Here is a 72089-nt window from a genome sequence, read left to right as displayed (position 1 = left end):
AGTGTTTGGATGTCAGGGGCGTCTGAGCATCGTTTGTGTGTCTCTCCACCTAATCCTCACGCATGGCGGGCTAAAGCCCACAGCTGGCTGACGACGGTGTCCTCCTCCATCATCGCCACCTCCTCCTCTCCTTCCTTTTCCTCTCTCCTCTCCCCCTCTCCTCTGCATCCCTCTTCCTTCCCACAGCTAATCCTTAAAAACACAGCTAGATTTGCCAACCTCTTTAGAGGACAGCCGGGGTAGTGAAAAAAAAAAAGATCAGTGGCACGTCTCCAACAAAAGAGAGCAATAGTCCCCTTGCAGGCATTTTCATCTTCCCCCTCGAGCTTTTCCATAAAAACCCAATGTCACAATGTAGAGCTATTCCACAAAGTCTGAAAGATAGAATTCAGTAATCTTCCAAAGAGTCCTAAGAGAGAATTTAGAGGTCTTCCACAAAGGTCTAATGGTAGAATTAAGAGATTCTGAGCTCATGCTTCTGTATTTAAAGATAAAAAATACCTTAATTTTTTTGTCTTGCAGTCTTTCAGTGTGAACTTCTCCACTTGCATCATAATTAAGAGATCTCCCACAAAGTTCTAATGGTAGAATTTGAAAGATCTACCACAAAAAAAATGGTAGAATTTGAAGATCTAGGCCTACCACAAAGTTCTAATGACAAAAGTTAGAGGTAATAATGCTCTGGCAATATTGTGCAATGGGAAGAAGTCATGCCAAGAAAGTACACAATGAATTGAACTGGATTGAATATTCCAGAACATTCTAAACAGCGGATGTAGAGACCCTTCACAGAGCTCCTCCTCAGGGTTCTTACTCAGCCATATTGACACATTCCATGAGTGTAACAGGTCATCACATCAGTTAGTTTCAGCTTCACCTAATCTGTGCTTTCAAAGCACAATCCAAATATATGATGATTAAGACAGGCAAGTCTCGACAGATATGCTTCACGCCTCCGAATTATTGTTTAAAGAAGGAAAACAGGATAAATGCAACCAGACAAATGGAATAAAACAGGCACCAATAAAACAAGTAATAACTGCCAAATTAATTCCAAACCACGACAGCTTGCCTGTTTATCTAAACACAGTGTTTGTATGGTACACAATTCCTCTCAGTGACTACCATGAAGGCCATTACATTTGCTGTGAATGTAAACAGCCAACAACAGATTCTAGTTCAAAGTCGCAGCACTGCTCCGTGACACCATTTTGGAGGGAGAGGGAGAAAGAAAGAGAGAGAGAGAGTCCATGCTCTGGTAGTTAAGTGCTAAATTGCTGAGGGGGAGACAATCTGCTGGGCAGACATGTAGCACGGAGCCAGAAAAGCACACGAGGAAGGACCATCTAAAAAACATACAGGTCTTCTGCGTTTTGCCATTCACCTGCTTTTAGATGCTTACATTACATATGACCTGTCCATTAAAATGGGTCTAACTCTGCATTTCTGGTGCAAGGGCAATTTAAAAACAACAGTGTGTGTGAGAGAGAGAGAATGTTATGTGTGTTATGTTGTATGTAACAATAGCTTTGGCAACACTGTTCATACAGTCATGCTAATAAAGCAGCTTGAATTTGAATTTGAGAGAGAGAGAGAGAGAGAGAGAGAGAGAGAGTGTGTGTGTGTGTGTGGGGGGGGGGGGTCCTGTAGTACAGTGCATGTCCTTGGAAAGATGTAGTGCCTTTGCTTTTAGAGGCAGTTATCCTTGCCTGAGTGCACCTATGTCCACAGGAAGAGTAGGTTCTCCCCTGCTAATGAACGTCATCACCCGAATTACAGGGTAATGCAGGCCCTGATCACAATGTCAGTAGCCTAGGCGGCGGCCTACAGTCTTTTTTTATACTTGTTTTGACACATCCATCTCGAGAGAAAACGTGTCATTGACTCCAACGCCTTCATAATGATGTCTGTATGCAAAAATAGGCTACCATTCCCTCGCTCAAACCAAACTAGGTTCAACCTGTCGTCGCTGCAGCCTTTGAATGACTTCTTAATTCAGAAATAAATCTGTCCATGGTCTGATGATCATTTACTGGAACGATGCCATTAAAGGGTAGTTAGGCTATATGTGTTTTAGGGCCGTGACATGGTAGCCTGTACGACAGCTAAGTTGGTAAGGCTATGATCATGCCAGGTGTGAGTGGGCTGAAGAAGGATCCTGTTGCCTTAGATACCATGACATAAAAAATACGCTGAATTTTCCCATTATCAATGACAACAGAAAAATACGATTCATAAATAAAGGTCGTCACAGAATATATCTATAAACAACAAGGGTATCCAGTTTAAGTCATATCTGTCCACATTAATCCAATTATACATTTACTACCGTGCGTCTTCGATAAACAAGCCGTGGCAGAGGAACCTCATTGGGGCGGCAGTGGAAACATATCCACAGTCTCTCTCCTTTAACGCCAAATAATCATTAACCTCGATGAGGACAGACACGTTTGACTATAATGTAGGGTAGTCTACTCACACTTTTCTTCCTCAAATGCAGTCCGTGTTTCAACAAGCCAGGTAGATCTTTGATCTTCTGCTTCAACTGAACCTGTTCCCTTGCGTTTCTGTTCCAGCGCCAGGTAGCCAGGAGTCCGTCCTCTGGTGCGGAGGGGACGCTCTCGGATTCCTCCATATCCCTAACGGAGCTGTCTCTCTCACACACACCCGTTTGGGATCACCATTACCCCCGTTCGCCTTCTCTGCTCGACGTTATTTGCATCTGCAATATACCGCGCGTTCAACCGAACGAGTTCCCGCAGCAACACGCGACGACGCTGCTCCACCCAGCGCTTGGCGTTTTCCTCCTCCGTAGTAACCTACTATCAGTTTTTCTGTCTCCCTGTCTCCCTCTCTCTCTTTCTCTCTCTCTCACTCTCTCTACCGCTCACGCTTTCGCTCGACCATGAGCGTGTGTATTAGAATGTAAGTGTGCATTAAGGCTTGGGGACAAGTGTAGGCGAGGAGAGGGGGAGGTGGCACCGGCCAGTCACTCACAGGTGCGGAAACATCACTGCATCACTTCCACCTAGACCCTCGGGGGGGAATTCGCTCGAACTGGTGTCGACAGTAGAACAAGGCAACGACACCCCTCAGCATGATCACCGTTGCGTGCCTAAAGTTAGCCCTAGTTTCGTGGCCCCCACGACATATGGCCGCTTTGTTTATAAAGCCTACCTGTCGGGCAAGACTCACCTTTGTTGTTGACAGCACCTGTCTTTGCATTTGACAGAATATTGAAATTCTGCACGTATCCCTACTCAGAAAAGACAGGAATACCTTTGCCCCATTTTGCACAACTTTTTAAAACAAAAATGAGAAAGTTGCGGGGTCTGCATTCCAGAAATCAGTCCCAGTAATCTAACCTAACCAGGGATTTTAAAATGTTTTAGCAACAGTGGGTGCTTTTGTAACAATAACATTACCAATGGCCTACTGAACTAACATCAATGCAGATATCCCATACCATTAACATGAGCCTCTCCACAATGACTATGGACAGGACACCTGACCTGAGCATATCCTTCTATGGATATATTTCTGCTTTTGCGGGGGAAAGGACGTTATGTCCACAAGATACTTTGTTTGCCACTGATCATGACCATGATATCCATTTCCACTGTTGTCAGTGCATTACAGCCACTGAGTAACGGGCAAAATGAAATGTGGGTCTCAGTACTGTGCCTTCACACTTCTTTTGTTGTGGGTATTGTCCTCCCAAATATTTAAACTTATTTCAAATAATTGGTACGTGCTTGTTGTATTTGATTTACCTACATACGCTATACATGGTTATGGTTATGGTTACTGTATTTAGCAGACACTTTTGTCCAAAGCAACTTATAAAATATGAACATTACAACAGTTAAAATTAACAGTAAACAGATCTTTAAAAGTTGGTAAGCCTACATTAAGCTAAAATAGCAATAATAACAATAATCTTGATACAATATAAAATACCAATAATGAAAATAAACAAAAAACATAAATATACAAACCATAATATAATTATTGTAAATGTATGTGTGTTACAATGTTAACTTGAGGATTTACGTTTTAATCACATATACTTTCTGGCAATGTTCTGGGGGGAGGGGAGACATTATGTTGTGAGGCAGGTGCAACCGCTTTCTTTGTCCTTTTCTACGGCTGCCAAACAATGACTGTGTTTAGCAAACAGTCACCTTGTCTATAGAGCCTTTCTCTGCATTGCTATTGTTATATACAGCCACGCCTACTTGAGATTCAGCGCACAGGTATCATCCAATGAGAATGGGCAGAGACTCATTATATAAATGAGTGACACACTTTTAAACTTCTGGAAAAAGCTGGATTGGATGGGATAGGATGCCTTGATCTCTGTTTCTCAGCTCAAACCCACTGTAAATTACTTTAGGGTAATGTTGACAGAGTGACAAGTAGGATGTATAGCTCTCAAATAAAAGGACTTTGAACTTTGGAGAGTTTGCACAGTAACATACACACACACACACACACACACATTTTATATACACTATTTGGTTCCACTTTACAAGTCAAGTTTCATTAGGAATCAAATTTTCTGAATAATAAAATAAAAATGCTTCCTATAACACACACACACACAGAGACACACACACAGACACACACACAGACAGACACAGACACAGACACAGACACACACACACACACACACACACACACACACACACACACACACACACACACACACACACACACACACACACACACACACACACACACGTGTCTACAGCACAGGTGATGATAGAATACTTTGTCTTTGTCTCCAAAGCTTCCAACGCTTCAACTGTGGGGCATTGAGCAACAGTGGGCTCTACCAGCCAGTGGCCACAAACACTTGCCTGAGTGTGGTGTTAGTTTACACCTTTGAAGGACTGCGCTTGTGATATGAGGTGGATAACGTCTCCCTGCCGGTGGTGTTGTCTTTCACGGGCGGGGCTGCAGGGACCTGGGAAGTGTAGGGAATGGGGGAGGGGTTGGGCTTATTTGAATTTTTTCTCTGATGTGGCCAAGGCTTCAGGACTGCTTTGTGTGACTGAGGATGACATTTAAATGACTTAATGGGACGACAGCAGCAGAGTTTTAGATTTTGTGCAGCCTTTCTCCCGGCATACACATACACACACACACGCGCACACACACACACACACACACACACACACACACACACACACACACACAGACAGTGTGCAGACTTACATACACATAAAAATACATATTCACACTTACTCACACAGATACACACACATAATCTTTCTCTTTTTTTCTTTCTTCTCTCTCTCTCTCTCTCTCTCTCTCTCTCTCTCTCTCTCTCTCTCTCTCTCTCTTTCTCACACACGCATACGCACACAGTAGCCTATTTGCTGGAGCTTTAGATGTGGCGTATAAGCGTTGTTTTGGTTCTAGGGTCTTGTCCGCCTGCACAGCCCAAGGGTGCTTTCCTATTAACACACATCACATGCCCCTGCCAGGCGGAGATGGCTGCTTAATAATGCATGTTGGAAATGGTTTGTAGCTTAAATGCTGGTTGCCCCCCGCCCTCCACACACACCGACACACACACACATACACACACACACACTCACTGCCTGCGTCTCTCAGAGCGCACCCACCCCACCCAACCCTCTGCTGGTTAGTCCCCTGCTGACCTGAACATTGTCCAATCAAAGGAACACCTGCTGTCAGAGCGCCTTGTCTGTTCTACAGCGGCAGAGCTGGTGTCCCCCAATGAAGGGTTGAACAAATAAAGATCATTAATCTTCTATTTCTCAGTACAAAGAGAGCAGGAGGGCTGGCGTTGTAATCATTTCCAGTTGTATTGCGTTGTATTGCCTCACTCTGGTGCAATAACGAGATTTAAATCTTTTAAAAGGTCATCCTTTCAGATTGCCTGAACGGATATCCTTTCGCCCAATTTGTGTTGGCTTGTTGTTGTTGTTGTTTCTTTACTTAATAAACAGGAAATAAAATCACAAACATGGCATGGCTGTTCAAGAGGAACAACAACTGTTGGAGAGACCACTGTGAGGAGGATAATCACGCGCGGTGCTCGCTAGTAGGCCAGTGTCACTGTGAAGGATTGCCTCCTTGTATTGCTGAATTCTAAGCACTGCCCTGAGGGGGTTTAGACAGTAAGGTTTGCAGCGTGGGGGGAGGAGGTGGGTAATGGGGGGGGTATCTTTACTTGCAGTGCTGCTGTCAGCAGGGCAGGTGGCTTTGGTAAAGAGAGGGGGGGGTGTGTTAGTGTGAGGATGATGTGTAGTGTAGTCTATGGTGTGTGTGTGTGTGTGTATGGCTCATGGTGTGTGTGTGTATGAGTGGTGGCGGGTGAGTGTAGTGTAGTGTGTGTGTATATGGTTTGATGTGGTAAGTGTATGTGTGTGTTTGTGTGTGTGTTGTTGTTGTGTGTTGATGTGTGAGTGTGGTGAGTGTGTGTGTGTGTGTGTGTATTTGTGTGTGAGGGTGTGATGAGTGTGTATGTATGTGTGTATTTATATGTGAGGGTGTGGTGTGTGTGTGAGAGAGAAGAACTCTGGGAGTGTCCCAATCATCTCTTCTCTATTTCCAGGCTTGGCAGGGAGGTGTTAGATGACAGCAGCCATACAGGGGGCCCCCCGAGAGAGACACAGAAGAGAGAGTTCAGGAGGGAACATGCTGCCAGAAGACACGTGTATTAGACCATCTCACCATACCTCACCGAGGGCCTGGAATAATGCTTCGATTGGACTGTGAATTGGGACTGATTGGTCTGCATGCCCAGCAGACAGGTAGCTCCTCTGAGAAGCCTGGGGGAGAGGTGTTGCTACAGGGGGAGGAAGGTGGGGAGGGAGTCCTCCGTTGTAGGCCATGAGGCATTTCCAACGTTGGAACGTACTTAAGCATTCTACAGACCCACCTCACCTGAGTAGAGTGTGTCAGAGCAGACCATCAGAGAAGTGCTGACACAAGATTTACTGCCAACATGTCAGCTTCTCTGTTCACTTCTACTCACCCCCACCTCCACCTCTCTCTCCATTTCCCTCTCTCTCTCTCACACACACACACACATACTGTACATATGGAGAATGCACCGTTTCGTCACATTTTTCATTGCTTCTGTAAACGGGTGACAGTTCATTTTGCAGTTCATCAATGCAGAGCGGATTGTCTGAGTATGCAGTTATACTGCTGGCATGGACACACAAAATTTGTTTGAAGGAATGCTCTCTCTCTCTCACACACACACACACACACACACACACACACACACACACACACACACACACACACACACACTGTTACGACCCCCTGTGCCCTCTTCAGGCTTGGCATAGCCAATACACTGATAGTGCTTACTTTAGCTCAACTAATTGGTTAATGGTATATATCGTAACACCCCCAATTTCCACCACTTTTGTTCAGAAATTCTAAAACAATGATGTTTTTTAACACTTCAAAATAACATTTACTAAATGAACCTTACATTTTTCAGTAGCCATAGGTGTGTAGATTTGAACAAAATCTGGTTTGGTTCTTAACGGGAGCATTTACTGCCTGAAATATCCGATTTTGTTTACCACGCTTAGAGTTATAGTGCTGGCCTGATGGGTCGCCTATTTACACCGTTTCAACGGCACATGGACGGTTAGACCGAGAATTCTCGTCGTGAAATTAAAATTCCACTGGAGCTCCAAGCGGTTGTGTACACGCAGCCTTACAACACTGTTTACAGCTCTTCGAGTCACGGTAAAATGTCATTTTTGGTACATAGCTAATTTAGATACACCTATGGTGTGGGTGGTTGCGTTTCTATAGGAGTCCGCTGTCTTGGTTTGTATAGAAATGGATATTAAGTGACACATACACGCAAGGCGGTGGAAATACGGGACCGGTGGAAATTGGGGGTGTTACGATACCTGGGTTAATCGGTTGGGCTATATACAGGGTTTTTTCTCTCCCTGTCTCTCTCTCGCTGGGTCATTTCTGGGTTCGGCACATTTCTGATTTGAAGACACAAAGATTGATTTCTTTCCTACACGCACCTTATCTCTTTCTATATGTTTTACTCCACTTTTGCATTGCACCCACGTACGTACATACATTCTATTTTCTCCCTTAGACATCTTGTGAACTGCAGTAATTATGACCGCCGCGCAGCAAAGCAGCGGTCATATAGGTTTAGTCAGATTTTTTTTTTTTTCTTTTTCTTTTTCTTTTTTTTCCTTCTTTTTCGCATTTCCAAATTTCCGTCAAGGATTCCCGGGACACTGAAAGAACGGGGTACACAAAACTTGGTAGGCATGTAACCCCATATGGATAGCATGAAACCATCGTTTTTCATTTTGATCTGTAGCCCCCCCGCTGGACTGGACCCCCCGAAAGGAGGGTAGGGCAGACACAGTTTTCTGTGAATATCTCGAGAACCGTAGGGTTTAGGAGGACCATTTTTTTTGTATGTTGATCTCAAGGGGCCATGTCAACCCATTCCATAACCCCTCATTTCATGTATAGCACCACCTAGTTAAACACAAAAAAGTAAAAATGAAGTGTTGTCATCGCAGGTATCTGTGACCTAACATAGTCAAAACTGCACGAAATTGGAAGTGTAGGATCATTATGACACCCTCTGAATGCACGCCAAGTTTTGTGGAATTCCATTCATGGGGGGCCACACATTAAATTAATTTATGTTACTATACACCAACTGGTCTGTAGGTGGCCGGAGACAGTTTTCTGTGAATATCTCGAGAACCGTAGGGCCTAGGAGGTCCACCTTTTTTTCGTATGTTGGTCTTAAGGGGGCATGTCAACCTATCCCATTACCACTTATTTCATGTATAGTGCCACCTAGTTAAAAATTAAAAAGCAAAAAATTAGGTGTTTTCATCACAATATCTCTGGCTGACATGGTCAAAACTGCACGAAATTGAAAGTGTAGGATCATTATGACACCCTCCGAATGCATGCCAAGTTTTGTGAACTTTCGTTCATGGGGGGCCTTACAATAAAATAATTTATGTGTACATTTAGTGACATACACCAACAAGGATTCCCGGGACACTGAAAGACCAGGGTACACGAAACTTGGTGGGCATGTACCCCACATGGATAGCATGGAGGGCAGGGCAGACACAGTTTTCTGTGAATATCTTGAGAACTGTAGGGCCAAGGATGACCAATTTTTTCCGAATGTTTGCCTTCAGGGGTCATGTTAACCCATTCCATATGCACACATGTGCATAAACAGATACATACGCACACATACATTCACATTAATCATACGTATGACACATACTCACACAGTAGACATATGTACGCATGCATGCATATGCACAAACACAGGCACATACTGTACGCAGGCACACACACAATCACGCACACACACACACACACACACACACACACACACACACACACACACACACACACACACACACACACACACACACATAAACATGTACACGCACACATGCACACAATTCAAGAATTTCTCAGAATTATGAACAGGCAAGATGGGGGTGGGGTTGTATAAAATGAATTTTACATGTGAAATCTATGAACTAATCATGTTTTGGTACTTGTTGTCTAGAAGATACCAGTGAGAATTGAGTGTGGATAATGCAATTTAGTGCGACAGTTAGAATCATATAGGCCTTTCAGCGTGATTTATTTTTGTGGAAAAAATGTGCTGGACTGGGCGGCGGTCATATTTTGTACCGCTCTGCGGTACATCTAGTTTAATATTTAGTAATTACATTTAAAGAAATATATTTTGGTTGACCAAACCACCTTGTCCGCCTTCCTCTTTTATGTACGGTCTCGAGCCGGCCATAACACACACACACACACACACTTAATTTGGTAAAATAATCAAGGCATAATATATCCTACTGCCTGATTTGATTTTAATATATGATTATTGTGTTCAAAGTGGCAGTAGTAGTTGTTGTAGAAGTAGTAGCAGTAGTAATGTTAGTAAGTAATGTAAAGTAGTAGTAGTGGTTTTTACATCATTCAGTTTGATCAAAGTGTACCATAATTTGTTCCAGCATATTTACCCCCCCCCCCCCCCCCCCCCCCTCTCTCTCTCATGCAGCACTTCAGGCTGTCATACAAAATCTATAATATACTCAGTTACGCAACCACAATAATCAGAGCTGTCTCGCCTCATATGTGATATTTAAACCAACCCCCACACTGGTGTGTGTGTGTGTGTGTGTGTGTGTGTGTGTGTGCCCATGTGCATTTTTGTGTGAGCTTCTGCATGTGTGTGTGTGTGTGTGTGTGTGTTTGTGTGTGTGTGTGTGCATTTGTGCTGTAAACCTTAAGAGCACGCCAGTAGTCTCAGATTTTGGGGTGGGGGAGGGCTGAAATGGTGGCTAGCTGTGGGTTTGTGTTGAGGCAGCAGGTCAGCAGAGGCCTCATCGGTCCTCCAAAAATGGGGAAGGGGTCAGCATAGAACCAGAAGAATAGTGGAGGTGTACAATGACCACTTTACACCACTCTTATCAGTGTGTTTGTGTGTGTGTGTGTGTGTGTGTGAGCATGGAGCCAGAAGCCAGGCGAAAGGTGCAGCACAACGGGAAACATTGTCAGGAGCCCAGCTGCCATCATCTCACACACACACACACACACACACACACACACACACACACACACACACACACACACACACACTCCACTACTTCATATGCCGGGAGGTCTCCCTCTTGGGCCTCAATTCTCTTTTCTCTTTTTCTTCCAGACAGAGGTCTCATCTTTCGCTCTCTCTCCCCGCAGGCTTGGGAGGAGAGGCAGTGTGAAAGACAAACACACACACACACACACACACACACTCACACACACACACACACACACACACACACACACACACACACACACACACTCACACACACACACACACACACACACACACTCACACACACACACACACACACACACACACACACTCACACTCACACACACACACACACACACACACACACACACACACATACACACACACACACACACACATACACAATCACTCCCCTGTATAAGCTTCATACAGCAGTCACACTATAATCACTCGAACACAATTCAAACTCAATGCTGCCGTTACATCTATTGCAATTTATCAGTGGTGACTTGGCTTGTACATCCCATCTCTCCGCAGTAGCCACATTTATCAGCAAAAACAATGTTTGGGTGCTCAAGGATTACTTGAGGTGTTTACAGGGTGTCTGTGTATGAGAGCTGAGTGTTATATTTCCTACTGTTAGCAGATGCAGCCGGCAGTGTGGTGGAGCTGTGGCAGTCATTCCCTTCCTCCTCTCTCTCTCTCTCTCTCTCTCTCTCTCACACACACACACACACACACACACACACACAAACACACACACACACACAGACACACACACACACACACATAGTCACTCTCTCCCTCTCGCTATCCCTTTCTCTTTCCTCTCTCTAACCATCTCCCCCTCTCTCTCTCTCTTCTCACACATACACATACACTCACTCTCTCTCTCCTTCGCTCCCACCCTGTTTAGCATGCAGGGCTGATGCTTTCTTATGTGCCTCTGCACAGCTCTGCGTAAGGACACACGGACGACTGTGTATAGTGATTCTTATTCTGTGTGTGTGTGTGCACATGAGGGGGGTGAAAAGAGAGAGAGACAATGAGAGGACAGAAGCATAAAAAGAGAGAGAGAGAGAGAGAGAGAGAGATGGAGCCAAATGCAACCATTTTCCTTTGGCTGAAGAAAACCTTTCATCCACACTGATAACACTCCCCTTTCCAGTTGTCAGCTACGGTACATGCACACACACGCAGACAGAAAGACACACACACACACACACACACACACACAGAGCTTTTCAAACAACTCTTGATTAAATATTGAAGAGTGCCTGTGGCGACTGGAGTGCAGATACAATTCCATTCCAACAGAGCACAACAAGCTGAGGAGAGAGAGAGAGAGATGAAGGAGGAAAGGAGAAAGAGAAGAGAGAGGAGGAAGGAGAGGAGAGGACAGGAGAGGAGAGAGATGAAGGAGAGGAGAGGAGAGAGAGAAGAGAGGAGGAAAGCAGAGTGAGGAGAGGAGAGAGGAGGAGAGAGAGGAGAGGAGAAGAGACAGAGGAAAGAGACGAAGGAGCGGAGAGAAGAGAGAGGAGAGGAGAAGGAAGAAGAGGGAAGGAAAGTGTTAGGTCCTGCAGATCCTGTGGCTTTAAATGTGCCTGGACACAACAGTGCTTTCTTCAAGGTGACACAGTCCGTGCTAGATTCATATAGGATCACTGTCAACATGATGTGTAGCTGTTGTTGTAGATTTGTCTTTAGGTTAACATTATTGAATGTAAAAGATGTAATCTTTCACAGTGTCATTTCTGGCCAACCGTTAGATCTGAGGACCAACAAATATGATGCATTCACACCACTCTGTAAAAGAAGTAGCTCTGCAAAGAGCTCCCCCTAGAGTGTACATCGGCTTAGACTGCCTTAAATAAAATAAGCCTATATCGCCATCTACTGTAGGAACCAGGAACCTATTTATTATCTAGAGATTCTCCATTTGCTGTCAAAAAGGTGTAAGTATCAAAGCTGCTGCTTTGAGTTCTGACTTATTCCTGTCTTACTCACATTTAGTCACAGTTACATACTGCAGTCTGCATGCTGCCCAAATCATTATATCTTGAATAGCTTTTCTGCTTAGTTGGCTCAGTTTTCTAGGGGTTTCACATTTTTTGGTTCCAAGCATCACAACATCGACTCTTTCTGCACAAGGAACAAGGACAAGGACATTTCTGCACATTTGTCAGCTAATGGTTCCTCGTTAACTGATTCCAGATAAATGTTAAAGCTACATTGTGTAATTTCATGGGTTAATTCAATCTAGCGGTGAGATGGTACAGCGGGGAAAATAAGTATTGAACACGTCAAAATTTTTTTCAGTAAGTGTACTTCCAGTGAGGCTATTTGCATGAAATTTTCACCAGACATTAGTATTACATATAAAAAAATCTAAACATTAATGTCCATAAGTAGAGTTATGAGTAAAAAAGTGGAATGCCACAGGTAAAAAGTATTAAACACGCCTACTGAAATTTCTTAAATACTTTATGGAAAACCATTATTTGTAATAAGAGCTTCAACACATTTCCTATATGACTAAACAAATCAGTTGCAGTATTCAGGTGTGATTTTGGCCCATTCTTTTTAACAGATAGTCTTTTAATATTGAAGATTCCAGGGGTCCCTCTTGTAAATCCTGATCTTTAGGTAACTTCCAAAATTGTTCAATTGGATTAAAGTCAGGGCCTTGATTTCCTTTCTCTGAAACCAATTGAGTTTCCTTTGCTGAATGCTTTGGATCATTGTCCTGCTGGAAGGTCTAGGCATGTCTCATACTCATCGTCCTGGTGGATGGCACGATTCTCCCAGGAAAAATCGCTCCTTCAACTGTGTGAAGTCTGCCAGTACTATGAGATGAAAAACAGCCCCACACCTTGATGCCTCCACCTCCAAAACTCATTGTTGGTATGGTATTTTTAGGGTGATGCACAGTGCCATTTCTCCTCCAAATATGGTGTGGAGTATGACATCCAAAAAGTTAACATTTTCTCTCGCCTGGCCAGAATACATTTTCTCAGTATTTAATAGACTTGTCCAAACAAGGGTGTAGGTTTGGTCTCAGCTTAGGTGGGGACACATCCACACTGTAACAAGATTCTGTGATTTTCACAGCATCACTGCTGTTTTAGGGGAAAATGTGTACTGTATTTGTGAATACAGTATGTTGCTGTGGTTTCGCTATGAATTATGGTCAAAAATGGTCAAACTACAGTAATACAAATTTGCTGCGAATCATAACACAGTAATAAATCTGACTCCTCCCTCACTTGTCAGTTTTTTGAAAATTTTGAAAAAACATGGCGGAAAATCAGTTGGGGTTTTCTGTTTTCTTTTTGCACATAAATACAAAGTTAAGCTCCCAGATAGCAAGGTGACATTGATATTATGTTGATTTTCCATCCAAATCATCATTTTGAAAAGTCATGGATTTATGGTTTACTGGGAAATTTTGACGTGGTGATTGAAACGTGCACCGCGCGACGACGTTTGAACTGTCCGGCGGGAGATCATTTTTGAGCAACAGTTCAGTCAGAGTCAGACCAACGGTGTTCAGCACTCTGACAAGCTCGCAACTCCACCTTAATGGTAAGTAAGCATTTATTTATGTAGGACGTTAATGTTTCATTGTGAAATTGTACTACATTAAATTCGGGCATATGTACAGTCTATATGTACGTTGTACTGTCTAACTTTCAACTCATCCATGCTTGTTGGATCAACTAAGTAGCAGCTAACGTTAGGCTAGCTATAGTTGCTGTTGCTGTGACGGTGGCATTAACGTTAATGTTATGGCAGTCTCATTTATATTAGGCCTACCTTAGTTCTCAGTAAGTTACAGTTTATTATATTCATATCATTTATATAAAACATTCACTAGTAGTGCTAGGCCTAGTATGTTACTGTCACAATGTTAGGCTGAAGATGATGTGCTGCTGGTCAACGTTAACGTGGAGGTTTAGCTGACTTATGTAACGTTAACTCCTCGTAATCATGTACGGTTTTGTGAGTTTAATAGGCGAACTTTAGCAATATTGATATAAGTTAACTTTAAGTCACATCTGACTATCATTAACCGTTGTTCGGACGAACAGCGCGAATGGCTGTTGCTGCAAGCAAACATCATCAATGAGCTCACCCAGCTGACTAACGTTAAATATACCTTGCAAAACTGAGTTATGCTAACACCATCTTCAGCCTGGCATTTTGACAGTAAACTCAAAAAACATACAGTATATGTATAAATGATTATTCTAAAGTTTCACTTGTAAGTAGCCTTCAGTTTTAGTTGAAAATTGTTATCTAACACTTTTTATCTTTTCTTCTATTTCTGCTAGGTGCTGCTTCACTCTGCTACTGGTGGTGGATCAGGCTGACTGCAACCGTTGGTCTAACGTTAGGATGCAGCACACGAGAATTTCTAAACGGAAAAAAGTGAATAAATGTACTTGCTTTTCAAACTGATAACAAGTTGTCAATGGTTATTTATGCAAGTTTGTGTAGCCTACACCATACCTAGGCCTAGCCAAATTTATCCTGGCTGTAGATAAAGCAGGATATGAATTTCCCCAAATTACTGTATATACTATTACAGCACTGGTATTACTACTGTACTTAGTTACAGTATGATCAATAAGTACTGTGATTAAAAATACGGTAGACAATTCAATGCTGTATACATTACAGCACTGGTAGTACTACTGTAGTTTGCATTTACAGTATCAGGCATAGGTACTGTGATTTCATATACAGTAGGTGTACTGTAGAGTGAAATACAGCAACTTGCTGGTTATTTGCTGCCAGCAAGTTGCTGTAAATTTTACGTTAAACTTTTTACAGTGCACAACTCCTGTTGTCACGATACCAACATTATTGTTTTAATATTAATAGCAAGTGAAGAATCTCGATTTCGATACTATTGCGATTTTTTTAATTTTTATTTGGTTTGTGTGATTTGTGAGATCATTCACATCAGTGGCAATCATATAATTTGATTGACCCTCCACACACACACACACACACACATAAAAAAGTGATGGTTGTCATAGGTTTCTTTTTCATATTTTGGAATTCATATAAACTATACATTTATATTGATAATTATTTATAGTATTTTATGATCTGCATGATTACTAATAGCTAAACATATTTAGTATTTATATCATATTGATATTTAAATTATTAGGCTACACTTGTCTATATCATCACATTTGGTGTGTAAATCTAATTGAGTGCCTGTCACTTTAAGAGGAACGTGAATGCTGAAAAATAGTTTCGCAAGTGCAAGGATATGTGGATTCAATCATGTTTGCTATGTCATTAGATAAAATAAATGTTCCTCCCATAAAAAAAACTATAGTCAAAGAAAGTCTTTCTGGGATGAGATCATAGAAGAGATAAGTGTCTCGCAATGTTAATTTCTATCAGTATGGAAATGCACCAGTTTATCTTTTATTTCTTTGCATTGTGCAGGCTACATTCACAAATACATTAGCCTACATAAACAGAATATAGGAACAGGAAAATGCAAACAAGTAGCCTACAGTAGCCTGTGCTTTGACACTCTCCGTGCGTGTAGGCCTACTGTAGCGTGCATGTCAGATAACCCTTCCCCCTCCCCCTCTGTTTTTCACCAAATCATATGACGACGTTTCTTGTACTGTTGTGCTGGCTGGAATGATCAGCAGCACAAATAAGTTCGCCATACCTGTCAACACTCCCGTTTTTCCCGGGTTTCTCGCGTATTTCAAGGTCATCTCCCAGCACCCTCCCGTTTTGTTATTTCTCCCGGAAAACTCCCCTAATTTGCAAGGCCATCAAACTTCTTTTTTTAAATCATTGATCCATTCAGGTTGCCAGATTGTGTATGAAATACACCCTACACATATACACGATCAATTCAATTGAATTCAGTTCAATTTCAACCGTTTTGTCATAGGCTAAAACCTGGCAACCCAAAACCCAAATAAGGAAGCGGGTGCCAAATGCGCAGCCTGAGTCTCGTCGTAAGCAAGCAGGCTAGTTGAATGGCCTAGCCTACTCCAGAACTAGCTGTTGTGAAATTTTTGGGAATTTAATTGATTAACACATCACATAAACTGTTATTGAGTGTTGTTGATACACTGAACTTGTTCCCTCGGAACCAAATCTGACAGCAAGCAGCTTTGGAGTTTTGGAAGTAGGCTGCAGGCAGGCAGCTGGTGGATTAGGGGTTTGCACCGACGTCACGTTCTTGCCGGTAACTATGGTAACCCAGCACGCGCGGCCATATTGGCGGTACTCGGTGAATGAAGTACAATGGAGTATTATGCACTTTGGATGTCTTACGTGATTGTAGCGTGTCTAAACAACAGAAAAGCTCATCAAAATGCGTCTAAGATGCAAAGGCATATAGGGCAGGACTTGGACCACAAGAAAAGGCGCGATATTTCGAGAAATTACGGATTATTGGCAGCGCAGATCCATATGAGTTGGGTGAGGGAGACGAAGTACCAAGTTCAACCGCAAGCGCCCCCCTTCCTCTGATAACTTCTGGCATTATTGTCCCTTCTACCTGGTTTTTTAATAACGTTTGGAAGTCGATACCTACACCAGATGTTTTTCTCAGTCTGACCTATTGGTACAACCTAAAACACGGCAATAATTAACCATTTTCCTTGACGATGTTAGGGATTTACTTCAGTGCCTAATGCTTTCTAATGAGGCGAGTATCTCCAATATGGCGATGTCCAGATCTGATGACACGCCGTGCAAACCCCTAATACATAACTGTGGATACATAATGAAACGTATTAAATATGCAAACACAGATCCGGTATACTGCCCCCCTCCCGTTTTTGGAAAGCTAAATGTTGACAGGTATGAAATAAGTTCGCTAAAATATTGGTGGGGACAATTTTCTCATCTTAAAATATTGATTAGGACTAGTCCTTATCCCACTCTAAATCTACGCCCATGTGTCCAAATGTTGTGTAGCAAACTTTCAACGAGTTTCGACATGTTTTTCTTCAGTAATAGAGTCATGCGGGGTGAGCGTGCATAGAGGCCATGGCGGTGGAGTGCATTACCTATGATTTTCTCTGTAACAATTGAACCTGCTGCCTCCAAGTCTTTCTGGAGCTTTCTCTAAGTGGTCCTTGGCTCTTAGGCTACACTTCTGACTATCCTGGTCAGAAATCTTGTGAGGAGATCCTGTGCATGGCCGATTGATGATGCAGTGATGTTCCGTTCACTTGCAGATAATGGCTCCAATACTGCTTACTGGATGATTCTTAAAGGAACCGTATGTAAGAAATGTATTTCAATTAATCATAAAATGGCCCTGATATGTCACTAGACATTAGGCACCATAAATGCCCTAGCTGACGTTACAAGATGTCATACACTACTTTATCGAGTATTCCTTCTCGTAATGAGGTTATTTTAGAAAAAATATTTGTAAATTGCATATAGTAATTTAGTCCGTGAAACTATAGCTCATATACTTCATGCAAGATGAATAATCTCGTTATGGATTTGTTATTTTGGCTTATATTCAGCGAGCAACTTATCAGTGCTAACGTTATTTGACAATAGCCTAGGCTACTGTAGCCTACAAGATATGTAGCCTACAAGATAACGCTAATTAGGAGCAAAGAGACACAATTTAGTTTGATTGGTGAAAAGTGCCATCATCATAGATATTATTTTGTGGGCCCCTTGGGTTTGGGTTGCGGACCCCACTTTGAGAACCACTGTTCTGAGCCATCTATGTTTACATAACTTCACAACTAAACAGAGTAAATAAAGGAACTTTTGGAAATAAAAGTGTGACACCATATCATGGATGTTGTAATTAAAAAATGCTTTGGTTGCAAATGTATGAACATTTTGTGACTCACTCAGGAACCATCCACATAACAACAGTGAAGGGTTTTTGCATCGACCAAAAGTTCTTGGTTTTGTCCTTGGTCTACACAACAGTATTATCAAGGCCCTGAAACATATATGTTGCCTTGGATAAAACCATCAACTAAACAAATAAATAAATGCAAATAAAATAACATGACACTAAATACAGCAACTTTAGCAGGGTAAGTACACTTCACTGGGGAAATTCTGTTCACCCATCATGTTTTGCTGAGGTTATTTACAAAGGATTTACAGAATGTAATCTCATGCTGCCATTTTAACTGCAGTCGTATAGTTGTAGGCTAGTAGGTTATGCAAGACATGTCCCCACATGTGATTGGCATCAGCATTTTCATTAGTTTTTGCAAATTCATGTAGAGGAGGGGAGGTTTTTTTTGGTCTGTGGATGTGAATCAAAAACGTCTTTTCCAAAACATTTTGTTGCCGTATGGATGACACCCTCACTGTTAAGCAAATGTTTGTGGTAGAACTTCCTCCAGGGAAACACCTCAATAAAAATATACAGCGGGGAAAATAAGTATTGAACACGTCAACATTTTTTTCAGTAAGTATGAATCCAATGAGGCTATTTGCATGACATTTTCATCAGACATTAGTGTTAACTCAGATAATCCACCCATATAAAAAAATCCAAACATTAAAGTCCATAAATTGAGTTATGTATAATAAAGTGGAATGACACAGGAAAAAAGTATTGAACATGCTTGCTGAAATTTCTTAAATACTTTGGGGAAGAGCCTTTATTTGAAATGACAGCTTCAAGGCATTTCCTGTATGACGAAACTAATCAGTCGCAGTATTCCGGTGTGATTTTGGCCCATTTTTTTAAACAGATAGTCTTTTAATATTGAAGATTCTAGGGGTCCCTCTTGTGAATCCTGAACTTCCTAAACTATTTAATTGGATTGAAGTCAGGGCCTTGATTTCCTTTCTCTGAGTTTCCTTTGCTGAATGCTTTGGATCATTGTCTTGCTGGAAGGTCTAGCCATGTCTCATCCTCATCATCCTGGTGAATGGCAAGATTCTCCCGGAATAAAAGGGCTCCATTCATCATTCCTTCAACTGTAAGAAGTCTGCCAGTACCATGAGATGAAAAACAGCCCCACACCATGATACCACCACCTCCAAACCTCACTGTTGGTATGGTGTTTTTAGGGTGATGCACAGTGCCATTTCTCCTACAAATATGGTGTGTAGTATGACATCCAAAAAGTTCAATTTTGCTCTCGCCTGACCAGAATACATTCTATCAGTATTTCATAGGCTTGTCCAAATGTTGTGTAGCAAACTTTTTCTTCAGTAATAGAGTCATGCGGGGTGAGCGTGCATAGAGGCCATGGTGGTGGAGTGCATTACCTATGATTTTCTCTGTAATAATTGTACCTGCTGCATCCAAGTCTTTCTGGAGCTTTCTCCAATTGGTCCTTAGCTCTTGGCCTACTCTTCTGACAATCCTTCTGACTTCCTGGTTCGAAATCTTGCAAGGAGATCCTGTGCATGGCCGGTTAATGATGGTTATGGTTATGGTTATGGATTTAGCAGACGCCTTTGTCCAAAGCGACATATAAATACAAAACAACATAATAATATTTAAAAATGAACAGGGAACAGATTAAAATCTAGGTCAAATATAGTAAGGAGAATAGTTGTAGTACACAATAATATCAATTCAATCAATAGCCTAATAAAAAAAACAATGTAAAAAAGGGGAAAGGCAATAATAAAAACAATAATGTCAATTCAATCAATAATATAAAACAATAACATGCTAAGACTACATTAAGGAGAATATCAATAATAAACAATAATGTCAAATTAATTAACAGCCCAATTAAAATAAAACAACATTATATAAACCATAACACATAAGCGCTTAAACAACTAAGTATATGTTGAATAGGAATGTCTTTAGACCCCTCTTAAACGACCCAAAACTACCACAGGAACGGAGACCACTGGGCAGTTCATTCCACCAACATGGAACCACTGAAGAAAAGAGTCTGGAATTAGACCCAGTTTTTATGACTGGTCGACACAACATACGCTCACCAGAAGACCGCAGTGGGCGGTTGGGGATGTAAGGCTTGATTATTGAATTAAAATAACTAGGAGCAGATCTAGTTAGTGTCCTATAGGCCAAAGTGAGAGATTTAAATTTAATTCTGGCTACTATAGGGAGCCAATGGAGAGTAACTAGGAGAGGAGTTACATGTGTCCTCTTTGGCTGATTGAAGACCAGGCGTGCTCCAGCATTTTGAATCAGCTGTAATGATCTTGTTACACAAGCGGGTAAGCCAGCTAACAGTGAATTACAATAGTCCAGCTTAGAGATGACCATGGTCTGAACAAGAAGTTGTGTGGAATCTTGTGTCAGATAAGGTCTGATCTTCCTAATGTTGTAAAGCATAAACCGGCATGATTTTGCAATAGAAGCTATATGCTCAGAGAAGTTAAGTCGGTCATCAATTACAACGCCCAAGTTTCGTGCCGATCTAGTTGGGGTCAGTGAAGTTGAGTCAAGCTGGATGTTAATCTGTTGGGGAATAGCTGTTTTAGCTGGAAACACCAAAAACTCTGTTTTTGAGAGATTAAGCTGAAGGTGCCGATCTTTCATCCAGGCTGAAATATCCTTAAGGCATGCAGAAATCCGGTGGGAAACACTAGAGTCATCAGGTGGGAAAGACAGGTAAAGTTGAGTGTCGTCTGCATAACAGTGATGGTCAAATCCATGGGAGCGAATAGTATCACCTAAGGAAGTGGTGTAAATAGAGAAAAGCAAGGGTCCTAATACTGATCCCTGAGGCAGGATCTAATGGGCATGTTGTTGGACGACATCGCTGAAGCAATTGAGAGACTGCTTCCTCATCAAGAGGAGAGAAAGAGTCAAATGATGGGGTCATACTAACACAAGGCAAAGCCCTCCTTATAGGAGCATCAAACTGAGCACTTCGAACCAGGAAGTCAGAAGGATTGTCAGAAGAGTAGGCCAAGAGCTAAGGACCAATTGGAGAAAGCTCCAGAAAGACTTGGATGCAGTGATGTTCCTTCCACTTGCAGATAATGGCTCCAATACTGCTTATTGAATGATTCTGACGTTTTGAAATGCATCTGTAACTAGTTCCATTGATATGTTTTGCAACAATAAGGTAGCAAAGGTCTTGCGAGAGCTCTTTGCTTTAACCCATCATGAAATGTTTCTTGTGTGACACCTTGGTAACAAAAAACCTTTTTATAGCCCATCAGTATGCACTAAGCCAGCTTATATTAATTTGCACAGATAGGAGGGATAATTACTCTCTAACTACTTATAGATTCCAGCTTGTTCCTTGCCATTCCTTGCCTTTGTGTACTGCTTTTTCTTAGCGTGTTCAATACTTTTTTCCTGTGCCATTCCACTTTTTTACTCATAACTCTACTTATGGATATTAATGTTTGGATTTATGTGTGGATTACCTAAGTTAATACTAATGTCTGGTGAAAATCTCATGCGAATAGCCTCACTGGAAGTATACTTACTGAAAAAAATGTTGACGTATTCAATACTTATTTTCCCCGCTGTATGTTAAGAATCCGATATCAAGGGTGTCCCCTGCTCCCATAATAATTGTCATATTAGCATATACATATAACTGGGGAAAACCGTAATCTCCAGAAGTTCCTCACAAGCGCTTAAACTTCATCTGCTTATAAGGTCTTATCATATTTGTGTTAAATCATTAACCCTCTGAATTCAAATATCTGCAGTGAGGCATATTGTGTAAAAATGATGTCAGCCGTCGCTTGTTAAATAGAGGTCAAAATGATATACATTCCTGATCAAATAATCTACAAATTTTTCACATAAAAGATGACAATGAATGCAATGATTGTTGAGCTATACATGCTCTTTATACTGAGTGCTTTTAAGAACAATGTAGCCTATTATTATAAATACCCATATATGCATTAAATAACCTTATAGGGCAAAAGTAAAACATGATAATCAAAATTGTTCATTACACTGGAAATATGCTGCTATTTTGAAACAGCAGATTCATGAGTTGCACATTGCAATACATCTAGCATCCACTCACTTTGATCTTAACCTGGCATGCTCTTTATATACACTCTCACAGGAAAGTAACACACAAAAAAAAAAGTTTCCTGAAGTGGAAACCGTTCGTGCCATCTATTTGCTCAACTGCTATCTTGCATGTCAAGCATGTTTTAAGTACATGTGAACATCCACATTTTTGTGTAAAATTAGTTGACAAACAACTATAGCTGAAAAATAAACCATAACCTAATTAATTTACAATATAATCTAAAAATGTAAACATTGTGCATTGATCTCCACAGCAAAATAATGAAAATCTCACACAATGATTCATATATGTGATGTTTATACAATGATTAATACAAGGATTCAGATACGTAAACATTAATATTCATATCAATATCATATTTAAAATTTCTTGCAGACTGCTAAGCTAACATCTAGCATCTGTCCTCAGTGTACCCATACCAGAGATTGGGTCTCAGGTCAACCCCCTACTGGAGGCCACATGACTTGTTAATGTTGACCAAACTTTCCAATTCAGAAAAAAAAAACACTTTTGTGTAATGAGCTCAGAAGGGGTTAATGAAAGGGGATTTCAAAGGGGGGGTGCCAGACACTGTCTGTCTGAAATTAAGCAGTCTACAAATACATCTGAAATAGATGGCAGCACCATCTTACAAGAAAACTAGACTGTGGTGAGGTGTTTTCTGGAGTGATACTGGTATATTTTGAAAGCTTTTATAGAACCTTCACTTCCGTCTTGATTTACACATGGATACATAAAAGTGTGAGACACACACACACACAAAAAAAAAAAATCACTCACGCCTAGAACCAGTGAACAAAGTATATTTAATCTGCTGCATGAACAATGGCAGTTACAAAGGGCAAAATGAGTCACACACACACATACCCCCTGGCACATCCTTTAGACTCACATTCAAAACTGACAAAAAACTCAAATTCAAACACACACACACACACACACACACACACACTGCAGGGCTGTGTAGCATTTCCACTTTCCACACTTGCCACAGTGAGAAACACTTTCTGTGAAATGTAACATGACAAAACATAAATTGGAAAGTACATCCGGCAAAAAATAAACTGCAATTTCCATGTATCTGAATGATGAAATGACTTTCGCTATTAACACTCCAAATTTGCATTGCAGGGCTCATTTTGCTGAATACTACTGGGTCAAAGGATAAAGTTTAAACAAAAACTCTGTGATATCTCAATTTCACCTGGACTCTTAAATGTTGGTGTCTTGGATTATCCAAACAATCACCACCCACCAAAAGCAGGAAGTGGTTTCAAAAACTTTAATCAGATCTGGATTGGGCCTTCTTCTCTTTTTTGCAATTCTGATCTCAACACACCTCTCAGTGTGACTAAAGCGTACCATATCCCAGCATATTACTTCATGATATTGCTCTGCCCCTGCCCCCTTCTTACACACACACACACACACACTCACACGCACACACACGTACACACACACACATGTACACACACTTTTATCCTTCTACAATTTGTGGCATATGAAAATGTTTATTAATGAACTGTCCCCAGAGACATGTGTAGGCCCAGTGAGCTAACACTACAGACACTCACTGGGAAACTTCCACATTTTCAAGTAGATGAAAGTCTACTGAAAGTTGGAATAATAAAATTTCATTATTATGAAATCCTTGGCTGCATTCCCTCAGTCCCTGGAGAGAGAGAGGCCATGCTTAGCAAGAGATATATTCCCGGTTCTCTGTTTCTTTCTTGGCTAATATCAATTACTCAGGCTATGAGACTCATAGGCCTTCTAATTACTTTCTCTTGATCCCTAAAACCGGTTTACAGGACACCGTTGCCCGTAACAGTTTGTGTCTGCATTGAGGGGCAGGCCATGTCCATGTCAGGGCAGGCTTGGTGACTGATCTGGCCTCGGTACAAACACATCACTGGCTTGGCCCTTCCTGTTATGTTTTATCTTTATTAAATACGTATCTGTCCACCATGTCAGAACCACCTCTGTTCCTGGTTGTTTTTTCCCATACGAGTTCATAGATGATTCACTGGATTTCCACCACAGAAATGTCTAACTTCTGCCTCAACTTATGATATTGCAAGTTGACTGTCATGTATTTTCAATGCAACCTCACATAGGCTTTTTCGTCACTGACATTTTATTTTCAGTGGTTATGTTTGTATTGATAGATTGTTAAAAGGAATGTTGTTCTTCATCAGTCATTCACAGTGACCCTACTGAACCCCACAAGAAAATAATTTATGTCTGTGGCTGTGCTTTGTTGGTGCCCAAACTAACACCACTTAAACCCAGTATCCATACAATACAAACTGTAATGAAGCATTAATAATGCTGTTTATTTCTCTTACTTACTGTCTGCATACATATAAGTAGTAGTGTAAGTAGTAATGTAATGTAGCAATATAATCATTATTCTTGTAAGTATAATTTCATTAAGCGGCACAGTGCCACACCATTAGCCCTGAGAGGTTGAGATATCAGAATGCATAATAAGGCTTATTTTACCTCTTGGGAATGATATTCATCTTTACATCGTTAGACATCTTTACCTCATGTTAAATGCCGTTTCTTCACTAGATGTTCTTTATGGAACTGCATGCAAGCTTTTTTTCCATAATAACAGCTTGATAGGGTATACACTTATACACTATTATACCGCTTGATGAGTGCAGTCTTGTCTACAGTAGAATGTAGATGCATGGCAAGTTCCATACGTCTAACGCAATTGGGTGTCTACAATCCTTACTGAATACTGGGTTTAAACAGAGAGGGTTAAAGTGGAGTAGTCAAGGATCCTTGGTTTAAAGGTGTACCGTCACACCGGTGTGACGGAAATGTTGGAAAATAAACGTTCTAAAGACTATCTGGGTTGGAATTTCAGAACCTTGAATGGCTGCGGAATGGAATCTTTTGTTAAAATGTACAAAAGCTCACACCTTTAATGGTTAAGTAAAGTGTTACCATGATTTCTTACCTTTGGTCTTAGGCCTAGGACTACTGAACTTTGAACATACTTCACCCATACGTTACACAAGTTTCCACTTCATGTTCACTAATGTGTCAGCAGTTATGTATGGATACTGTCTTTTAGGTTGTTGACCACCAAAACAGCAATTTCCACTAAGGCCCATATTTTGAGAATTAAGCTACCCCTATTTTTACGGTTTACAGTTGTGAGCATATTACTGGCATATACCTAATATATTACTAATTATATATATATATATATATATATATATATATTGAAATTCAAGCAGTTCAAGTCCAATTAATAGCTTAAAATGGTACAAAAGTAAGTGCTGAACTGAGGTTAAAAGTAAGGAAGTAAGGTTACCCAAAACTGATGGACTGATCAGAATTATGAGTAGTCTCCTTCACCATCAAAGGCACTCAGAAACCACACTGTAAAACCTAACAGTGTATCTTACTAGTCAAACTAAGAAGAGTAATCAAAAACAGCAGAAATTTGAAATGACTTAAATGTCGAAAGTATGTTTAACTCATTAGGGGACTGGTTGTGAGAATAACTTAAACAAATAAAGTTTACATTTTTGTTTCATTCAAATTTGAGTAGGAAACAATTGATTGAAATGAGTGAAGTTCTTCTGCCTACGCATACGTGATCCGTGCATCAACCAATCAGATTGCCTATGCCAAAGCTTTCAACAGGGAGAAATATTCCAATTGACCTCTCCAGAATAAGTCCCGCCTCCGTAACTTCCGTATCCATCCAACTTCCGGGCGTGGATTGTCTATGGGAAATAACATGGCGTTTCGAAATATCATACCGGTAAAACATCTGTAGGTAGCGAAGTTAGAAAAGCTGGTGGGCAGATTGGCCTACACACTTTTGCCATATAGTTTCCACTGGATTTTTTGATTGTCGGTGCCGTTTAAGTAGTATACTATAGACAATACTACTTAAACGGCACCGAAAATCAAAAAATCCAGTGGAAACTAGATGGCAGAAGTGTGTAGGCCAATCTGCCCAGCAGCTTTTTCTACTTTGTCACCTACAGAGTTTGACAGGTACGATCTTTCAAAACGCCATGTTATTTCCCATAGACAATCCACGCACGGAAGTTGGATGGATACGGAAGTTAGGAGGCGGGATATATTCTGGAGAGGTCTATATGGCGGCCATCTTGAAAAACAACAGTAGATGATAATGTTTGTGTAGTATTTGAAGTTCGGCTTTTTACGATTAGACTTTATTTATGAGATGAGAAACCGCTATTGCTTAGTCCATAAATCCTGTTATTATATTACAGTAAAGTCTGTAGGAGGCGAGTTTTACGACGTGTGTCCCAGCCGGTCCCAGCTCACTAATACCATTGTGTTGGCGTTCAGCTGTCAATCTAAAACGTTGTAGAGCAGGGGTCTCAAACTCAAATGAGCTGGGGGCCAATTCTGCCAACGTCATCTCATTGGAGGGCCGGCTATTTTTGAAAATGCAATGTTCTTTTTTTCAAATACCACACAAAACTGCAAACAGAAAGTAGTGTTTTTATCTAGTTTTAGACACTAAAACCTTACCTTCTAAATAAAATAATGATAAAATAAATATTAATACAAATTATAAAACAAATAAAAAAGCATAAAAACAGGTATGTGTGTGTTTCACACCAAATAAAAATATTTCCCTCTCATAACTTTTTTAAACCTGGCAAACTATAGGCGTCAGGGTTAAGAAAGCAACACCATTGGATTTTTATATCAAAATTTCAAAAGGCCATGGCTTGAAAGTGGTGAGAGATAAAGTCCTACTGTAAATGTAAAAATCTTTGAGTAAAACAAAAGTTTATGAAGGGGGTAAATTTACCCATCTAATTTGCCACTGGATGGCAAGCACCTCAAATTATGCACCTTTCAGTAAATACTGGATGAACATATTTGAGCAGGTTTACTTTCCTTTTTTCATATTACCCACATAACAAATTAACAGGAAAACACCTAAGATGTATACCAACCCCTAAGATGTATATGGTTTCTAAACCACAAGGCCTACAATAAAGTATTCTGGTCAAATCAGTTCCTATCGCGGGTAATCTGAGGCTACCCAGAAGTTTGCATCATATTGCGGGTGACTTTGTAGTTTAGAGCCCTATTTCTACTAGCCCTGCTGTCTGTACCACGTCCTTTACGGACACTATCATCACGATTACCACTGCAACCTCCAAGCTATGTTGGGCAGAGGGTCGAAATAAGCATGGTATGCTTAGTGGACACCGTCGTACACGCAGATGCACCTCCATTCAATAGACGATCGACCATAATCTCCAAAAGGATCTTCTCCTTCAGATTTAGAATAGGTGAATAACATAGCCTACCTAAGACTTCATCACACGTAAACGTTTTTCAACATTTGGTGTAGGCCTATTTCTGCTTAATTTCTGCTTCAATTTATGCAGCACATATGGCCTGCATCGCTTCCGCGTCATTACAAATGCACGTCTTTGTGTTTCTCGCGTGTAATACAAGTATTTCCTGAAAACTTTGCGCAGCGATTTTGGGTTTGAATGAAGCTCTGGATGTCTAGCACATAGTGGAGCAGAGTACAAATGAGATTTGTCACCGTACTTGGAACTATCGTCTATTTTAATCAGGATCGTTGTTAGCCGCAATTAAAAAGTCTCAAGGGCCGGATTACGTTATTATTTTGACATACGTCGCGGGCCGGAATTGGGCCGGACGCGGGCCGGATTTGGCCCGCGGGCCGGGTGTTTGAGACCCCTGTTGTAGAGGTTTTGCACTGATTGGAGCTGGGCCGTACGGTGAAGAAGAGTCCCTCCCCATCCCCGTGAGATATCAACGTTGGTTCATCGCTGAAGACGCCAGAGACTGTCCTGTTCCCGTAAAGGTATGTCGGTATGAAACTGAGAGAAAAACGATATTCATTACCTAGCCTCAACATGTGCTTGTGTTAATGGGTAAGCCACATAATGAGCCCATAGACATGCTAGAGAAATAATATATTATTATTAAAAGATAATAGACATTATGTACTGTATATGGCTGTGTCTACCTTCTGCTAGTAGTGCTTAGCTTAGTAGAAGCTAGATTGCTAACGTTAACGTTAATATAGTCAAACACGACGCCCCTTCTGTTCTCTCTCCCATCTAGCTGCTATACATTTATCTATCCATCTAGTAGAAACATTTACATCTGTCTTTCTCCATCAGAAACGTCTTTCCTTCTTTCTCCTCTCTCCTATATCTATCTGTTCACCCATCTTAAACAGCATCTTCTTTTCTCTCCCATCACTAGCTCTCTCTATATGTCTATCTGATACAGAAACGTTGTTTTCCCTCTCATCCTCCCTCTTATGTCTCTTTCCCATACTTAATTGTAATTTATGGAATATGTATGCACTAATCTACACTGTTCTATTTTATGTACTACATACTGTGTGCAAATTCACAAAATAACCTTTCTGTCCAACAGGATAAAAATGATATTCAGGCAGCAAGAACAGCAGTACCATTCGGTTTGTCGCTCTACATGCGGGAAGATTCTTCCGAGATATTCAGAAGTTGCCAGGTATGGCCTATATCCCTCAGCTCTGATTTTACAAAGGCCTCAGACCTCACTTGCTTTCCACTAATTTTCACCTGTGCATTCCTTTCCTGCCACTCTCCCACCCTCCCACTCACACGTACAGTGTCTCATGTACACACATAAACTTACGGCTCCTACACACAGCTGCGTGCGTTGCGTTGTCGGAGACTCATCCCATTCACTTTATATGGGCTCCCGTCAGCCGAACTGAATTGTGGGTCCGTTGTGTCGCGTTTCTCCCGCCGCTCGCGTTGAGAAGTTCAGCTGTTGCTGCACCGGCCAATCAAGCCAATCGACTGACAGCACCAACCAATCAAATTACGGTTATACTTCAAGTCAATTGCATAGCTACCGTCGGGAACACCCGCTGGCATGCGTTGACGGAACGCAACTGTGTGTAGGAACCGTTAGACCGACACTACCTCCTCTCACATACAAATTCATTCTCACACACACACATTCACACTTCTATGAATAATAGTGTATTTAATAATTATGTACAACATGTGTATTTGCAACATTTTCAGGAAGAAGACTTTAATGAGAACCAAGGAGGAGCAGTCGCGCTGTTGGCAATCACAGATGAGGACACACCAGGTCTTGTTCCTTTCTGTGCTCAACAGGACATCATGCGCACACACACACAGGATTACATGCGTGTACACACACACAGGACATCATGCGCGCACGCACACACACACAGGATGACATGCGCGCACACACACACACACACACACACAACCACAGGAGGACATGCGCGCACACACACACACAGGACATCACACACAGGACATCATGCGCGCGCGCACACACACACAGGACATCATGCGCGCACACACACACAGGACATCATGCGCGCACACACACACACAGGATGACATGCGTGTACACACATAAACAGGACATCATGCGCACACACACTTCATTCACACACACACAGGATGACATGCATGTACACACACACACACACACACACACACACACAGGATGACATGCGCACACACACACACAGGATGACATGCGCACACACACGCACAGGACGACATGCGCACACACACGCACAGGACGACATGCGCACACACACACACACAACCACAGGAGGACATGCGCACACACACAAGACATCATGCGCGCACACACACACAGGATGACATGCGTGTACACACATACACAGGACATCATGCGCACACACACACATCATTCACACACACAGGACCTCATGCGCACGCACACACACACACACACACACAGGATGACATGCGCGCGCACACGCACACACACACACACAGACACAGGATGACATGCACACACACACACAGGATGACATGCACACACACACACACACACACACACAGGATGACATGCGCACACACACACACACACACACACACACAGGATGACATGCGTGTACACACATACACAGGACATCATGCGCACACACACACACACACACACACACACACAGGATGACATGCGCGCGCACACGCACACGCACACACACACACACACAGACATAGGATGACATGCACACACACACACACACACACACACACAGGATGACATGCACACACACACACACACACACACAGGATGACATGCGCGCACACACACACGACATCATTCGCACACACGCACACACACACAGGATGACATGCATGCGCACACACAGGATGACATGCGTGTACACACACACAGGACATCATGCGCACACACACACACACATAGGATGACATGCGCACACACACAGGACATCATGCGCACACACACACACACACACACACACAGGACATCATGCGGGCGCACACACACACACAGGATGACATGCGCACACACACAGGACATCATGCGCGCACACACACAGGACATCATGCGCACACACACAGGACATCATGCGCGCGCACACACACACACACGATGACATGCGCGCACACACACAGGACATCATGCGCGCACACACACAGGACATCATGCGCACACACACACGACATCATGCACACGCACGCGCACACACACACACACGACATCATTCGCACGCACGCACACACACACTGGATGACATGCATGTACACACACACAAACACACAGGACATCATGCACGCACGCACACACACACACACATAATGACATGCGCACACACACAGGACATCATGCGCGCACACACACAGGACATCATGCGCACACACACACACAGGACATCATGCGCGCACACACACAGGACATCATGCGCACACACACACAGGACATCATGCGCACACACACACACAGGATGACATGCGTGTACACACATACACAGGACATCATGCGCGCACACACACACACAGGATGACATGCGTGTACACACATACACAGGACATCATGCGCACACACACACATCATTCACACACACACACAGGACCTCATGCGCACGCACACACACACACACACACACAGGATGACATGCGCACACACACAGGACATCATGCGCGCACACACACAGGACATCATGCGCACACACACACACAGGACATCATGCACACGCACGCGCACACACACACGACATCATTCGCACGCACGCACACACACACTGGATGACATGCATGTACAAACACACAGGACATCATGCACGCACACACACACACACACACACACACACACACACACACACACACACAGGACGACATGCGTGTACACACACAGGACATCATGCGCACACACACTGGACATCATGCGCGCGCACACACACATGCGCACACACACACACACACACAGGACATCATGCGTGTGCACACACACTCTCATTCACTCACTCAAAGGAGGATGCAGACAAAGTTGCACTTCTTTTTTGTTCTGTTCACTTGTATCCCTACCTCATTCTGAGTAAAGAAACACTTTTACTAACAAACAACTTGTGATTTGTTTTTATTGAAAATGTAAAATGTTGTTAAATACAGAATCTGTCATCAACTGTGTTTTTGTATTGCAAATTATCCAAATAATAAATGGATTTAATATATTTCCGTCTCCTGATACATATTTTTTATGAGTTACAGTAAATTAAATGGTTTAAGGCAATCAGTTTTGTTAAATGGATTGAGTAGTACATTCACTCTATTGATATTAGCCACTGCTCAAACAGAAAAGGTAGTGTTCAGATAGTTAATTTCTGTCATTCTTATGTAATTCTTACTTGTCATAATTACTTAATTGAAATGAGTGGAAAGCAAATATTTCACTCGAGTTGAAATTAGGTGAATAAAATTAGTATAGTTTACTTGACTCCTGTAAGTTATCCCAACACAAAATACACATGTACTCATAACTCAGTTGAATGACTTATTTACACTTATTTTAAACGAGTTACCAAACTCAAATGGTTCAAGGCATCCGGTTTCCTCAAATAATTTGAGTTAAGTTAACTTCCTAGGTTTTACAGTGCAGGGGTAACTGATAGTAAGAGGTCTGGCAGACGCAAAGTCACAACAGAATCAGAAGACAAGTTTCTGAGAGTCAACAGTTTGCATGATAGGCGGCTCACAGGACATCAGCTTCAAGCACAACTCAATAGTGAGTTGCAGGTTTGACAGGTCGAGTTGCAGCAAGAAAGCCGTTGCAAAGATGTTACAATAAGAAAAAGAGGCTTGCCTGGGCCATGAAACACCGCCAATGGACTACTGAAGACTGGAAGAAGGTGTTATGGACTGATTAATCAAAATGTTGGTTCATCATCACACAGGATTTTTGTATGTCGTAGAGTAGGCAAAAGGATGGTTCCTCAGTGTGTGATCAACTGTCAAACATGGAGGAGGAAGCGTGATGGTCTGGGGTGGTTTAGCTGGATCCAGGGCTGGTGACAGAGTGACAGGCACCCTGAACCAGAACGGCTACCTCAGCATTCTGCAGCGCCATGCAGTACCCTCTGGTTCATGTGCCTAGCTGGTCAGGGGTTCATCCTACAGCACAATATGGTAAGCTTAAAAACATGGAGTGGCCAGCAGTGTCCGGCTTAAACCCCATCGGGGTGTTCTTTTGACCGGTATATACTATTAATATATGAATATATTATTCATACCCCTGGCAAATATTGATTTAAAGTTGATTTGCTCTTGACTGATATGTTTGTTCTGACTGAAAAGGACACTGCCACATGACAAAGCAGAAGCATGGAATCAAAAAAAGAAGTGTTTTTGTCTTTTTTTAAATTTTTATGAAAAATGGCGTGTCCAAAATTATTCATACCCTTTTTTAACAATCACTGGAAACATCTTTATTTGCATTCACAGCTCTCAAAATGGTTCATATAATACCTACCAAGCCTCTCCATGTCTCCACAATGATTCTAGAACGCACCTTTTTAGCAGCAACCCGGGTTTTGAGGCAGGAACGATTATTTGCCATCACTCTGGCCTCGTGCACTTTTTTGACGGATTAAGGTCTGGACTATGGCTGGGCCACTCTAAAATGTTGATATTGTTCTATGTTACCCATTTCTTGGCTTGTTTGGCTGTATGTTTTGGATCATTGTGTGGTTTAATGGTCAAATGCCGCCTATTGTGGCAGGTCTCTCGGCACATTGCCCGATCTTTTAATCCAGAATCTTAATATAAATATATATATAAATGTAAGGTTACCCAAAACTGAAAAATAATGTACATTTCAGAAGTATGAGTAGGCCTACCTAAACCTGTCAGATGGTTACATGAAAGGTGGGTTGTCTTTAAATGTAGACTAGTTTTCTTAACAAATCTAGAGGGAATGAGGTAGTAAATACATTTAACTTTTTTGTTTTAGTAGGCCTAATAACTTACGTAGGCTTTATCACAATACTGCGATCGTCTACTCATAGGATGTTTATTCATCCCACAGTCATACAGGATAAATGAAATCAACGGAATATACGTCAGCTGTTTTTTTCGGTTTTAAGTCATTATGAAATTATTAGTAGGAGTGGTTTTGGGATTTCCTTAAGTTTGAATCTATATAAATATTCGGACAAAACGTGTTCATTACTATCTTCTCTGCAAAATGCCTTCCCTACTGAGTAAGAGAAGCGTCAAAATTTTCTCAGGTTCTTATTGGTTCAATGGGTGGGTTAGGCAACTCCGAGACTTTCTCTCATCCTGCTTCTCACTTTCTTCATTGCAGGCTCACTTATCTGCGCGCTTCTTGCTGTTACCCTCTCGTTGACGGAAGGGAAGTCAATAGCCTACGTAGAATCTGGAGACGTCTCGGGAGATGAGTTTGAAGCCAAGACAGATAATCCAGTGGTCAAGACAGCGTCACTTCTACAGGAGGAGGTGGCTATACTAAAGGCAGAGGTAAACATAAAGTACTGGTTAAGAGTCTTAAGTAAGAGTCGTAGTAGCTATTTTTGAAAATGACAATATGCTTTGTTCGATGTTTTTTTTTTCTTCTCTCAGTTCAATTCGAACTTCTCGGACGTTGATGACACATATGACATCAAATCACCAATCAATAGCATATCTGATGGATGCTTCCCTGGCAACTTCAACAAGGTAGGCCGTGGCATCAAATGTTAGGCTTTGGACCGTGTTGGTCCAAATAGAAACCACTACTTACAAAATGATATTTATATTATTGGTTTATTTGATAGGTACCATGCATATTTATGAACATTGTTGTATAAAAACACCATGTAAATATGCCCGAATTAGCGTAAAGGTAACTACTTTCCATCTGTAGTCCCTAGGCAGGTGCCATATGACTAACATAGAGACAGCCAGCAGTCATACAGCACTCATTCACTATAAATTAATTCAACATGTTTAACTCATACCACCGTGTTCATTTGCAGTCCAAATGCTTGAGAAGGATCGCCACTGGCATTCTGCAGTATGTGAAACAGATGCAATATGTCAAGGAGGAATTCCAGTCCACTCTTGTTGATGGAATCATCCACAGGACCAGCACACTGCAAAACCTCGTCAAAGATTTGGTAGGCTAGGCTTGTGTTATTTGTTGTTTTAATGTTCTGTTTGGCTGTCTGCAGAATTGTTCTGGTTTAATCCAATTTTCACTGCGTAATCTAAATCGGCACATTATGCCTAATGATCGTCCATCATCTTTACCAAGAGACGACCCAACTATTGATTGTAATTTAGTTGAAATGCGAATTGTCCCCCTGAAGACTCATAGGCCTAATCTTATGTGAACTTGGTAAAGAGGAATTTATGAGCAATCAGCATTTTTGAACTCCAAGACAAAGGCTTACAGAAAAAGAGAAAATAGAAATGTGATTGTCAAGGTGGTGTCAGCTTCTTCTATTCTCTGTAATAATGGTTCAATCGGTGTCATCACAGCAGAAACCCAAGGACAGGGCCGATGATGACAACATTTCCGAGGACGTTCTCCCCAAAGATAGCCAGTGGGAGAGGAAGACGGTAACGAAAGCTATCCTGCGTAGCTTTGACCAGTTTCTCATTGATGCTCATCGAGCTCTGCGCCACATTACCCGGACCAGGAAGTTTGGCGAGAGAAGACATCAGCTACCTCATGAGTTGACACCTTTAAATTAACTTGAAAATAACTTGAAATGCCCTATTTATGTTTTTTTTTTGCATATTTATTTATTTGGTTATGTATATAATAAATTATTGTATTGTATTTTTTATATTATTTTGTATGTATTTTTATATTCTATATGTAATCATTTGACTATGATGCACTATGATGACTATGGAACTGTTTTGTAACTTGTTTGTAACATTAAAGGTCTCTAAAACAACAGTCAAAAATGAATGGACTCCTCTTGTTGAAATGGATCATTTTGAATGAGACATTTTATCAACATTCAAGGAATTTATTGGGCAAATAAAACATAGACGCTTATCAAAATGGACAGACATGTATACGGCACAATCCTCAATGACAAAGACAAGCACTTCATGGACATAATTACCTACACCTGCTGACACTTTCAGAGTAAAGTATTACAAAAAAAAAAAACAGTCTCTTAGGGGACAGAACTGACACTGATGTATATGACCAGGCTGTAGACTAAGGTTGTCCTTTACTGGACACTGCTCCAGTACAGCAGAGGGTCCAGTTGGCTGTGGTGTGTCCTCTCAAGAGGTGCCTGGTGTGTCCTTGGGGTTTTCGCCGGCAGCCATGGATGGAGATGATGTGGTGATGATGGCTTACAGTGGCTTGATCTCTCATGGTCATCACTGCAAGCTCTCAGCCCCACAGCAAACTACACCAGAGAGGGTGGGGAGTGAGAAGAAAGAAGCACTTTATAGTGGTGAATCCAATAAACAAACCTTGCTCATGACTTGACACTATGTGCACTAGTCTGATTACTAGATGCCTTCTTCGCTGCCAATGGAAAGGTGGAAGGTTGTCTCTTAAAAAATGCATCCAAATACTTCAACATATGTTCAATGTGGATGTGCATCTTCAGTTAGTGTATACAAGCCCTTTCTACGTTCAACAAGGGCACCTAAGTTCAATGCAGGGTTCAATCTATATTACTGGGTCATTCAGTGTCAAAACAGGACAAAATCCAGGAAAATAGTAGGAGTAACACTTTATTTGTCCCAGAAGGGCAATTATTTTGCAGAGGTAGCATGCAAGGTTACACACACACATAAACACACACACACACACAGACACACACGCTTCCACAAGATAAGTCAAAACACAGAATTAAAATAAGTCGAAGCACAGAATTAAAAATAATAAATAGAAATAGAAGGAAATGGTTGCGGCTCCACCTCAGATTTTGCTATAATTTTGCTAAAATTGATTTTGTATCATTTTTACACTTATCTTGGAGGCCTTGTTTGGGCCTTAATATCTTAAAGTATTATTCCTAGCCTGCCCAAAATGTGTAGGATGGAAGACAAACACGTTATCAGTATGACTGAAGTTTGAACTGCATGGCAATTATTTATTTTATAAGGCAAATTGTTTGGAACGTTTGGAAAGATTTGGAACAAAGTGCAAAACTGGTGATATTGAGGGTCTTGTAAACTCATTTTTTGTACCCACATGGCATCAATAATTTGAGTTTACCAATCAATTGAGGTCTCTGCAATAAATGCACATGAAGATATAAAGGATAAAAAAGGTGTGATGGCATTTTTTGGTCATGTGGTATGGTATGTGGGGTTGCTAGCAGGAACACGCAAATCAACGTGGGAAAAGTCATTTTGGGTATGAAGTGCTAAAGTACTGGTTAGGGCTTCGGGCTTGTAACCGAAGGGTTGCCGGTTCGATCCCCGACCCAGTCGGAAAAATGTGGGCGGGGGAAGTGGTTGAGCACTGCTCTCCCATGCCCATATCCACGGCTGAAGTGCCCTTGAGCAAGGCACCTAACCCCTCACTGCTCCCCAAGCGCCGCTGTAGCAGGCAGCTCACTGCTCCGGGTTAGTGTGTGCTTCACCTCACTGTGTGCACACTGTGTGCTGTGTGTGTTTCACTAATTCACGGATTGGGATAAATGCAGAGACCAGATTTCCCTCACGGGATCAAAAGAGTATATATACTTATACTAAGTCTGGAACCAAAACTTTGCTCGTTTACTGGTGTGTAAACTGGTGGGTCATTGTCTTGTTGAAACACCCATTTCAAAGGCATTTCCTCTTCAGCATAAGGCAACATGACCTCTTCAAATATTTTGATGTATTGAAACTGATCCATGATCTCTGGTGTGCGATAAATAGGTCCAACACCACAGTATGAGAAGCATCCCCATAACATGAATTGTGCACCACCATGCTTTACTGTCTCCAGTGTACAGTGGCTTGAATTCAGTGCATGTAGGTCATTGGTCAAACGGTCTGCTGCCCCATTGCACTGAATTCAAGGCACAGTACACTGCAAAGACAGTAAAGCATGGTGGTGCACAATTACGTTTAATTAATGTTTAATCCTTAAAATCGTCAAGCTCATTATATGTGGAGAGCTCAAACATTAATAAGATGTATGTAAAGAAAAATAATTTGCACTTTTTTTCCAAATCTAGGTCTTCTAGGGAAAATCATACTGAGAACTTAGTTGTTCCCTACAAAGTTTGGGCTGCCTATGAATAATATGTTTCATTAATATTAAAGGTTGTATCAGCGAGTTTAGGGCCAAAAAAGGTCCAAACATAAATGATCACATTCATCTAATCTTTCCTAACGATCCGCTTGCTGCCTGCCCCATAAGCAGGCAGTCAAAAAAACGCATCTCTGTAGGCAGCCTAGGCTCCGAGATCTGTATACAAAAACAATTGCTACCAACAACAAAACAATGGCAACCACTCAAAGGCAAAATAGAGTGTTTCAACCAATAACTGACGAGATGCGCGTTTAGGAGAGTTTCAATTGCACGGGAGGGAGGGGGAAGGAGTAGCGAGCTAGCTCTCTGTTTTGTTTGAACATCAACAGAAGTGACGTTACCCCGCTATTGTTGATACAACCTTTAATGCTCAAACATTGCTTCCCAGACCATGTGATTTTCAGGCTGTAAAAAAGAAGTAATTTCAAGGGCTGAAAATAATAAGCATGGAAACCAGCCCGAATTGAGCCCCGCCCACAGGTTGGGAAGTTCGATCTGGGCTTGTTCCATTGAACACCAGTCTCCACAGAGATATTCAATCTCTCTTTAGCCCAGTCAACTGTACCAACATGTTTTAAAAACAATTGTTCCTGTTCCAAAATATTCACATCCTGCCAGTCTGAATGACTACCGCTTTTGTTGCAATGACATATATAGCTATACATTTGCTCCTCATTGCCCCAAAATCTAGATCCCCCTGCAGTTTGCCTATCGGTCTAATAGATCTACTGATGATGCCATTAATTTTATACTGCACACTGAATTAGCCCACCTTGATAACAGGGGAGGGGATTATGTGCAAATGCTGTTTATAGATTTCAGTTTGGCATTTAATACAATCAAACCTGTTACACTCATCACTAAGCTGGAAGATCTTGGACTGCATTCATCTCTGTGTACATTTATTTTTAATTTCTATTTCTTGACTGGTAGACCCCAGGTGGTGAGGGTGGGTAGCCACACCTCTTCATCCCTTACACTCAACACAGGAGCACCACAGGGCTGTGTTTTAAGTCCACTGTCCTATACACACATGACTGTATGGCAGTACATGACTCAGACACCTGAAGTACTTTATGCTACCTCAGCAATTACTTAAGAACTTTTACAGAGCCACCATTGAAAGTATTATTACTGGGAATATAACAGCTTGGTATGGAAACAGCACTCAGCAAGACCATAAAGCCCTAAAGAGAGTAGTGAGATCAGCTGAACGCATCACCAGGAGTGCACTACCCAACCTAGAGGAAATATATACATCAGGAGATTAAAGGGACACCAGGCAACGTTTTCGTGTTAATTACTCATCTTCGTAAGTCGGTATATGGTTAAATGACTCATTACAGGGCGAATGAAGACTCTCTCGCCCGCCCCTACTGCCTGTAGGAAGAATATCCCGCTTGCAAGTTCAGTGTATCGTACCCGCCGACCGAAGCAGGATCAGTTTACATCCTGCATCCACAGCACAGAGGCAGGCTAAAGAAACGCTAGCGATTGTTGCAAACGTGTGTATAATGGCAGAGCCGGCGAAGAAGCAGCGAAAACCCTTGACGGAAGATGCAAAGAAAAGGAAAAGAGCTTTAGACCGAGCGAGGGGGAGTTTCATAGAGAAAAAGCATCAGGCTTGCCTGGTGTCCCTTTAAAGTCCAGAGTAAAGAAAATCACCAGAGATCCCAGTCACCCCAACAACTGCCCGCTTCTCTGCCCTACACTCTGGGAAGAGTTATCGCTGCCTGAGGGCCAACACAGAGAGAATGCAGAAAAGATTTCATCCCCAAGTTATACGGATACTGAATGAGGACTGTAGCAAGAACACAAGCATGTTGGAAACACCTCATGCACTTTAGACATTAAATGTTATTATTTTTCTTCTCTTCTTTTTCTATTTATTTCCTTATTTATTTACACATTACACAGCCATGGAGACAGTGGACAAATCGTTTCACTACATATACACTTTATAATTGTATGTGACTAATACATTTGAATTTATTTGATTAGAATAGAATTTGAGTATAGCTACGTCAGGCTAGAAAATACTATGAAGACATGGGACCCATTCTTGACAAGGTTTGAACCAAATTTTAGATGCTGCAGCAACAACCTTATCTGATTTGACACGGAATGACCCTACTGAACATCCTTCTATCTGCAGAATCACCTATTACAATCCGATTGTATGCGATGTTACAAACATGAACAAAGTCCCACGAATTTACAACGGAGAGCATCATGCCTTCTGCCTAAGCATGTCTTATCCCAATCTCTTTCTCTCACATAGACAGACAGGCAGGCAGACAGACAGACAGACAGACAGGCAGACAAAGACAGACTACCTTATTAGTGAGGGCTCAGGCATGCCAGGATCAGCTCCTCGTTTGAATCCTGTAAAAACAAACAACCAAACATATTTGATTTTCTCATTCTGAATCTTTTAAAGCTGGCTTTGAGGTTCAAATGACTGATTTCAATAACAAATATATTATCAGAGGAAGAGATGCAGTCTTCGCTCAGAAGAAAGGACATACATAGGATAGATGTTCCTACCATGCATGGAACCCAAAGGCACCATTTCATGCATAGATGGAACAGTGTTGAGCAAGCGTTTTACTTTCTGGCTGTAAAACGCAGCCAGAAAGTAGGCAATTTGTCGCTTTTTTAACTCAATACGGGGAAATTAAGAATTAGGGACCAACACCGTTTTGCATCAACACTTCAAGCTTCATAGAGATAAATGCACTGATGATCTGACCACTTTTCTATGGATCTTTCTGGAGAAAAACATCACTATGCTCCCCATTTTCACAACCAATAACAACTTAGTACACCTTAAATGCCAACAATTTATCGTTAGTATCTGGGTCTGCTGATATCACAATCACTGAACACATAGCTGCTGATGGTAATTTTCCTAGTATCAGTTATCTGGAAACTCAGTAAGGATGATGGTCATGAAAGGCCTGCACCGTACCCCCTGGACATGGTATGTGTGGATTTGTTTACAAACTGGCAAAGATAATCTCCGGAAGAGCCATGTGGACTGCTTTTGAATGAAATTTTTGCAGCATATCGCTTTTACTATCTACCCCCCTTTTTGACAACTGACATATCGGTTTTACATATCGGTTATCGGCCTCCTGTTTTGGTAATAATTGATATCGGTATCGGCCCTGAAAAAACCATATCGGTCGATCCCTAGTTTAGAAACTGAGGAGACCATTTGCTACAGTTTTGAGAATGAAATGTTGTCCCATTACTCCCCGATATAGGATTTCAGTTGCTCAACAGTATGGGGTATTCTTAGTCATGCTTTTCATTCCACACATAATTTGAGAAATCTGGACTGCAGACAGGCCATCTTAGCACCTGGACTCTTCCTCTATGGAGAAATACTATTTAAATATGTGCAGAATTCATTTTGGCATTGTTTTCCCGAAATATTCAAGGTCATCCCTGGAAAAGACATTACCTGGATGGCAGTATATGTTGCTCAAAACCTGTATACATTATTCAGAATTGATTGTGCTTTGCCAAATGTGCAAGATGCTCATGCTGTAGACACTAATGCACTAATGCTCCTCCACACCTTCATAGAGGTTGGGTTTCGAACTGAGCGCTAAAACAAGTTGGATAGGTTGAATACTTGGATAGGCCCTCTCCTCTTTAGCCCAGATGAGTCAATGATTTCCAAAAGGAATGGAAAACTTTGATTGGTCTAACCACAGGACCCTTTTCCATGTTACCTCAGTCCATTCTAAACAAGCTCAGGCCCAAATAAGAGGGTGGCATTTTCTGTATCATGTCTCAATACAATTTTAGCTGTTACAATTTTGGCTGCAGGTTTTCCTGAGCCCATACAATGACAGGTCTGGAAACAGGTCTGTATCCTTTTTGCAACCAAATATGAGTTTAAGAGATTTGCAGATTATTACATTCTGTTTTTATTCAGATTTTACACAACGTCCCAACCTTTTCTGTTTTGGGGTTGTAGAACTGATACATGTTCAGACTTTTCCTTTCTGAAAAGTTTCCCATTTCTGGATGATTGACTGGGGTTTCATCATTGACAAGCTGATTTCTAGACTACATGCCCTGCCAATTGAGTCATTGGCTCTTTGCAGACTCGTGGGTGCCCTGGACAGTTCCTGTTTCTAGAGAAATTACTCATGGTGTAGTTGCTGGTATTCTGGAAGTCAAAGAGACTTGAGAGTCATGGGAAGGTGCAAGGGGCAAAATGCAGATGCAGTATAGAAATGTGATCGGGCCATTCCTTTAGTTAATATCTAAAAGCTTTGTTTGTCTTTTATGTTAGGGGGATTTGTTATTTCTTCAAATGAAAATGTAACAGACAACATATATTAAACTTCTTCGACAAAGTTGTATCAATGTGCTGCATTGAAAAGGAGAAGCTCTTTTCTGTGAACAGTCACACCCATTCTCAAATATTGTGTTTGAGCTTTTTTTTGGTTGAGACTGATAACAAGCACTCTTATTTCCTGTCACAGAAATTTCCTGAGTAAGTGGAAACTGTTTGGCCTGAAATGAAATCCTCAAGACATGCTGCTGTAAACTTCCACAGAACATTTTCCCAAACACTGCTAATCTTCCAAATTCACTCTCCCTTGCTCACTTCTTCTTCCAAGGATCATCTGTGAAATTGCTTTGCTCAGAACAGATGAGACACCATTTAGCAAAACTGACGGCACAATCTTAACACACTCTCATTCCACTGCCTTTTATCCCATAGTCTGTTGCTCTTCATATAATCTGCTCTCTGTGACGTGCCTTGCAAACCAAAATACACAGTGGGGTTGTAAATGCGATGAATCAAGAATTACTCCCCGTCTAGGCTCTATGATTTAGGCATTCCTGGTGTATTAATAGCATAACATAACCTACGCACCTCCTGATGTCCTGTTGTTGACCTCCTGATTTCGAGTAAAGGTGATAATATGCGGCACAATGCAACAACAGTAACATGTAATAGCACTGTAACAAAGTCAACTTTACTGCTGAAAACTTTTTTTTTTTGAAAAAAGTTTTTTTTAAGGCCAAAACTGATCTGATTAGAAATAAGATGCCTCAATCGGTGAGGCTGACGCCGACTCAATAGCCCAAACCACTTGCACTCTCTCCCAATTCACCACCGTCTCCCCAGAATCATTCATGAGCATGGTTAGCACCAACCAGTCTATTTAAATAATTACTACCTGTCTTTCTCAGTCCCTATCTTCACATTGTAAATAGGTCATTATCAGCGGGTTCAGTTCCATCAGCCTTTAAAAAAACAATTATTAAACCACTACTAAAAAAGCCAAACAAGGATTCACAAATCTTGCAGAATTACAGACCAATATCAAATCTGCTATCTATGTCAAAACTACTCGAAAGAGCTGTTGCTGACCAACTCATAACCCATCTATCCCAGAATAGTCTATTTGAGAAATTTCAGTTCGGTTTCCGTTCCTGTCATTCTACCGAAACAGCTCTGACCAGAGTGACAATTGACCTACTGCTAACAGTAGACTCTGGGCAAACTTCCCTGTTGCTGGTCCTTGATCTAAGTGCCGCATTTGACACAATAGACCACACAATACTGCTGAGTCGCTTAGAGAGGTACATTGGGATATAAGGGTCAGCTTTATCATGGTTTCATTCCTACCTGTCAAATAGATCCCAATGCGTGGACAACACCACCTCCTCTAAGCCTGCCAATGTAAATTTCGGTGTGCCACAGGGGTTAGTATTTGGCCCTATTTCATTTTGCATTTATCTACTCCCCCTTGGCAATATTATGAATGCCTTCAACATAAAGTTTCACTGCTATGCAGACGATACTCAACTCTATGTCCCTACTCATGCCAAAGACCCCACACAACTGAACCAACTGAACCAACTAGAGGACTGCCTATCCAAAATCAGGAAATGGATGTGTACTTTTTACTGTTGAATGCTGATAAAACAGAGCTCTTGGTAGTAAGGCCTCCCAAGTGCAAGAATTCAGAGGAACTTAAGAGTGTGCATAGATGGTGTGCATAGATGGTTGCGACATCATTTAGTGCAAAACTGTTGATGTTGACGTTGGTTTTATTTTCGACTCTCAGCTAAACTTCCGAGACCACATTAAGTCTGCCACAAAAACTGCCTTTTGCCATCTAAGCAATATTGCAAAGATTAGATCGATTTTAACAAAGCGTGATGCATAAGCTTTGATTCATGCCTTTGTGTCTTCTAGGCTAGACTACTGAAATGCCCTGTTTTCCGGCCTCCTTGCATGTTCACTTAGAAGCACGCAGCTCGTCCAAAAGTGCAGCAGCCAGGGTACTGACAAAGAACCAGGAGATATGATCACATAACTCCTGTTTTAATCTCACTCTATTGGCTACCCATAGAGGCAAGAGCAGATTTTAAAATCCTCCTTTTAACCTATAAATCGCTGAATGGCCTTGCACCCTAGCCAATATGATTAACCCCTATACTGCTACATGGCCACTCCGCTCCCTGAGTACCAATCTTTTAGAAATTCCTAGAGTCAAAAAGATATCGGCAGGACACCGTGCCTCTGGAGCACCGTACCTCTGAAATGACCTTCCGTTGCATGTCAGAGAAGCCAGCTCTATCACCACTTTTAAATCAAAACTCAAAACATTTATTTTTTCCAAACATTATGAACCATCATTATGACTTCCTCCATCTTTGTTTGTACCCTTGTACCACTTTTTATTTCAATTTTATGTACCTATATATCTGCAATGATTTTGTTGTGTTTTTATGTATTTATATTTTTTTTATCCTAATCTTTAATAAAATCCTTGTTGTACAGTGTTTCGAGACCATGTCTTATGGTGATATTGCACTTGAAATAAAAAATAAATAAATTGAACAGTTAAGTGAGAGGTGAATCCATCAACCATTTCCCAATTTGCTAAACTACAGTAGCTTTAAACAGAATTACATGCAGGCTGACCGATTGACAGAGGGTGACATTCCTACTGCTCGACCGCAAATGCCGCCACCACCACGAATACGTAAAAATAGACGCTTTGGTTGTAAAGATATGTTATGATTAAGAAGATGGTCAGATCACACACAGATTTCATTAGTATTCAGGATGTGCAACCTTCTCACTACCCAGTACCCATAGCAGGGCCCATTCTAGGAATTCATCTCACGTGTCAATCAGAAAGGCGGGGCTATGTGATGACTTCCTCTGTGATGTGTCCAACAGACAAGCCAATTAAGTCTGGCCACCAAGCGTTGACATCAATGGAGGCACACGCCATAGGGCACACTTTCATTTTTTTCACATTTCTTTTATAACACACATCCTTTCCATTTACCAGAAAGTGTAAAAACTGAAGAAAGCACCTCTGCCTGTAGTAGAGACCAAGATGCGTAGCCTACTATTCGGAGGAATTACTCTATCTGCAACCCGGGGAGTTAACTGAGAACTTTCACCTGGATGTGCATCTACAATCTACAATAAGAGAGCTGAGGGGATTCACATATAGTGAAAAAATATTCTTTCTTGTTAAGATCACAAACCCATGCAGTGTGAACCGAAACTAACACCTGTGAGGAAAAAAAGGCTAGAAAGCACATACGGCATTGCGTTTCCATGGCGCCGCTGGTGAACTCACAAAACAGCCCTCGTTGCAAAGGAGCATGTGTCGAGATGAACATATATTTGCAAATATGTCATGACCCAGTAATGCTACCCCATCAGAAGACTTTGAAAATGTTTAGAAAAGATTTGTTTAAAAGACTACAGTCTCACACCCTCTCATATCTAAAGACAAGTCACAGATTGTATAGTCACAGACTGTGAATTTGCAACAACTAGGAATCTTGCAGGGTCATTTTTTACATACTTTTAAAGATTTGTATAAATTATCCATATAGTCTACTTACATCAAAAACATATTTTTGTGTATCTGAAGCATCGTTTCATGAGTGACATCCCCAAACTGCAGTGTTATGTAACGACATCAAGGTGAAGGTGAAGTGTTTGGATCCGTAGAAGTATTTTCGGGCAGGTCATTAGGCTGTAGAGTTGTTTTGTCACGTGGAATAATAATAATTTATAAGAATCAAGATAACAAATAACCATACAGGCTACGGCTGTAGCCTACCCTAGCCGTTCCTGTTTGGTGCTGGAGAAAGCTCACCATTGGCATTTATATCGTCCAAGTCAGTATCTGCATGAGCCAAGACTAAAAGACTTGCGATTATAACACGTTTGATATTGTCATAACGTCACGACTAGAAAAAGATTGACTCAGACTGACTTACAACCACTTACATTTAACAATCTAGATGACAGGACTCCAGTAAAAAACTCCCATGATTTCATTACAACTTGGGAAATTTAGTATCCGACTGAAATTGCTTGAAAATTGTATGGTGTACGAACAGCAAACGCATTGCCAACTCTCAACTGAACATAAGAGATTCACGATACTGGATATTCGACATATTTTCTAACTCATTTGAACAGACTGCCGGTGTCAATCTTTTTTTATTATTTCAAGATGATTTCAAGGAGGCATTTCATTTAAAATATTTGGGAGAAAGAGCTACTCTACCTTATTTACGTATGTAAAATGTGAGGAAATACACTTGAGCCGATACCATATTGTGACTTCCCTCTGACCATATTAAATCTGAGCACGTCTTAGGAGTTCCCCACATGTTTTTGTGACAATGCGAGTTTTGCTCTGCAAGCCATGTCCAAATTTATCAATGCAACTCCAGCATCTCTGTGGTTTATAGGCATTTGGGATGTCCCCCTATCCACTACCCCTGCAAATCTAGCCAACTGTCTACAACACACAAGGTCTTAGCTCTGAGATATAACATGGTCTTAACTATGTTCCTTTTTCTGATTATGCATAACCCACCCATCCACAATGCAATTGCTTTGATGTTGGCCAAATTTAGGCTGCATTTCATTTCATGCATGTATGCTACATTACATCTGTTTTAGTTGCGATTTCCCATACTCACTGGTAAATCAAAGGCAAATATATCCAGGCCCACTCAGAATGACAGCTGGCCACCCATCATGAAAATGCCCTTAATATTTTTCATAACATTTTTCTCTTCATTTCCACTAATGATCTTGAATGTGAATTAAATAGGGATTAGAATGATGTATTAGGCTAATAACGTACCTAACTAACCATATCTTAACATAACTTCCACATTTCCTTCGGCGGTCTTGAGCAAGTGCCCCCATCCCTCTCACTATCACGCACATAATTTCCGGAATGACACAATAATAATGTATTTAAAGACACTGACGGAGTTTTGAGAGGCGGAAACGGTGGGGTAAAATGGGATTGGGGCATACCCTACGTAGATGACTAGCTTTCGTGACGTCAGTGTGGCAAGGAGTGCGGAAACCCGAAAATCCGATGTTCGCTGGCTTGCGTGTACTGCGTGCGTGGCCTGGAGGTCACCTATCCACACTACCTCACGTTACATTTCAATGGCATCCCTCCTCACTGGACACTACGTAACTTAACATCCTCAACTCAACTTAAAACAAAAGAAGCCCGCATTTAGGCTAGAGCTGTAGCCGCACCAAGCCCTCTCTGGCAACGGGGGCTCTGTCCTCTATCTAAGTTATCCTTCTGATATGAAGATGACTCGTGCTGCAACTTCCATTCAACGCCCCAGACACTCTTTCCCCACTAACTTACAGTGACTAAAATATCCAAGAAAGAGAAGAGAGAAATAAGAGAAAATAGCATGCAGGTACCCCATGACAGCATAAACACCTCCTTCAAACCTCAAACTCAAACTACAAATCTCTCATATCAGAAATGGAACTCTCCAAATATCCACATATCAACACTTATTTACGGCATCCGACAACCACCTTGTCAACACCTTGCCAACGTCATTTGCTACCCGTGTATGGAGTAAAACTTGTGTCACCTTAAACCGAATTTGAATATGAATTTGAATATGAATTTGAGCAATTGTATTGGAAAAACGAATTTGAATAGTATATATTGAAACTGAATTCATTAGATTGGAACTGAATCTCAGTCAACTTGAAATTGAATATAATATTTTGAAATTGAACTAATTTGCTCTGATACATAAATTATCCTGACTGAAAATTTCGCTCTTGGAACTTTCACATTCAGTTCTCAAAATTCAGTTTCAAAACGTGAAATTCAATTTCAGTCTACCGAGACAAAAACAGCTGGTAGCTAAGGAAGAGCAATCGAGTGCAGAGCTATTGTGATCGCGTGACAAGTGCCGAGCGCGAAGCAAAGAGCATAGCACCCTCTTAGCAAGCTGTCTCCTGAACCTCCTTACAGTGTCGAACAGAGAAAGAAGAGATGGAAGCGACTGGCACATCAGAAAACGTCCAAGTAAGTTGATATCATATGCCATGTCTGTTAACGTTACTTTATATAATGTACATTATATGCTAGCGCTGGCTGGCTAGCCAGCATAGTTTCATCGACTAAGTTAAAGTTTTTTCCATAGTTCAGAACCAGTTAGACTACTATAACGTTACTCTTTGATAGAACAATATGATTGGTCATTGTCATATCATTGTGCCTTTTAGGCCTGTAAGAACACGTTACAATCTCAGGTTAAACAGTATAATTCATGGAAAACTGGATATGTCCCCCTAGTTAAGCTTTTTTCATCGTTGTGTTGTCTGTTAGCTAATGCTACGTGGGGCAATTTTTTCGTGCCGTGATGTTGCCAGACAACTGGATTCCGATAACTTTGTTAGCAAATGGTAGCTAGCTAGCTTCTAAGAGTTTCAAACTGAATATGTTCTATATCGATAATATGATCAAGACTCAAGAGACCCTAGTTTAACAGTATTTCTACAGGCTGATTTATGCTTCTTCATCGACTCCATGCAGATTTTGTAAAAGTTATTGAGAAATAGACACAGTATATTACAATAACCTAATTATTATACTTTAACTGTGTGTTGTCTTGATACTTCTGTTTCAGTAATGTGTGTGTAGATTGCAAATAATGTGTTGTATGACGATAGAAATGTCCTTGGTTCTTAATTAACTCATTGTATTGACCAAGTCGTGTGTGTGCAGAGAAGGTGTAATGATATTTATTATGATGTATACGATCCAAGGTATGCATGTGTGTGTGAGAAACAACTGATTGTCTCTTAGGTGCACAGACTTGTGTATCCTGATTGCCTGATGCTTATGAGACCTCTTTGCGCAGAGATGAATAAACAATTAACGAGAAAGACTCACAGTAGACCTTTAAGCTAAACACTGATTGTTTGTTGGTTTTATTTTCATAGGTTGAGAGGCCTCAATGAACAGTGGACAGTGAGATAGACTGAGGACAATGGACTGGCACCGATCAGACATGGACACCGAAGCTTGATTTCTCTTAATAAATATCTTTGCAAGATGCAACACATATTGTAAAACACTTTACACACTAATAAACATGTCCACTGTTGTTTTCTCTGGAATTGATGTTTGCCAATTCACCATCACCAATTGTTTGCCATTGGTGGTGATGGATTTCCAAATGGATTTCCAAATGTATGGGCAATCTAAATTTTAGTTTATGTGTGTAATCAGCTGATATTAGATATGATGCAATTGCAAAATCATGTAGGTTTATCCTTTGCAACATAAGGAAGAACAGACCTTATCTGACACAGGATTCCACACAACTTCTTGTTCAGGCCATGGTCATCTCCAAGCTGGACTATTGTAATTTACTATTAGCTGGTTTACCTGCTTGTGTAGTAAGATTGTTACAGCTGATTCAGAATGCTGCCGCACGCCTGGTCTTTAATCAGCCAAAGACATATGTAACTCCTCTCCTAGTTACTCTCCATTGGCTCCCTATTAGGCAGAATTAAATTTAAATCTCTCACTTTGGCCTATAGGACACTGACCGGATCTGCTCCTTGTTATTTTAATTCAATGATCAAGACGTACATCCCCAACTGCCCACTGCGGTCTTCTGAAGAGTGTCTGTTGTGTCGACCAGACATAGGTCAAATTCAAGACTTTTTCTCAGTGGTTCCATGTTGGTGGAATGAGTTGCCCAGTGCTCTCTGTTCCTGTGATAGTTTTGGGTCTTTTAACAGGGGTCTAAAGACGTATCTGTTCAACATGCACTTGAATTAACACTTATGGTTTGTATAGTATTGTTTCATTTTCATTAGGCTGTTGATTAATTTGACATTGTTGTTTATTATTGATATTCTCCATAATGTAGTCTTACCATGCTATTGTTATTTTTATTATATTATTGACTGAATGTACATTATTGTTTATTATTACTATTTTCCCTTTTTTCTCATTGTTTATGTCATTAGGCTATTGATTGAATTGACATGATTGTTTATTATTGCTATTCTCTTTATTATAGTCTGACCAACATCTTCATTTGTTCCCTGTTCAATTTTAAGTATTATATTGTTTTGTATTTATGTTGCTTTGGACAAAAGCGTAACCATAACCATATGTAATTGGAAGCAAATAAAGGTAGCCTACACATCATAGTATTACAAGAGTGGCTTTAAACGTAAGAAAACGGTAATGATTTGTCCTTTTTTGTTCATTCAAACATGTAGATTTTTATTCACATAATTACTAGGTTGTTGCCTTTTCTATCCAGTAGGTGGCAGTCCAGGATAAGAAATAGAGCAGTAGTTGAGTAGGAAAAACGAAAACGAGAGAAAGTTATGCCCATGACATTTTAAAGAATGACAGGCTAGAAGTTTGCAATTGGTAGACAGTACATTGATGTTTGATGGCTAGCTGAGTAGTTCTGTATGGACTGACAGGCTGGAAGTTTGAAATGTAATACAGTAAAAAATGTTTTAGCCTATTTAAAATTACAAAAACGGTAGGTAAGACCATACATCGATGTTTGATGGCTAGCTGGGTAGTTCTGTACTTCAAGGATGGACAGGCTAGAAGTTTTAGATGTAATACTGCAAAAACATTTTTATTTGTTTAAAATTACAAAAACGGTAGGTAAGTAGGCCTAGGCTACATCGATGTTTGATGGCTGGGTAGCCTAGTTCTGTATTTCAAGGATTGACAAGCTAGAAGTTTGAAATAATACTGCAACAAATGTTTTATTTGTTTAAAATTACATAAACGGTAGGTGAGACAGTAGGCCTACAATCGGAATGTGTTTTATGAATCGTGCGTGCAGATCTAATAACCGTGCAAACCAAGTGCCCACACTATGCTCTGCTTCGCGCTCGGCACTAGTCACGCGATCACAATAGCTCTGCACTCGATTGCTTTTCCTGAGCTACCAGCTGTTTTTGTCTCGGTAGACTGAAATTGAATTTCACGTTTTGAAACTGAATTTTGAGAACTGAATGTGAAAGTTCCAAGAGCGAAATTTTCAGTCAGGATAATTTATGTATCAGAGCAAATGAGTTCAATTTCAAAATATTGTATTCAATTTCAAGTTGCCTGAGATTCAGTTACAATCTAATGAATTCAGTTTCAACATATACTATTCAAATTCGTTTTTCCAATACAATTGTTCAAATTCAGCAATTCAAATGCAAATACAACATATTCAAATTCGGTTTAAGGTGGCACAAGTTTTACTCCATACCCGTGTGGCTAAATTGCTAGCAATCGTGTGGAAGCTACTTTCGCACAATGGTTTAAAGGGCCGTTTTTACCTTTATACCTATCTCTATTTTCACAATCTTGACATTATCTTTATCAAGTTAAGCATGAATACACTAACGTTCGCTATCGTAGTGAGAGGTGGAGATGAGCAAAGCTCACAAGCAGGCTGTTAACATGCTAGTTATGGTGATTAGCACTGCTGTTATATACCAATCATACTGACCCAAATATAAAACAGTGGGGATGAAACCCCACCGGACAACAAACTGCCCACACTGGAACACTTGCTGGAGCCGCTGTTTGGCTTCTTTGCTGAGCTTGACCATTTTTCAGCGATCTCCGTAGCTAGAGGTATGAGGTTCTGAAGGGCATCAGATGGTGGTTGCGGTGCGTGGCCGTAAATGGTGCCATGCATTATTTTACGACACTGTCGGATCCGATTTCCTTGCTACTGCTTGTCTGGCACCATCTGGTGACAGTATACTGCTTGTGCACAACGACACCATCCGCTGCACTGCTTCAGATGATGGTTTTTATTTAATTTCATCTAACCGTCCTCACAGCGAGAGAGTGGAGTCACTTCAATCGGTTCCAATTATTTTCAGTTATCAATATCTACATTTACAACACCTATGAGAATGTGGGGACTATTGCCATTGCACTCAAAGTCCTGCGCCAAGAAATTAGATGTCAATTATCCAATTTCAATTCAATTCAATTTATTGTGCTTATATAGCGCCAAAACATTACACATGTATCATGGCGCTTTACAGAATGTAGGCAATCAGAGAAAAAGAAAAGAGGGAGAAAAGAAAAGGAAGAAAGAAAGAAGGCCCATGGGTAACAGGGGCGAGGAAAAACTCCCTAGAATTGGAGATACATATAGTAAGAAACCTCGAGCAGATCCACGACTCAAGGGCCTGACCCATCTGCCTAGGGTCAATACGGACATAAGGTCTGTAAACAATGACAAATGCATATGACAGTCAGGTGTGGAGAATAGGACATGGTGTTTAAAGCACCTGAGGTAAAAGTTACAAGAGGTGGGATGATTACGTATCCGGTATGATAAAGCATTAATCATGATTTAGTGAGAGAAAGTGCAATAGTCCGGCGTCGGAATTGTCCAGGAAAGAAAGTTGTCAGGGGGCAAGTGGTGGGTCAGCAGACAGACCAGAATCCGGGCAGAGTTGTCATAGGCAGGTGATGAAAGAGAGAAGGGGAGAGAGGGGAGGGGGAGGTTGTACGGCGTGGCACATGAGAAGTCCATGACAGCACTATGCTATAGCAGCATAACTAAGGCATGGTGAGGGGTAGTCGACACCAGCGCAGGTATGGTCGGGGACCACCATCTCACACGCGACTGGGGTGCCAGTCACACGAGGACTCAGCAGGGTGGTCCATTCCAAAATCCCTGAGATGGGTGAAGCTCTGGTTCGTCAGGAACTAGCCTTGTAATTATCCAAAACAAAGTACATTATAATTTAAACAAGAACCAAGCGAAACACTCCAGAGAGGTAGCTCACCCCTACCTTCAGTGAAACCACACACAAGGTTTTGTTTTTTGGGTGGGACAGGCTGCCACCACTTTGTTTCCAGTTGTCGGAGCCATGGGCTGCCTACAGTGTACTCTAGTGGTCATGAAGAGATGATTGCTGAATGTGACAAAAAGTTGTAATGGTTTGAAATCGCGTACGATTGCTGACTGCACCTTTAATTATGAGGTCATATTTTGACTACCTGAAATACAAATTTTAAGAAATGATGTGAAGTGAAAAAACACTCAACTAATGGCTTTATTAGACTACAGATAGTCCTCAGTCACAAAAGTGTGTATACAGCCTATGTTACACTGTAACTGAACTCGAAGCTGCATGGTTTAGGCTTTTCTCAGTGTCTTTGTAGCCTACCCACCCACTTAAAGGGGGGGGGGGGGGGGGCGTGGACTTTCATGTACTACTGCAATTGTCCCCTTCTCTTCTTGTCTCTCAGCCTGCTCTCTCCTACTGCTTTCTCCTCTCTTTCCACTCTTTCTCTCTGCGGACTCAAACTCACCTCTCTCTCTCTCTCTCTCTCTCTAGCGCCGGTCACCCTGGTGCCCTTATGATTAAAATAAAAAAAGTGCCCTATTGGCTGGCGATTATATGAGACAAATGTTTCAGTTGAAACTAGTAAAATTCAAGAATGTCTTAATGAGAACCCCTCTAGTGTTGAAAATGTGATGCAATGTGCTATAAGATGCCCCTTAAAATGATCTATTCTTCTCATCCCCTATGTGTGCCCTTCCATTGGAAAAGAGTGCCATTATGGAGTAGCCAGCCCTATATGGTGTTCCACAAGGCTGTGCGCCATCTCCTCTGCTTTTCTCCATCTATACCAATGACTTGATATCTCATCACCACTCAGTCAAAATGTTCAAAGATGCAGATGCCACCACCATCATTGGCCTCATAAGTGATGAGTCTCAATACCGTAAGGTTAACTGGGCTGTAGACTGGTGCGGCAACAAAAAGCTCCATCTCAATGCCTTAAAGACTAAGGAAATAGTTGTGGATTTGAGGAGGAGGCCTAACACCAAAAAGTGCCAACGTATGTGCTCCTCTGGTGGATAAATTGTGACGCAGTGAAGTAAAAGCGTGTCTATACTTGCATCAATTTATTGAAGTTTCAATGCATTGGGAATTTTGTCCATTTTTTTTTCTTTCATGTTTCAAAGGGCACTTTTGTTATAATGACATGAGCAGTCAGGTCACCAGGCCCTCACTCCTATCTCACAATGACAAAGATAGTGAATACAAATTCCAAAATCTGAGTCCTGATCTGTATCCAAATTATAATTATCTTTCGAGGACTGAGATATGGTGACCTCAATCTTGTCTGAAAGTCTTGCGTAAATTGGACAAGTAGTGTAAGTTATGCAAGGACACACACACAGAGACACACAAAACAAATTATAACATCCTCCCTTTCATCACTCCCATGAAATTCTCAGCGTCTCCCCAGGAAAGAGGGAGAGAGAGAAAGAGAGAGAGAGAGAGAGGGAGATAGAGAGAGATGTCAACCAGTTCTATATGTTCATCCTCAAACATCATTCTAGCCTGCAGTGTTTACATGTTATTGACCAATGTGAGAGTGGAATTATTTGATCTGTGCAACCACCCACCACTGTGGCATATGTCAATATATACAACAACCTCAATAAGAGGAATAACACTTTTGTAGTGTATGGAGATGTAAATGGTGTATTTTATTTGAACTGTATTTGATGTGTGACCCCTGACCCTATGTGCTCATAAATGTAAGCGTGCCACTCTGATGCGAGTGAATAAGTCACTGTTGAGTTCCAGTGTCTGCGGCTCTATGCGTTGTACCTTAGCAAATAAAGAGGATCAAAAGATAACATATCCTTGTATATTGAAGTTATTTTGTATACACAACAACTTTCACAGAGAAAGCCAACTTATTTTCATATAATTTCATTTTTAAATTAAAATTTGCAGAAAAAACAATCCCGCAAACAATTTTCGGTTCGGGCACATTCCCAGAACGTCCTCTAAAGGTATCATTTTCTGTAACCTTCAGCGAACGTGTTTGTTGTCACAAAATCGGAATGGCCCCCACTCCCTACCTTCAAGCTCGCATAAGTGGTGCTGCTCGCACGCAAGCAATCCTATAGGCTACCAGACCACAGTGCATAACAGAGAAACCCTCAATCTAACAGACTACAGGTATGGTTTGATGTTATTTGTTAGGCCCTGCTCTGGGCACGCGGCCATGCATTTATTAATCTATGTTTGTTGTTAACACAAATAAGGCTGAATCAATACAGTTGCCTGTCAGACTATTATGGCAACAGACATTCTTGTGACATCATTAGCCTACCCACGTCCATTAGCAGTCAACTGAATCGGGATGTCAGCTGGATCCTCAGTCGAGAGTTTCTGTGAGTCGAGATCAGACACAGCTGATGCCTCTCATAACGGTTCTTTGTGATGGCGTAGCTTATAGGATACATTTAATAGGTCTACGTAAAGTAGCCTATATGGAGTAGCCTTTAGCCTATATACAACTTTATTTCGAGTCAAATGGAAATGGAAAGTTACAAATCAAAACTGCAAAGTGATGTGGATTATTTCTACGCTGGATTCCTTGCTGTTGTTGGTAAGAAATAATATTTTACACCTGTTTAGTGCACACAAGCTAACCAAGTGTGCACATCTTTATGTTTTTGTTTGTATGTTTGCACGCAGACCTTCTCAATTAGAATTTGATTAAATGTAATTAACATAATAATACGTATCCGAAATTGAAAAAAAAAGGCATGTGATGTGTTGTTGTCCAGTGCACACTGCTTGTGTGTGTGTGTGTGTGTGTGTGTGTGTTTAGTAGGGGTGGCACGGTTCACAAAATCTACGGTTCGGTTCGTATCACAGTTTAGGGTCACGGTTTTCGGTTCGGTATGGTTCTTGTTGTTATTTTTTCTTTTAATCTTTAACACTCCAGAAACATATTTCAGCATATAGCTTAATCATTCACAATTAGGCTAGAGTATTTAAAGAATAGTTATCATGTAATAATGCACAAACTGAATTGACTTCACATAAAGCACATTATTGTCTGAGGAAACTTTAAGCCAGGTGGTACGCGATCTGCCACTAGGGGGTACGCGAGATGAAAAGGGCAATGGCGGAAAGGAGTTAAAAATTATTCATTAATTAATACTCTAATTAATTCATAAATAATACATAATTTCTAATGGGGTTATAATGATATGGAAACGTGAAATTAAAGGAAATCATTTGTAAACTCTATAATAGGGTATGTTTTCATTAAAAAATAAGCTACACACAATAGGCTACACGTGATTTCCTGCGGGCAGCCAGAATATCTGGCGCGTTAGTTTCGTTGAAGTAAGGCTAGGTAGAAGGCTGCGTAAACATGGAAAACTGGCTAAAAACAGGGACACTGTAGCCTAGAAATCTAGACGCACCCTAGCGGCGGCAAATTAATTTGCTCAGCTTGTACGTCTAGTATCGAACCATAGGAATTTCTATTGGCTTAACACCGTGGATGACGGCCAATCACAGCGCTCTATTTCGTTAGAGAGTCTTAAGGCGGGCTTAACAGGATAACGACATCCTGCGACGGTGAACAACAAGGAAGGTGGCTATGGCAAACGAAGAGCGGTTGTTTGAATCAGCGTTGGCGTCAACTTTGGAGGAGTTGGACTTGTGCTTTTCTTTGAAAGTAGATCAACACAATGCACTTAAGTCATTCCTTTCGAAGAAGGATGTATTTGCCGTTTTGCCGACCGGATACGGATATGGTCGTAGCGCTGGCCTATTGCATGCCTAGGCAGTTTGAAAGACAATTCTCTGCCCGCCCCTTGGATTAAGCGAGGTGAATGATTCGATGCCAGACTATACATGTCAATGATATAGGATGGCCCGCCAGGCTAGGGACACTGTCCAAAAGGCCTAATTAAAGCGATCGAAGAGGAGAAGCGAGAGAAACAGAGCAGGACACAGGGAACGATGGAATGGGATGGGGGGCAGACTAATCAAGGTGGAGATGGAGCGCAGGGGGATAAAAGAAAGAACGAGAAAGAAAAGACTGCGCGAAGAAAACGAAAGTATGATGAGGCATATAGCCCTATAGCCTCGTGAGACCATCCTGATCTCGCGAGCTTCAGGGTTTCACTCGCAGATCAGTCTGGATACTTTCCGTTAAAGAAAATTTGGAGCAGTTCACCAAACGAACGTCCAATCAGCGTTAGCTTTGAGGCGGGTTGAGGTGTGACGCAACGAACAACATGACGGCATCCACAGAGATGAGCATAGATATTGCGCAAGTTTTATTCAAATTAGAAAGTATTCCTGGGTAAACTGTGAAGCTATGAGTCTCAGCCATGCAGCTGGGAGGAATGAACGACACAGACATCCTCCACGGCTGATTCCAGTTCATAATGGAGGAATATACTATCTTCAGAAGTGTAGGGCCTACCGTGAAAACTTGATGGGAATTGTCGTTGATTAGGTTCATAAATGGTAAGTTAAAACATCTTAACGTTTGTCACGTTACCTAACTTAATTGTATGTTAAACGGCATTAGAAGAATACTTTGTTCATCTAATTGGTTGATTTGGCCCGTCGATAACCAACAAAGGTGGTGATAGACAGATGGTTTATCCAATCAGCTAACCAGTATGTCCGCCCCTTCCCAAAAGTTCTTCAATGAAAAGTTCCCAGATGGATCTGGCGGAGTCAGGTTAATATAGCCCTAGGCTTCACGTGGATTGGGAGACAGACTGCCCAAAGCCACAGTGCGTGGTCTGCAGTGAGATGCTACCTAACCATTCTAATGTGGTTCTCCACACTTTTTTTTTTAACGTGAGAGCTCATAGACCAGTTGCATTTTTATTATGTTATCATGTAGTGCGGCTAATTAAACGATGCCTGGAATGCGTCAATAGAATGAGTTACTTTTTTATGTGTTGGATGGTGGGGGTTCGCGAGCCGTGCACTCTAAGAAGTAATGTGTCAAAAATGACACAAATTGTGTAGAATTTCAACACATCTGATGTGTGTGCTCAGGGACGACACATTTTGTGTCAATTTCAACTTAACACATTAGATGTGTCACATATATTGACACAGTAATGTGTCATTCTGACACACTTTGTGTCAGTAAAGTGTAATAGTTTTAATCACATATATGTGTCATTTATGCATATTAGAAGGCTAATTTATTTCAGTATTAACCCACTGGTATCTACAAATGAAGTTGAGAATAAGCAGTATATGTAGATTATTAGTTTATTATGACATGCCACAATCCTTCAACATCAACACAACATACATCAGTACAATTACACATTCTTGTATTTAAAAATACAGTTCATCTGAATAAAACATCTTTGAATCATATCAGGCGACATTAATATACAGTTTATCTGAGCAGAAGTCTTTAACAATATCAAGTGGCCTAAAATGAAGTAAATCCTTTAAGGTAACAATTTTGTCTTCTTTTGTCACTTTAACAACATATGCATAGAAATAGTAATCAAAATACAGAACTTCCAGTAAATTAATAATCATTGAAAAGGTCTGCTTGTTTGGTATGAGGTGAATAACTTAACAAAATAAACACTCGCCACGATGCTTTGCGAAGAGAGCACGGACCCTGTTCTGTACTCTTGCCCATTTGAGCTGATCATATGAGTCACGTAAACATTGCTAGTCAGTCAACTCTTGTTCAAAGGCTGCCTTAAGCCCATCAAGAATACTTTCTGAATGTTGAAGTCACAGAATCTTGTAATTCACTAACAGTTGATTCCATTAATTGTTTAACATAGTTAACAGTTCTGGTAACAGCAGCGAAATTAACATTTGACCCAGAATACATTTTTGCAACAAATGATGCTGTAGCACTCTTTGGGGTGGCTGCAGACGTTTCGGGCTCAGCTATGCCATCATTAACAATGTTATCCTCGGTGGGGATCTCAACAGTTGCTTTAGGGGTAGTGATTTCAAAATGGGTTTGATGAGGTTCATCTTCAGAGGTTTGTGTAATCTTGTGTTCTCTACTTAGGTGTTTGGAAAATTAATTCATACAGTGATATGTTTTTGGGCAGCCATCTTGGCTACAAGTCAGAGTGAAGTTGGGGTGGATACGACAAGTTACAGACCCAAAACAGCTTGAACAGTTTGTCTACAGCGCCGGTGAGATCTTCCTGAAGGGGAATGATGACCTTATCATTCTTGCCAGCTGAATTGCATCCTTGAAGCTGCCAATGGATAGGAGTTGTGGCTGAGAGGCGTGGCATTCAGAGTCATCATTAGAACAGAGGGATGAGATGCTAGTTCCAGTCTGAAAGGGAAAAAATGGAACAGGATATGAAGAAATTGTCCAACAAAATTGTAGTGTTGGGCAACTGGTGCAATGAGTCAACATTAATTCAGCAATGGACTTTCCATATCACACCTGAATATTGTATTAAAGGTACAAATATGACCAAAATATATGTATTTATTGAATTGATTTTTTAACATACCACTATTCAACAAAAATGTCAAACTTAATTTAACTGGTCTGGTAATTGGCTGCTATCCGAATGCTGGCCACTGAATTGTTACCAGCATTACATTTCTTGTCCACAATGCATGGTCAAGAACAAGTTATATGAATAACTAGGATATGGAGAATGCACAAAATTGCTTTGGATTATGTAACAACAACAAACTTTTTATAGGATAATTTTGGAGCCATCAAACCTTACCGGTACAAAGTCAATAAGGTGTGTGATGGCAGACTTGACACTGCACCGGCTGGATGCGATTGGGAGGGAAGAAGATGGGTCAGAATTTGTAGGATTTTTGTAGCTCTTCTCATCTGCAAATTAAAAATTAAGCTATCATCTCATACATTGACATCATCGACATTGAAAGCTTTAAAAACAGTTCCTAGTAACTGTTTTGAGGATCCACTTATCCAACATGTTAAGATGCTGAAAATTTCTGAAAGCTTACCATCTGTTAGGTCATTCATTCCCTCAGTGAGCGATGCGATTTCACGTTTCTCCTTTACTGCAACTGCGGTCAGCTGTGGGATGACTATGGCTTCCCATCTTCTGAGGAAGAAATCTCCCTTTCCCTCGCACAAAGTGTTGAACTCTGAATCAAACTTTAACAGAAAAACAAAACAAATGTTTTGGTATGAGGAACAGCTACAATCAGTACAATGTGTGGGGAAGGGGGTTACAAGGTAACTGAGGCATGTCAATAACTAGTATTTTAATGCATTAATGTCTTCATCAGCATGAATGTATTGTACCAACAGCGGAAATATCAAAGTTGATGACGATTTACTTCTTCAGTGAAAAGTTTTGAGCTCCCCAAAAGTTGCTCACTTTCAAAACATTTTTAGTTAGAAGGTTAGCTTAGTTAGATAGTAGATTTTAGTTAAGATAGTTGTTGCTTTTCAGTTCTGCTGCCATAGCGTTTTCTGGTGTAAATTGGCCTTCTGTAATGTTTTGGTAAAAGTTATTGGTTTCAGTTGATCTTCAAACTATTACTCAAATGTATAAAATACTTACAAATCCTTGTCCTTTCCCGTCCATCTGAACTTTCAGGCATGGTAAAGTGGTAATGATGTTACTCGCCAGGGCTACCTTTTCTTTAGAAGATGGATAACTACAAAAAAATCCCAAATAAATGTGTCATGTGTTGCTATTATTAGTTATTTTAGTTGTTTTTAAAAACAAACTCCACACAATGCTGAGTCTGAAACTGAACAAAATGATTTAACTTGCAGACATACAAACAACAACTTTCTATGCATAGTCTACTCACAATCCAAGCCTCTCCACTAAGTCAGAAACGACAAGCTTGAGTCTGGTGTTCTCCAAGACGATGCTGTTTGTTTGTATTTCTTCAAATATTTCTGCTGTATGCCCCGGGTTAGGTTGCTGTTTCTTCATGATCCATGCCCTGGAAATACAAGACAGACATTATTAAATTACAGAAGCATGATTATTATGTCTATAGGCCTCAGTAGAGTAGTGGCTAACATTATTCACAAAAATGTTTGTGAAAACATGCACGAGATTACTGCTTTAATAATGTAAAAAAGTTTTAAATAGTTTCATTGCTTTTGCATGGTTGCATGATGCTTGCATGAGAAATACTTGTGCCCCCCCCCCCACACACACACACACACAGTTTCGAATGATTCGACTTTAGCTCCTCGATTATAAAATGGCATTTTTAGCAGAAATTCACATCCCTACTATCAACGTTATGGAGTGGTCTGTTTCTCTCACGCAGACATGCACATTCATGCATTGAATGAAAGCTCATACCAGCACTTAATTGTATACCTCTATGTTTGATGACACCAAACTAGCAAGTATTTCCTACTGATTGAAACGTTTTTTTTTCCCTGTTGGTCCACGGTTCCTTGATCAAAATGGAACGAGACGAAATGTGGAACTTTAGCCTAGTTCTATGATGCAATGTTCATTTTCGCGCTCAAAATGTTGGCAACGAATTCATTCAAACTTGGACCACTTTTGTGATCTTATCGACATCAAGCCAAATACAATACCATAAGTCATCCCGTTATGAATATCTGAACATGGTAGAACTATGAGAAAATGTGCAACAATCTCAATTTAAGACAGCTAACACAAACATTTAGCTAAATCACTAGCCACTGTCAGTATATATATATATATAGCTGCTATATGATAGACACCCACCAGCCCAGCACTAAACTCCGAGCGTGGTAACGTTAATCAAAATCGATATTTCAGGCAGTAAAAGCCCGGTAAGAACCCAACTAGATTTTGTTCAAATCTACACACCTATCGCTACTGAAAAATGTAAGGTTCATTTAGCAAATGTTATTTTGAAGTATTAAAAACATGGTTGTCTATGCCTCTAACGTTAGCAGCTAACGTTAAAGTAACGTTAAAGTGCACAGCTAGCGCTAGCTGCTAGCAAACTTAATGATAGTTAGATATTTTTCAAAATAGAATTCAAAATCTAACCTACATCAAAGTGAAGTTGTTCACTCACCTCCTCAAGAGGGTCCATCCTGAGACTGGAGCTATGGAAAAAGCTGGTACCACAAGCATAGAGAGGACAACTGCACACGAGGCACGGCTGGGAGAAAAGACTTAGGGCTGATCAGTGTTCTATGAGCAACCGTTGAGGAGGTGAAAGGTTAAGATGATATCAAGAAAGCAACATTTTAAAAGAAATCAAACCACGTTCAAACAACATTCTTTGTTTGTGAAAAATCCATAAAAATATATTAGCCTACTTCATTACTACTTCATTAATTGTGTCTTGCATTTTAAAATAACAATGTATAATGTACAATTTAACACAAAATGTGTCAGATAATTTTACTGAATAATACTCATCTTGTGTCATTATCAACACATTATGTGTTAAAACAGCCTTGACACAATAAATGTGTAAGAAAAATGACACATTACTTCTTAGAGTGTGTCAGGATGTAGAAGGTGGTCCGCGGGGGGAAAAGTTTGGGAACCACTGACCTAGCATGTTCGAAGTGTTGCCAAGAGCATACTGAACACGTGTTGCACAATGTTTGCACACAGTCGCAGTCTTTCTTTTCTGTCGTCTTAACTCCTCTATCATCATAGGTAACCTCAAATCCGAAATGTTCCCACACACCAGACCTATAAGAGGCTGGCGCATCCTGCAACTCCGGGCAGTCTTTAGGCTTGTTTGACTTCGGCTGAGTCTGACTTGGTCTGGCTTACTACGTAAACGTGATCTTCAGAAGCTAGCCAGGAGGAGCTACAACAGAGGGCAGCTCATCCCGAACAGAAAGGCTACAGTCTGCCTGACGTGACTCGCGGGAGACATCGCGGGAGATATCGCGGAATGTTGTTTGCAATAAACACAGCAGAACTTTCATTCTTACTCATTAAAATGAGCATGATGACTGACGAAATAAATTCTTATGATGTAGTTTAAATAAACCACTGTTGTCATACAGTTAACAGGCCTGCATTGTAGCACATAAATTCAATATCAAGTGTTTTCCCTATATGTGTGTCTATCTATTTAGCCAACAGCAGAAAATAACAGAATATCCAAACGTTTTCAGTAGGCTAGCCTACCATTGTTGCAGAAATCACGTATAAAAAGGTATCCCTTCGATTTCTGTTTATTTTCGCATATTCCAACATAAGGAAGCAGCATGAGCCTCTAGTCATAATCGTCATGAGGACATTCCTCCCAAATGGCCCTATCACGTCTTTGAACTGACGTCATGAGGGCGTGTTTCAGCTCGTGGATGGCAACTGCAAGATCTGTCTGCAGGCTAAGACTCCCGCGATATTTTAAGGCCATGTGACATGGTGTCACGGTGGTAAGTCCCTCCCCGGCTGACAGAAGTCGGACAGAATTTCTAACCAGTATGCATTGCGTCCATCCCAGTATGCATTGTGTTCAACCCAGCATGCATCACATCAAGTCAGATCTGCCGCAAGTCGAACTCATAGACAGTAAAAGAAACTCCCCTATTGTGTTCAACCCAGCATGCATCACATCAAGTCAGATCTGCACAGATCTGCCGCAAGTCGAACTCCCCTATTGTCACATGGGAATCAATTGTGCATGCCATAACTAGCCTGAACCGTAGGACCGTACGACGAACACACACTCCGAACCGTGACATATGCCATCCGCACGGTTCGGAGCATTTTTCAAAAAACCGTGCCATCCCTAGTGTTTAGTAGTCATGATGATGGGGAGTGGGGGAAGTGGGGAGGGACTGGGTTGTTGCATTCCAAGTCCATCCGTCCATTCCATCCAGTTTTGATGCTTTTTGTCTAGTCACTAACCTATCCTGACTATCTTTGTTACAGCTACAGTATCAGGCCTGGGGAACACTCTACTGCTCACAACGTTACTGAGAAGATTTTCCACACTTAAAGCGCCAGAGCTCCTGTACATCAACCTGTCTCTATGCGACTTAGTGGCAGTCATCTGCATGTACCCGCTGTGCATAGTTTCTGCCTTAAATCATGGCTGGATGGGTGGGGAATGGACCTGTACTTACTATGGACTAATAGGATGTATGCACGCAGGAGCCCATATCATGACACTCACGTTCCTGGCTGTTGTTCGGTGCATTATTTCATTCAATGCTCATCGTCCCAGTGAGTGATATCTAAATGTATCTTACAATATGATCTATTCCTTAGAGATTACGTTTTTAGTGCATACTGGAATTTAACAAAATAGTAATTAACAAAAGTCTGCATTAGTCTGATTGTTCTGAAAGAATGATGCAGTGTACAGATTTAATGATGTTGAATGATGTTAGTGTACAGATTTATATGAAGGGACTGTCCATTTATAATATGTGCATGTTGTTGTACCTTGTCTAATTTTTGTACCTTATCTCTGTATTTGTACATTATCTATAGACCTTGTGTTTGCTACAACAGACGTGTACTGAAAAACTGTAATTAATAAGTAATGATCAATAGTCTAGTCACAGCAGGCCTATGTGGTGGGTAGCATGCAACAGTTCTTCTGACATCAGCTTATTTTGCCTGGCTTCCAGGGAAGTTTCTGACTAGGAAGAAGGTCTTCAACATCGTCCTCCTCATTTGGATGCATGCTGGTCTGTGGGCGTTGATGCCGCTGTGGGGCTGGGGGAAGTACGGTCCAGAGGTCCACGGTCTGTCCTGCTCTCTGGCGTGGGGTGAGCTGTGTGAGGCCGGCGGCCTGTCCTTCATCTTCAGCAGCCTCGCCACCACGCTGATCATCCCCGTGGTGGTCATTGTGACCTGTTACACTTGCATCGCCGTCAGGCTGCACCTCCAGTACAAAAGCATGGAGAGCCGAAGGAGGATGTCCAGGCGATTGCGAGTGGTCCGGAGAGTCGTTTTGGTATGTGGCCTATATGTTCAGTTCCATCTGATTAATTTCATTTCAGTTTAATTCAGCTCATCTTGGGGGTGCTGTGGTGCCACTGGTAGCAGCGTCTGTACCACATTTGGGCCAAATGCCTACGGGGACCCAGGTTTAAATGCAACCCAGGTCATTTCCCGATTCCACCCAATTGTCTCTCTCCCACTTACTTCCTGTCAGTCTCTTCACTGTCCTATTGCAATAAAGGCAACATAGCCCAAAATATAAAAAAATCTCATCTCAGTTTAACTTAACTCAACTCAGTTAAGTTCTGCTCAATTGCATTTAATTCTGTATCTATCACATCTAGACTATCAAACTAAACAGCAACATCCCTAGAGGAGTTTGTGAACAAGTGTGTCAGCTGTGAAGAAACATTCCCATGCAGGGTGATGATGAGGTTGCAGTGTTGTGGTAAATTTGTCGCACTTCAGTCCAAGTTAGACTGGGAAATGTCCTACAGCTGAACTGCGTGTTCTTTATTGCCATATGTGGGTGTAATAATAATTTTTTAAAAACAACTGTGTGAACTAGTAAAATATACGTTGCATTGTTTTTCCTTTTGTGACAAGAATGTTTTCAGTTCCCACCATTGGTTATCCCTGGGTTCAGATCTGACAATTTGTAGATTTGCTTTAATCTTTCTTCAATCCTTCTTTGGATGAAGTAGATGGATTTTTCCAAAATGGCATCCCTTAGAGATGATGAAACCTAAGAAAAAAGGAATAGTTTCTTACAGGGACTGAAAAATGAGAATGATTTTCATTTTGTTTCGTTCTGAGCAAAAACAATGTCTCAGATGACTGCCAGCAAAAACAATACCCAATTCCAATGCCTCTCCTCTAAATGGTAACCAGTTAGAATGTTAAAGAAGAACGGTTAATAACATTCCTTTACAAATGACATTGCCTTTACAAATCGATTTATAGCAGGTGGCGCAATAGCATAAGCTTCTTTCTGGACAAAAGTCTTAAAGCTTTTATCAAAGCAAATTAGGTATCAAGGCTAACTGTTAAAAACACTGTGCCTGAATTCAGGCATGGGGTGAGATTTGAAAGTAGCCTATATAATATTACTGGTAGATATTACTGGTCCAGAAATATTTGATAGCCTAACTTCAGGCACAGAAAATGTTCTTGCTTTAAGCCCTGTAATAGCCTAACCTATGTGACGTGCTACCAACTGCACGACACTAGGCCTAGTTTTTTTCTTAGTGTCACTGGTATGCTATTTCACACAATGTTTCAGTAATTTAGGCTATACTTTGAAAATGCGGTTAGATAGTGTTGGATGTGGAAATCCATTTGATTATACGGGAGAGACACTGATTCATAAAATTTGACCAAAGTCTTTGAAACACTCTGTGGAAAAGAAAATTGGAACGATAAACACCATTAAACCGGTTATCTAAAATTGAAAATAGCGCGTTCACTCAGGGACAAGTCAAATTGGTTTTGTTCCCTTTTTTGATTACGTTCATCCAAAAGTTTTGTTTATTTTCGTTTCTTTTTTTTCTTCATTTTTGTTCTTTGAACCGTTTCTAATCCCTGGTTTCTTCAAATTGAGTCAATTTGTAGATGAGTTCTTTGCACTTGGTGTTTACTTACTACACAAATGTACTTTTTGCATTTGTCACAACTGTATAGCCTACAACTGCAATTTTTCAGTGGTGTTATCATTTCTGTCAGATTGCAGTGCTCATGAGTGCGGGCTTCCTCACTGCCTGGCTGCCGTATGCAACAGTCAGCTTCTGGTTGATCTTTAACCCGACGTCGACACTCCATCCGGTGATCTCCCTGCTCCCCAGCCTCTTTGCCAAGAGCTCAGCCGCCTACAACCCCATCATCATCTCCATCATGTGCTTGCGCTTCCGCAGCGACGTCAAGCAGCTGCTGGCTGATATCTGCTCAGGTGGCAAAGCAGACGTGGCTTTGGCTGAAAGACCTAACGTAAGTATCAGAGAAAGCTCAGCCCCTGCAGCCACTGAGCTCCCAGTGACCAGTTGCTAGCATATGGGTGCAGTTACGCATGTACAAGTTATAGACATGGTTTAACAATGCTGTTAAGTAAGAATGTTTCAGATGTGACATTTTTTATAGGAAAGCAAAAATGCCTAAATACATTTCACTACTTTCATTAACAACATTTTTGACCAATGGGTTATGTGTATGTGTCACGTCATCCTGGATGTGATTTTGTACTGCTTTGTGATTGTTTAAGGCAATCTTTGTAACATGTCCTGTAAGATCCTCATTATTCAGTTCACAGAGCACTCTTCGGGGTGAGTACTATGGTCAGTTTTGTCATATTCCTGTTTGCTTGTGTTTATGTAAAGCCCATTGAATGACCTCTGTGTATAAAATGCGCTATAGTAAATAAAGTTGACTTGACTTGACTTATATATGGAAACAATAAGAATAAAAAATGGGTGTAACGCGTTAGGCTACAAAGTAAAGAGCGGGCATATCAATAACAGCGTCCATAGAAACGTTTCAACGCAGTAACGCAAAAGTAATGTAACGTGTTACTTTCCATAGAGAGTAAAGAAGTAATTTAAGGGATTACATTTTTTTTACAGTAGCGAGTAATGTGTAATACATTACATTTTTTGAGTAATGACCCCAACACTGATTATAATAGAAACAATACAAAGAAAAATAGAACCTTTATTATTATAATAATAATAATAATATACGTATATAATATGTTAATAATAGTAGTAGTGGTAGTAGTAGTAGTATTGTTGTTATTATTATTATTATTATTATTATTATTATTTTATTATTATTATTATTATTATTATTACCACTGCTTTATTGTTATTATTGTAGCCTATGTACTCTTTATTTCATTTAATTTTATTTCTTAAATAAGCATTTTGTATTCTGTATTATATTATTTGTTATTTTCTTATTATTCATATTTAATAATTTGTAAAACACTTTGGGTCAACCCTGCTATGTAAAATGTGCTTTATAAATAAATTGACTTGACTTGACTTGATTTGACTTGAAGGGAAGCAAATGTATTTTGAGAACAGGAAATACCTCATAAAGAAATAAATATCTTTAACAAAAACACGCACACTTCTTTTTATTCAACTTGAGACTCCAGTATGTGGAGGGCACTGTAGATGTGTGGGACAGACCAAAAATTAGCAAATCAAAAAGTTTAGCTGCAGGAACACTAGCAAAACACAAGATGCCACAGGTGGAGTTACATTTATATAATGCATTTATACAATGAATAATACCAGCTACAACTATTTTTTCTGTAAAATCTAAAATATGTATCTTCCTTAGTTGTATATTCATTTCTACAATATGAAAAGCGTGCATGACTGTTTGTAAATGTCTAATTTACGCCAAAGAAATTTGTGACATTGTCACAAGAAATGTAATACTAATATGTGTAACAAGATGCAATTTACATTAGGGACTGATATACTTCAAACTCTGTGATGTTGTGCCATGCTGGAGGAATGGGGACATGGGGGCAGCCGTGGCCTACTGGTTAGGGCTTTGGACTTGTAACCGAAGGGTTGCCGGTTCGATCCCCGACCAGTAGGAAAAATGTGGGCGGGGGAAGTGGTTGAGCAAGGATTAATTAATCCGTCATAGGACGGATTTCCGTCAATTTGATTTTAGAAATGTCATATTTGAGATCGATGCAGATCCGATGATAAAAAAAATAGGAGGGGGGGCATGGGCGGATTATGAACTTTCAGGCCCCTGGGCCCAGATTTATTAAGGGCCCCCCATTAATTGTCGTATATGTGGAAGGGGGGGTTTGGAGGTCCTTCCTCAGAAAATGTTTAATATGTTTGATGTGATACGTTTGACGTATTCTGGTGCATTATGAGGATGGCCAATACTAAATTCAATCAGATTCATAGCCTACATCCTGATGTGTTGATATTGAGGCAATGATTCCATGCAAAGGCTTGGGCTTCAGGGCCCCCTTACCCCTTGGGCCCCTGGGCCTGGGCCCGGTAGGCCCGTGCAGTAATCCATCCCTGGGGGGGGGCTGATGAGGTTGACCAATCCGTTTAACTTTTTTGGATATGATATTGTGAGCTCTTATGTGCGAATTCGGAGAAGAAGCTGTTCTTTCCGTGCATCAATGTAGACAATTTCTTACTATCGCGAACTCTTGTCAGGGGAGGTCATTCATTTTGGGTGTCACCTATGACTTGAACAGATAGCCTTCTATGCCACATTATGTGTAAAGCGACGCAATATAAACCGTAGCCTATGCAATTTATTATCCCGTCTGTTATGACATGTACAACAATGTTTTTCACAATTTGCGACGGAAGGTTTTGACTGAGCGTGTTAGCATAAAAAAAATTAGATTTACCGCATAGCGGTGCAAAATATGACCGCCGCTCAGTCCTGTACAGCTGTTCCGCGAAAATAAATCACACTTCAATTTGTCTCCATATTTTACTCCATCCCCCACTCTTGAAACTTTTGTGTATGCTTGTTTGGCATGCCTGAGTGTGTGTGTGCGGCTGCACAGAAAGTAGCCTACTGGTGCTGAAAAGTTGAATAGATTGTAGAATAGCCAAAGAAGATGTAGCATTGTTATAAAACCTTTAAAATCTCTAAACAATCACAAGTAGGGCAGTTCATCACAGTTCATCCATTGCAACTGATTGATGAAAGGTCATTTACACCTGTAGGCTACATTGTATTTGGGAAAAGCAAAAGGTATCAGCATAATGTTATTTATGTATTTATTTGTTTGTTTGTTTGTTTGTTTGTTTATGAACAAAAACATCTCTGTCAGTTCCATGCCGTTTTCAACAGCTATCAAAAACAAAGGTAATTTTTGGATGGATGGATTTTTTGTGAATGTTTCTTCTTCTACATAAGATTTTAGTCATCTTTAGTTCATGTAATACTTCATTGTCAATGCACAAATTAAGTAACAGTAGTCTGAAACATTATTGTTAATGCACAAATTAAGTAACAGTAGTCTGAAACGAAATGCTGTTTTACATGTAACCAGTGGTGCAAATAACTGAGATGTCCAAATGGGCCTTGATGAAATGCGTCGCTAGACTGTTCATACACATTTTAACGGGCCAAAGTTGAAGAACTGTTGTCCGTTATTGTTCGTGCAAATATAGGCTGATTCATGTTCCCTTGCATTGTGTAGCTGAGGTCCATGGCTAGTCTGGCTTTCACCAGACCAAGCTCAATCTTTTAAGAAATCAAAAAATAAATAGCGGGCAGATCAGGCTGGGTTCACCTGGCACCCGATATTGTTTAATTTTCCGATTGAGATATCCACGCTCTGGCTATTCTAAATGCAAAAATGCATCAGGGAGTTATGACAAAACTGTAACTAACAAACTAGATCCTAATAGAAAGCTGTTAGCTTCCCTAAGCTACAGGTAGGCTTATAAGGTAGGCCTATTTACAACATAAATTGTCAATATGCTATGCTGGCGACACAAATAAAATCTCCTTTGGAAACCAATGGCTTACGCCTTACAGTATCAAGCGGACTTAAACTGCCATATTGTGGCGAAAAGTTGTAATAAAATTCATGCAGCTCCATGAGTTAAGGAAAGCGCGAATGAAGTAGCCACTTATAAATGGGACCCACTACACAGTAGCTTAAGGTGTGTTGCTAAAGCAACCATAATGAAATGAAGGTGTCATTGTTTGGATACTTCACACACACGTGCTTTTTAATTTCACAGACTACAACTAAGCTGGAATCAAAGCACATCGATTCCCCTCTCACACACCCTGCACGCACTTAAAACGAAATAAACAGGCGTCTTAGTCTCACGCATGTATAGGCAAAACTGTATCAGTAACGTTGGTAAATCTTCCATTGCACAGAATGATTTTTGTAGCACGTGCAACAAATGACAGTCGAAAGATACAATTACAGTGCTGCTATCAATTTGCTTGGTATATCCACATTTCTAGTTTTCTACAAATGCAATCAATCAAATTGGCCTCCATCACTCAACCAACGCTAACGGTAACATTACCTAGGTCCTTATTGATATTATAAGATTAACGTACCTGCAGTAAAAACCAAGCATGTCCGATAAACATCCTCAGATTTATGTCGGCTTCAAGAAGAAATGGGAATTACATTTCATGTGAACATCGTCCTATCCTTATTAGACGTTATCTGCGGTAAATTACAGTCCTTGTAGGAAGCGTCCATTGTTTTTTTCAACCCACTTTTAACTTCCAACAAAATTACGTCTCACTGCAACGATGCGCCATCTAGTGGACAAACGACTACTTATCGCCAATACTGGAAATGCAGCCATGATGATGGTGATGAATATTTATTATGGCTTTCTTTTAATCCTACTGAATTTGTAATTATGTATCGGCCGTTCTAATACCGTTAGTATGTGGGTGCCTGTGTGTGTGTGCATGTGTATATGTGTGCACCGCCATCTACAGGCCAATGAGTGTACAGTCACTAAGTGTACACATAACCTAATTTTTTTAAGACCCCCCCCATGGATGAAATTCTACGAAACTTGGCATACCCCCAGAGAATGCCAGGTCAATCATACACATAAAATTTGGTGCAGTTCTGAAAATCTTAACTGAAGATAGGGGCGATTAAAGCAGAATAATATTGCATTTTCATTTTTTACCGGGGGGGTGCAAATCACAAATGAGTGATTATGGGCCAGGTTGATGTGGGCCCTTGAGACCAACATACCATAAAATATTCTTCATCCTCAGTGCCACGGTTCAGGTAGTTATTTATGAAAAACTGCTTTTTTTGCGGTTCAGGGGGC

The 72089-nt window shown here is 40.9% G+C and overlaps 4 protein-coding genes and 3 long non-coding RNA genes across 8 annotated transcripts in view; 4 read left to right on the top strand and 3 right to left on the bottom strand.

The window, feature by feature from the left end:
* The window catches only part of rapgef5a (Rap guanine nucleotide exchange factor (GEF) 5a), a 78276-nt gene extending 75350 nt beyond the window's left edge, over positions 1 to 2926 (bottom strand). For both annotated transcript variants that reach the window (XM_076302144.1, XM_076302145.1), the window contains exon 1: positions 2480 to 2926. In XM_076302144.1, coding sequence (XP_076158259.1) covers positions 2480 to 2635 — 156 coding nt within the window. In that variant the 5' untranslated portion in view covers positions 2636 to 2926. The remainder of the gene's footprint in view (positions 1 to 2479) is intronic.
* A 10902-nt stretch (positions 2927 to 13828) lies between these two features.
* On the top strand, positions 13829 to 15085 carry LOC143140217 (uncharacterized). The gene is made up of 2 exons (XR_012990585.1): positions 13829 to 14203; positions 14953 to 15085. It is a non-coding gene; the product is annotated as an uncharacterized LOC143140217 (long non-coding RNA).
* Positions 15086 to 32961: 17876 nt separating this feature from the next.
* On the top strand, positions 32962 to 35698 carry il6 (interleukin 6 (interferon, beta 2)). The gene is made up of 5 exons (XM_076300843.1): positions 32962 to 33057; positions 34242 to 34463; positions 34566 to 34661; positions 34961 to 35101; positions 35466 to 35698. Exons 1-5 carry the CDS (start codon positions 32962 to 32964, stop codon positions 35679 to 35681), a joined length of 771 nt encoding a protein of 256 aa, XP_076156958.1. The 3' UTR covers positions 35682 to 35698.
* Positions 35699 to 35914: 216 nt separating this feature from the next.
* tomm7 (translocase of outer mitochondrial membrane 7 homolog (yeast)) lies at positions 35915 to 52241 on the bottom strand. Its single transcript, XM_076302143.1, has 3 exons — positions 52063 to 52241; positions 40545 to 40593; positions 35915 to 36358 (listed from the first exon to the last, which is right to left on the bottom strand). The coding sequence occupies exons 1-3, from the start codon at positions 52163 to 52165 to the stop codon at positions 36343 to 36345; spliced, it is 168 nt and encodes a 55-aa protein (XP_076158258.1). The 5' UTR covers positions 52166 to 52241; the 3' UTR covers positions 35915 to 36342.
* Positions 48208 to 49680, top strand: LOC143140216 (uncharacterized). Its single transcript, XR_012990584.1, has 2 exons — positions 48208 to 48596; positions 49517 to 49680. It is a non-coding gene; the product is annotated as an uncharacterized LOC143140216 (long non-coding RNA).
* A 3553-nt stretch (positions 52242 to 55794) lies between the features above and the next one.
* On the top strand, positions 55795 to 67447 carry LOC143140215 (opsin-5-like). Its single transcript, XM_076301021.1, has 4 exons — positions 55795 to 56000; positions 64246 to 64539; positions 64950 to 65278; positions 66988 to 67447. Exons 1-4 carry the CDS (start codon positions 55925 to 55927, stop codon positions 67306 to 67308), a joined length of 1020 nt encoding a protein of 339 aa, XP_076157136.1. The 5' UTR covers positions 55795 to 55924; the 3' UTR covers positions 67309 to 67447.
* On the bottom strand, positions 60374 to 61258 carry LOC143140214 (uncharacterized). The gene is made up of 3 exons (XR_012990583.1): positions 61190 to 61258; positions 60934 to 61030; positions 60374 to 60521 (listed from the first exon to the last, which is right to left on the bottom strand). It is a non-coding gene; the product is annotated as an uncharacterized LOC143140214 (long non-coding RNA).
* Positions 67448 to 72089: the final 4642 nt, after the last annotated feature.

The sequence above is a fragment of the Alosa pseudoharengus genome, unplaced genomic scaffold (assembly GCF_046254945.1).
Source record: "Alosa pseudoharengus isolate Yale_2024_CS ecotype anadromous, Long Island Sound unplaced genomic scaffold, YU_APseudo_1.1 YU_APseudo_1.1_scf_23, whole genome shotgun sequence".
NCBI classification, from domain to species: domain Eukaryota; kingdom Metazoa; phylum Chordata; class Actinopteri; order Clupeiformes; family Clupeidae; genus Alosa; species Alosa pseudoharengus.
This window is presented reverse-complemented; position numbering and strand designations above follow the sequence as displayed.

Coding starts and splice junctions, on each gene's coding strand:
- il6 (XM_076300843.1), top strand. CDS start 32,962: ATGGTCTGGGGTGGTTTAGCTGGATCCAGGGCTGGTGACAGAGTGACA. Junction 34,662..34,960: donor TCCCTGGCAACTTCAACAAG/GTAGGCCGTGGC, acceptor GTTCATTTGCAG/TCCAAATGCTTGAGAAGGAT. Junction 35,102..35,465: donor AAAACCTCGTCAAAGATTTG/GTAGGCTAGGCT, acceptor GTGTCATCACAG/CAGAAACCCAAGGACAGGGC.
- tomm7 (XM_076302143.1), bottom strand. CDS start 52,165: ATGGTCAAGCTCAGCAAAGAAGCCAAACAGCGGCTCCAGCAAGTGTTC. Junction 40,594..52,062: donor CCCCACTGTTTTATATTTGG/GTCAGTATGATT, acceptor TTGTTTTTACAG/GATTCAAACGAGGAGCTGAT.
- LOC143140215 (XM_076301021.1), top strand. CDS start 55,925: ATGGAAATGGAAAGTTACAAATCAAAACTGCAAAGTGATGTGGATTAT. Junction 56,001..64,245: donor TGGATTCCTTGCTGTTGTTG/GTAAGAAATAAT, acceptor TCTTTGTTACAG/CTACAGTATCAGGCCTGGGG. Junction 65,279..66,987: donor TGGTCCGGAGAGTCGTTTTG/GTATGTGGCCTA, acceptor CATTTCTGTCAG/ATTGCAGTGCTCATGAGTGC.